This window comes from Magnolia sinica, chromosome 12, assembly GCF_029962835.1.
Source record: "Magnolia sinica isolate HGM2019 chromosome 12, MsV1, whole genome shotgun sequence".
Taxonomy (NCBI): domain Eukaryota; kingdom Viridiplantae; phylum Streptophyta; class Magnoliopsida; order Magnoliales; family Magnoliaceae; genus Magnolia; species Magnolia sinica.
Window position 1 is genome coordinate 4322418 of NC_080584.1, and position 72089 is coordinate 4394506.

A 72089-nucleotide genomic window follows, 5' to 3' on the forward strand; every position below is an offset into this window, starting at 1 on the left:
GGTCGGTTTTGCCTGTGAAAGGTATAATCTACGGGAGGCAAAATCTTTCCAGCAGCCGGGCTTGCATTACTTCATCGACGAATGGGAACGCTTTTGTTTCTGTCCTAGTTGAATATGCATCCCGACTATGCTTCATATCCACCATCTCCTCTAGCACTTCTTTTTTAAAGTCCTTAAGGTCAGCTTTCCAAGGCTCGTTACTTTCTGCCACCCCTTCAACCGGAGGCCAGCCGCGCCTCATCCGATCTATATCATGTCGGAGATCAGTGGGAGGTACCACGACAGTCGCGGAATGAGCGGGTGCTGGCTCGAATGGCTTATGGGTCTGACTCGGTTGTGCCAGCAACCGCGGGGTAGTGGGATGAAGGTCGACAACTTGTTGCGAAACATTTATCGCCTGTTCTTGTTGAGGCTACTGAGTCTGTTGACGGTGCATCTGCTCCAACATTTGTTTCATAACGTTTATATCAGCTCTAAGTTCCTGGACCTCCCGATCCAACCGTCCATTTCCTCAATTCCGCTGGGTATTCTTAGTTGCGGCAGATGCTACAGGACAAGCCGCGAAACCTTGTTGATCGTCAGGTTAGTTCTGAGCTCCTTGGGCCCCGTCTGGACTTGACGGTCCAGTGTTATCAGCCTCATTTGGTTCGCTAGGACCAGTTTTTTTAGTTTTCACCATTAATGCTCACTTGACACTTCTGGATAGAGCCTGGAACATGACTTTTTATATCCTTTCCCACAGACAACGCCAAACTATTGATGCAAAAATCTGGTCCACCCTCTTCAGACCTTCGAGTACCTGCACATGAAGAAGATAAAGGAGACCTTAACTAGAGCATGGGACCCTTCGATGCCAAAGTCAAGCTAGGAATCTGGGTCTTACGGTATTGAAGGTTTAAGGGGGAGAGTTTTTGCGTACCTTTTACCCTTGAAGTGTCTCTCATTTATACGAGAGGGAGGATCCTGCCGTATGGGGATTCTTTCACTGATTTCTAGGAGATTTGATTTAGCCGTAATCTACTTATGGATGTTTCCTGATCCCGAGATCCTCGAGATCGAGAATCCTTTCCCAAGATTTTCGGAACGGTATTTAAGCTTACACCGTTTCTTCCTCGCTTGGCTCGGACTTAACCGACTCAAGTAACAGATAAGTCTCGGCTGGCTAAAAGGATAAAGCTTTTTACCTCATGTCGGACGGAACAGGATCGGCTTATGGCCGACATTCTTTCTTAATCCGATAACTGACACTGTAACCGGCCTTGTATGGGTCGGTTTTATGGTCAGTTAGGTTGCTTTTAGCTTCAGGGCCTCAATCGGCCTTTTTAGACATTGCTGCCTCGTTAACTGAGCCAACTTTATGTGTCTTACTTTGCCTATGGCTCCTGACCCATAAGGTTTCGATCGGAATTCATTTCTTAGGAATCCGAGCTAAGTCTCTCCTCTAAGCTTTGTCTCGTCTCGGTCTAACACATTACCTCAGACTCTCGGACAGTGCCGATAGAGTTGGTCCATTCCATAACTGAGTCTCTAGACTAAGTGTTTTTTTCTCATATATATATATATATATATATATATATATATATATATATATATATATATATATATATATATACCAGCTGAGAAAGTATAACAGTATGAACCCACAGAGGCTTTTTAGCCGTTGGTTGCTTGCTTGCTTCAAAGCTAAAGCGCTAGAGACAGCTGAAGAAGCGCTGTAGCTGCTTACTGTTACTAATCTTATCAGGAATCGAGTGGCAATCTCAATGTAATATTCTTGTGGGAGAATTTGACCGACGTTGGCTCCTTTGACTAAGAAAAACAACTGACCTTCGAATTGGGAGGGCACTCGTCCCAGTGAACTGACCGTGCCCAAACCAACACAGGTGAACAAGTGTGTGTGTGTGTGTATATATATATATACACACTAATTTGCGTGCCTCACCATCCATACATTTTACGGCAAAGCTTAAGTGGACCACTTCACGGAAAGAAGTGGGGATTGAGCGAATATAACCTGTTCATAAGGTCACACGGACCGGATGGAGGGAAAACACAAATATCAGCATAACATAACCTTCTTTGGCCACGAGAAGTTTTCAATGATGTGCGTCCAATTTCCACTGTTTACTTTGTTGTGGTCCACTTTTTTTTGTACTAATGCTCTAAAATGATCTGAAAAAATGGATGGACGGTTTAGATCTAACACATACCTCATGGTGGGACCCATGGAATTTCGACATTCCTTGAGTGTGGGTAGGCTAAAATTCTAGAAGCAAAAATACCTTGTATTTTGCCGACATGTTCTTTGACTGTTTAATGGTTCGTTATGGCATGGCATATGAGGCTTGATTGCTCACCGTAACAATAATACTCTTGCAAAGTGTGATGGTTGATACGCAGGTGCTCACAAACTAAAAAGTGTAGTAATTACATGACTTTAAACCTCTCAAATTATGGTAATAGTTTTTTTTTTCCCCCTCAATTTCAGATTGATTCAGTTATCTTAAACTTCGATCAATTGCCACTTCTTGATTGAATTTGGAACGTTGATTACTTTTATAATCTACCAATTACTAAATATTTGCAAATAGACCAAAACAGTGCAATTTTTCTACATATGATTCATCTAAATTGAGGACCACAATTTAGGTGGTTTAGTTTGAATCATCATTAGCCACGTGTACAAGCTTTTAGTGACTCCGTATCAACTACTACATTCTTCCAGGGTATCAAAGTTTTCGCAGGCAGGGAATTTTGAAACATTTTTTCGCAGGTAGGGAACTTTGAAACATGCGATTGTTATTAAATGCTTTTTTTGTTTTTTGTTTTGTTTTGTTTTGTTTTGTTTTTTTTTTGGTTTTGTTTTTTCTTCAGTAATCTGTCACGAGTAGGATTTTTTCAACTTGTCGCAGGCTAATTCGATCACATCATCTCAAACTGCATTTAATGCAATATAGTAGATGCTTTTTTTTTTTTTTTTTCTATTTCAGTAATCCAATCCTCCTGATCGATCGTCGTATGGGCAACACGTGTACAAACTTTTCTCTCAAGCCTTAAATGCTTCAAACAACATCACATGCTCTCGAACGTGAAGAGGAGTTGCCTAGAACAGATTTCAGGATAATTCGAAGCCAAAGATTTGATGGGCCACATGATATATGTGTTATATTCCCTCCATCCATTCATTAGTACTATAGATCATTTTAGGGCATGGTCCCAAAATGATGCTTAAAAATCCTAAAATATAATACAATTCTCCTTCAATACATCCAACCAACAAACACGCTCTTAAGTGTTTTAAATGCTTTTTTCTCAGTAATCCATCTGATCAATCATCGGATCGGCAACATGTGTACACTTAACTAGAGTGTCGGCAAATTCCACTCAAAGCTGTTATCGTTTACTGGCCTTGATGATGGTTGAACCGAACTGAATTTCCAGATAATGGACATACAGGATGGGCCCATGCAATGACTGGCTTCAATTAATCTTGAGAAAAAAATTAAAAATTAAAAATAAAACACCAAGTTACCACGTAGGCAAGACGAGGGGCAATGAAAGGGATGGACTCAAGTGGACGAACTTGTTGTGTTTTTAGAATAAAAAATAAATTTCAAAAATAAAAGTTATTTTTAGAAAGTAAATAAATATATTAATTACTTAAACTTTCTATAAATAGTGTGTATAGCCAATCGGTAAGAGAAGGGGTTTTTGCTTATGCAACCAGGGTTCAAATCTCCTCGAGGACGGTGCAAAGTACCGTCCGCGGGGGCGTGGTGTGGGCTGCTTGGGCGCTTTATTAGGCGCACTTAGCACGTTCGCATCGTTGCAATGATCAATAAGAGCCTTAGTCTTTTTGGCACACGGTTCAATTTTTTTGGGCCACAGTACCTTGATGTTTTATTACCTTTTTTGGCTAATTGAGAGTAATTGTGACATGATTGTACATGTGGCACTTATGCCATGTGTCGCTTATGTGGATACAGTTTTTCCTGTTGGATAACTGCTCCTATCTGAATGGGTACAGAAATAACTGTCATATGACATAGAGTCATGTCCTTTCATGGCAAGGCAATTATTTGCTGTGAATGGGTATAGATTTCTTGAAGAGGCTCTTTAGCACCTCTTCAGGAAGAAATCCATGACCCTTCAGTTGATATAAATCCTGGATACTATAATTCAGAAGTACAGACTCTTAATCCTTGAGTTTATATCATCTCCTGTGCAATTACTCTCGATCTAATCTCTTGCTGAGTATTTCTGAACGTTTTAAGGCATATCGGTGTCAAAACTAGAGATCTGTTCAACACTTAAATGTGCAAATTTTCGTGTTGAAAATCGGATTAAAAGTTCATTGTATCCTGAAGACAATTTGCAGATTTCCTTCGTTTGCACTTGCTGGAACTTCCAGAAAAAGGGCAGCAAATCTGTCTTGAGAAATTGACTATTCAAGTCGAGCCTTGAACTTGATAGATCTGATCATTTTGTTATCGATTTCTTCTATCCTCCGTTGTGTACGAGAAACTCTTAAATTTATTATCGTTTTCTTCTATCCTCAGTGTGACTAAGTGGGACGATGTTTGTGAGAAATCCACACCGTCCATCCTTTTTTCGAGATCATGTTAGGACTTTACATGGGGTAGAGCCAAATTCAAGTGGTCCACAGGACAGGAAACAGTGAAGATTGAACGTGCACCATTGAAACGTTCATGAGGCCACATAAATTCTTAATTAGCCTAATTTTTTTATATCCACTACGTCCATCCATTTGGCTAACTTATTTTAAGAGCATGGTCCTGAAAATCAAGGAGATACAAATCTCAGGTGGACCACACTAGAGGAAACAGTGGTTATTTAGAGCCCACCATTAAAATGTTCCTAGTGTCCACGCAATGTTTTCCATTTTTCCTCTACTTTTTCCAAACCTTTTCTCTTCAATTATTAGGGGGCATTGCCCTTCTTTTAGTTGTATCCCTTCTAAGCTTTTAAGTAGTAAAAGTGTTTTTTTGCTTCCTTATATATATAATCCTGAATATAAATTATAGAAGCCCTGAATTCTAACTTTTAAGAATTACTATTTAAAAAAAAAAAAATTATATTTTAAAATTACTTAACCTCTTTTTCATATTTAAATAAGGATTTTAAACTACACTAGAAGTCTTAAAACCCTAAGACACCCTTAAAATACGAAAAACTGAAACATAATAAAATATAGTAGAATTTTAATTTAAAAACTCAAATTTAGCAGTTAAATCAACTTATGATTAGAAAACCGTTGAAAGCTAATGGCCTTTAAGAATTGCTTTCGTGTGGAGATGGTAGATATCTTTAAGAAACGCATATCATACGCACAAAATGGATAATCAATCTTAAAATTATAGTCTTCAAAAGATATATATACGTTAAACCTTTAAAATAAGCTCTCTTCAATCCTAGCCATTCACAAGATTTTCCTAGACCTTGTGTAACATCATGTCAAGGGCTTTGTGGGGCCATTGTGATCTATATATTTCATCCACGCCGTCCATCTATTTTGAAAGATCGTTTTAGAGTAGGAGTCTAAAAAGGAGGTAGTTTAAAGGCTCAACTGGACCACACCACATGAAGCAGTGAAGATTTAAAGCTTACTATATCAAAAACTTCTTGGGTCCGGATAATGGAAATATATGTGATGGGGACATCCTGCGCACGCCGGGCCCCCTACGCACGTACGTTAGAAGGAGGGTCCCATCGTCGATCTGAATCGATAATGACGTCTAGGGAGGGTCTCCTAGTTAGAAGATGAAATTTTGGTTCAAGAGAGTTGACCCGATAGCTAAGAAAATCCCATCATGAGATCTCATGATCGTGGCCCACTAGTCGGATTGATTTCATATTTTAGGTTTTGCTTATTTATGTTGTTTAGAACATCATGAACGCTTTAAATTTCTTTGATTGGTTTTTATTTTAGTTTACTTCATCGCTAAGTAATAGGTTGCTAGGGTTGTTCACGAGTCAAGCCAGCTTAAAAAACTCGCTTAAGTCGGCTTGAGTTAGCTCGGTTGACTCGGCTTGAATGGACGATTTGGGCCGATTCAATCTAATTATTTGAAGCTCGAGTTGAGTTTGAGCCGAGTTTGACTAGGGGGCATTTCAACTCGACTTGACTCGAACTCGACTCAACTCGAAGCTTGAACTCGAACTCGACTCGACTCGAAGCTCGAGCTCGAGCTCGACTCGGCTCGATTAATAAATATATTAAAGTTGTGGGGAATACGGAGAAAGTTGAAGTGGGATCTCTTTGCTTTCACCCCAACAGCGAAGAGTTAGATGTTGATGTTGACAATCTCTTGAATCCAAAATGGTATATTGTATGGAGCACTCACATGAATAGACATATCCTTCCTGAATATGTTGTGAGTTACAAGTCCTTAAATCATCTGCAAGGTAACAGAAACTGCGCTTTTTTCTGAGCAGCAACAATATAGGTGGGTCCCACTTTTCTGTGGTCCCAGGTCTGTTCAAAATCCTATCCATTAGAAAGTATGGCCTTGATGATGGGTAATTCAGAACATACAATTGAGGATGCTTTTAGCCCATGGTTCTTCTATCATAAGGCCCACACAGATAGATTTTCTGGACTGCTGAAAGATGGACTACACCCTGTTTCAATTGCCGGGCCAAACTAAAAATGAATTTCACTTAGTGGAGCGTCAAGTAAAATGCATCTTTAAAAATTTTTTATTTAGCTTCTCTTTTGAATCAATAGAGGATCAAGAACAGAATCCATTACTCTCTCACCCAACAAGCTCGAGCTCGAATTGAGGTAAACTCGACTCGACTCGAACCACTAGCTCGACTCGACAACTTTGGCAAACAGGCCAAGCTTTAATGTTGAGCTTGAGGCCAAGCTCGAGCTCGAGCTCGAACTTGAGTACAACATGGACAAGCCGAGTTGAGCTTGGCCCACCTCGACTAGACTCGACTCGATGCCTACCCCTATAGGTTGCGCACATGGTGCGAGTTTTGAGGTATAAGGTTTTCTTATAAATAGGCACCCTTTGTAGCTTTTTTCATTAATTGAATATTAATAAAAATTCTACGTTTTCCTACTTTTTAAGTTGTGAAGCCTAATTGGGTGCGAAGCCCTCCCTTCATCGAAGGATTAACTACCATGGTGTGAAGCCACATCTATCCCGATTCACCCCCATCCATCACCATCTCTACTACCCATCTTCTACCATCCCTTCTTCTCATCTCACCCTATTATCTACACTTCGAATCAATCATCTATCACAGCAATTCTCTTCCCCATAGCAAAATTTCAGAATCTGTCCTTACAAGAGGGTTAAAACTTCGACAAAACACCACACACAAACCATACATCGGATTAGGCTCAGATTTAGGGGTTTTAAACATAACCTTAAATTACTCAAATATCTAATTTTATGTCCCTTTTCTTACCCTAAGGTTCCCCGAATTGGAATTTTTGAATCCCTTGAATTAGAGACTAATTACTATGCATGTATGGATGATTATTTCTTATCTTTGAGTATTGTTTGGTTCATAATTTTTATTGATCCAGCCCTATCATGTGTAGGCCTAGACCCGCATAGATTCCCCTTAATTGAATGTTTGGACTTTCATGTGGGATATGAAATTTGTGTAATTGTTTCTGAACTAACGTGATCTTAAGCCTGAAATCTCGCATATCATATTTAAATTTCATGTCCTACATCAAATTTGGTATCAGAGCTTAAGGTTCTTATAAGGGAATACATTATTTGTTTAGGGTTAGTTTGTTTGAGTCCGTCATGCATCCAGTCCATCACATGTAGCTTTTAGGAGTCCATAGTCCCTTATTTTATTAACTATATTGTTGGAGTAACATTGCATAGTCCCCTCATATAGAGTCTCATAGGATCATTTAGTCCTATATAGTCGTCATAGAAAGTCCTTAGGTGGAGTTAGCAAGTTGTACGCCTACACGTACGGGTCATGGTTTTGGCTAGCACCCTACACTAAACATGGAACAACTGCTAAAGTTACTAAACAAGCTGTCCCAGCAGATCGAGTCTTGGGGTAAGTGCTTGGAATGAAGCATAGATCAACGCCTTGACCAAATAGAGGCCTCCCTCAGGACAAACCCCACCATTAGGGAAAATGAACAATCTCAGACAGGTGGCCAGGAGGATAGACCAATGAATGGAGGTGGCTAAGGAATCAGTCATGGGCGTGCACCCGTACCCCCACCTCATGAGAGACATCAAGACTATTATTTTGAGGGGTACAATATCTGCAGCCTTGTGGCTAGAGAGAGTGCATCAGAGGCTAGTGTAGAGTTACCCACTGAAGCCATTTTGGTAGTGGATGAGTTTCGTGATGTCATTCCTGATGATATACCAGATGAGTCTCCCCCTAGGAGGGATATAGAGCATACCAGAATATGGGATACCGTAATACCTATAGCCGAGTTTACGTTTAATAGTTCTGTCAATAGGTCCACAGATCTCAGTCCTTATGAAGTCATTACATAAACCCGAGAAACCTATTGATCTTGTCCCTATGTCACTATCCCATAGGCTGTCAGAGACTGCAGAGTTTTTTGCGTATCACATTCATTCATGACATCAAGAAATCAGGTAGAAGATCATGACTAGTAATGAACATTACTTACTTTCTACAAACCAACATAAATGTTTCAAGGAATTCAATGTAAGAGACTTTGTCATGATCCGCATCAGGCTAGAGCAGTAACCTCATGAAGCCGTTCAAAAATTACACGTGTTTAGTGCTGGACCATTCAAAATTATAAAACGAAACGGTCTCAATGGGTATGTGACAAATCTTCCACCCTCCATGGGAATTAGTTCCACATTCAATGTGGAGAATCTAGTTGCATTTCAAGGGGTTATTGACACATTGTCCATCCTTTCGCATAACCATCTTGATTTCCTAAACATTTTTCTTGATTCATGACCCCCTCCTAACCCATTTTCTTAGCCTCTACGTCCCATTCCTACCCATCCCGACCCATTTTCCCAGTCTCTACCTCCCATACCTACCTGTCCCGACCCATTTTTCCAGCCTCTACCTCCCATACCTATTCTTTTCGAACTTTCTTCCCAGCCTCTACCTACCATACCTCACATTCACACACTTAGAGAAGAAGTAGAGGATATCCTGCACCATTAGATAGTTTCAACGTCGAACGATGGGTTTCAGAAGTTCTTAATCAAGTGGAAGTCACGTCTAGATTCAGCCAATATGTAGCTCGCTAAGGAGGAGCTTCAGAGACTTGATCCTTACATGTCAAAGCGGTTTAGGAGTTTTATTTCGTCAGTGGCGAAATCTTCACGGCCGAGGAGAATTAATGGGGACATCCCGTGCACGCCGGGCCCCCAACGCGCGTAAGCCAGAAGGAAGGCCCCACCGTCGATCTGGATCGATGACGACATTTAAGGAAAGCCTCCTAATTGGAAGACAAAGTTTTAGTTCAAGAGAGTTGACCTGATAGCCAAGAAAAGCCCATCGTAGGATCTCATGATCGTGGCCCACTAGTTGGATTGATTTCATATTTTAAGTTTTTCTTATTTATTCTATTTAAAACATCATGAACGCTTTAAATTTTTTTGATTGATTTTTATTTTAGTTTACTTCATCGCCAAGTAATAGGTTGTGCACATGGTGCGAGTTTTAGGGTATATGGTTTTCTTATAAATAGGCACCCCTTATAGTTTTTTCATTAATTGAAGATTAATAAAAATTCTACATTTTCCTACTCTTTGAGTTGTGAATCTTAATTGGGTGCGAAGCCCTCCTTTCATCGAAGGGTTAACTATCATGGTATGAAGCCACATCTATCCTGATTCGTCCCCATTCATCACCATCTCTACTACACATCTTTTATCATCCCTTCTTCTCTTCTCACCCCCATCATCTACACTTCGAATCAATCATCTATCGCAACAGTTCTCCTCCCCACAGTAGAATTTCAAAATCTGGCCCTGTAGAAGTGCTGAAACTTTGACAGAGCACCACACACAAACCATACATCGGATCGAGTTGAGATTTGGGAGTTTTGAAGTCCATCCCTGGCCGACCAGGGCCAAGGTGGCCTTTTTCTGAATAATGGGCCCCACACACGTGAGGCCGGGATCACACGCACGTGCGTTTGGGCCATTGTTGTTGTCTACGCGTGCAGTACTTCTCTGGTTCATCTCTCTCCTCTTTTTCACTCCGCTTTTCACCAAAAATCCTTAAACTTAACCCTAAATTACTCAAATCTCCAATTTTATGCCCCTTTTCTTACCCTAAGTTCCTCGAATTGAAATTTCTGAATCCCTTGGACTAAGGACTAATTACTATGCATGTGTGGATGATTATTTATTATCTTTGAGTATTGTTTGGTTCATAATTTTTATTAATCTAGCCCTATCATGTGTAAGCCTGGACCCACATAGATTCTCCTTAATTGAATGTTTGGACTTTCATGTAGGATATAGAATTTGTGTAATTGTTTCTGAATTAACATGATCTTAAGCTTGAAATCTCGCATATCATATTTGAATTTCATGTCCTACATCAATATGATGGGCCCATTTTTTGAATGGCTTGGATCTAGGGAGAAAAAAAGGAAGAAGATAAAAAACTAAGCAATGGAAGTGATGGTCTCTAGCACATTTTTGCGTGTGGGTTTGATGTGTGGGAAACGGATTGGCTACTGACCCTGCTACTAGCCAATGGCTAGTGGTAGTTGTTCTGTGGGCCCGACCATGATTTATGTGTTTCATCCATTCCGTCCACCCATTCTTCCATATCATTTTATGGTATGAGTCCAAAAATGAGGTTGATCCAAATCTCAAGTCAACCGCACAATGTCGATTGAACGCCCACCATTAAAAGCTTCTTGGGGCCACAAAAGTTTTGGATTAAGCTGATATATTTTTTCTCTTCATCCAAGTCTGTATGACCTAATCAATAGGTTAGATGTTAAATAACCATTACAATGGGCCCTAGGAGGTTTTTTATGGTGGACATTCAATCGCTACTATTTTCCCGTGGTGTGGTCAACCTAAGATTTAGGTCTACCTCATTTTTGGGATCATGCCCTAAAATTATCTTTCAAAATGGATGGACGGCGCGGATAAAACACATACATCATGGTGGAGTCCACATAACATCGATGACTAGCCAAAACCACGTCCCGTGATGTATGAGGGGGTGTGTTAAAAAAGAAGACCTATGTCAATGATCACTTCAAAGCCTGTTGTCAAAGGTGTAGAGCAGGGTACAAGCACTACAAGAAAATAGACTTTTACCGGTGGTGAAAACCGCCAGTAAAGGCCCCAAAAACTACCGACATTACATTTACCGGCGCTAGACAAGCGGCGGAAAAGGTGTATGTCAGCAAAATCTTTGCTGGTGCTAAGTCACTTTTACCAGCGCTTGTCTAAGCGCCGCTAATTATGGGCTCTTTTTTGGTGGCTGCTGGGATCTCTGAAAGAGATGTTGGTAAAAGTAAAAAAGCGCCGGCAACAGTCTACCCAAGTGCTGGTCAAAGCATGATTTGGAGACGCTTTTAATCACGAAAAAAGCGCCGAGAAAAGCTTATAAGTCTTTGTATAGATTTAAGAGGCCCCAGCACAGGCCAGTAATTTTTTTTATTATATAATTCAGTTGATATATATATATATATATATATATATATATATATATATATATATATATATATATATATATATATATATATATATATATATTTGAAACATACTACGTATCTCTTTCACGAGGGTAAGTCTTGAATTTTATTACTTATATATATATATATATATATATATATATATATATATATATATATATATATATATATATAATATTTACAACAATAAATTGAAAATGGTCTTGAAAAAAAAATAAAAAACAAATCTTCTATGAGGTCTACTCCTAGCACTAGTGGCATCAAAAAAGGCTGAAGTGCTTGTAAGCATAAATTTAGGCACAATTGATTAAAATCCTGCATAGAAGGGAAAAAAAAGAGAGTCAAAAAGTAGCATTAATTCAAATAAAACAAGCTGTAATTTGCAAGAATATCTTTGATAAAAAAAAAAAAAAAAAGTCATGCACTGAATAGAGAGAAAATTGAATTATCTCCTCAACCTACCAACCATCATCAAGATGGAATGCCAATTGATATGGACAATATGGATCAAGATCAATTGAGGGTATTTCCTTTGAGTAAATATTGGACTACACCTGCAAGATATCAAGAAACCATTTGGTAAAACTCTAGTTAACATTTAATGTGTGAAGGTTACTCGTAATGATTTATTTATTTTTTTCAATGGTTTCATTCCATTTTATCTAGTAGGCTAAAAATATTCAGTAAGTGCTTTTCCAGGTTCAACTAATAAAAAAGAAAAGGGAAGATGACAAAAGAGAATCGAAGAAAATTGCCTTACTAAAAGAATTGCAATGACATGTAACAGACTTTGCTATAAACATTAACCACAAATATATTCAATTCATTTACGTATCTAAATACAACTAAGTTTTGTTTTCTTTTTATTTCATAAAGAAGGAAATGCTAGAAAATATAAACCTACAAACCCATTGGGTGCAGCAACAAAAGATGTTGTTTGCTTACCATAAATTTCAGTCCCTCAAACCACATTACGGAACAAAATCAAAGCAACTCTATAGCTTGAAAAGCTTTGATTGAGATCCTCCCTCTAGTCTTTCCTTTTCCTTGACAAAAGAGTCCTCCCTCTAGTCTAGAACCAAAGCATAATCCTCGAATCCAAGAACTTCTAAGGGATAGTGAAATCTTTGATGAGAGTTTTTCTCCACATAACACATTTACAATGAAATCTTATCGATGAACAATTTGGATAATCATGATTTTTATCATTCTAACATGGACCAAAATCAACATGATGAACATATGGTTGTTACACCAATAAATATATCAGGACATATCAGAACTCTGACTAGAAGAACAATTATAGCATCCAGAACAAATTACAGCTCTAGGAAAAAAAAAAAGAAAAAAGAAAAACTCAACCTGCAATTTCCATTTCTGTTTGTTTCTTTTGCAATCAATGAATGTTTACCCAATCCACTTCAATGGATTTGTAATAGATTATGAAGAAGGTTCTTGCAAGAAACAACAAGATCTGCTTTTTGCAGAATATCGACAAAGATTGTTAATATGAGAGGTATTCCACTATAAGAGTTCATATGTTATTAAGTTTAATTTCAAGACATCACAAAAGTACATATGTTCTGAAATGGATGTCTGCCATCTCGATTCCCATCTCTTCTTTAAACCATCCAAATATGTGAATTCTATTCCCTTTCCTAATATGAACTCCTCACAAGTCTAACAATGAGACTACATTTGCATAAACAACAAATGCTACCCGTTAGGAAAGATTCAAGCAATTATTTGACAAGAACATGCTATCTAGAAATAAAATCTACTCATAATATCAAAAATAAATAAAAATAATAATAATAATAACAAATCTAAAAATCAACTGTTCAATAAGTCTGTGCTAAGGTGTCCTGAGAAACACGGTTGGGTGTGGACTCGATTTCTATAAAAAATAATAACTTGCTCATTCATTTCATAGATGAAATGAGGGGAATATTGAATTTTGTAGAAAAAGCTGGAAAACAATGGAGCCATCTAATGCAGTTTCCAAACTTCACGCCTTTTAAATTCCAAGACAGATGTTATGAACTGAAGAAATCACAAACAACATACGCAGAACTCTTGATGGGACTCGTTAATAAATTTTTTAAGATAAAAGTAATCGCCAGATATTCTAGTGGAATGCACCAACATCTCTATTTTGGGGAAAGCACTGTGAATATGCATAGAACTAAAAAAAAGTATTTTTCAATAAACTTTTGGTGATTTTGTGCAGTATCAGTGATAGTCTTGAATAAGATTTCAAACAACCTGTATATATATATATATATATATATATATATATATATATATATATATATATATATATATGAAAGATACTTCAAAAGCAACCTTCTTTTATTAAATAAAATACAAATCCCGCATACCACAGAACATAGCTTTTTTAGCAAACATAGCTTTTCTTAGCAAGTTAAAAAAACAGCAGATTGGACCCAATATATTAGGTTTCAAGAGAGCTTAGATCCATCATATTTATGTACACAGATTTAGGCTGCATTTGGGGTTGTCTTGCATGGTTGGGCACAAATTGTTTAGGTAATGAACCATAAAACCACACAGCATCACTAATCAAGGAAAACCAAGCGTTCTTTCTCAAAGCTACGTCACTAGTTTCCCCACGACAAATGCATATCCCAGAAGTTCCTTACAGTTGTTAGACACCCTGCCAATATTTCTGAAGTCCTCAACAAAAAACGAGATTAACCTTTTGAACCAAGGGCCCACCTTAATGAAGTTTGAAAATATTGACCCTACATTTCTTATTGTTATCTTTGAAGAATATATACAAGGAAGGAAAGCTAAAAATAAGCGTAACTGTTACAAAAACTTTAACTCGTGATTTGTCATGTTCAGCCTAATAATCAGGTAGCTGTTACAAGCAGATGTTCAGCCTAATAATCAGCTACGAGTGATCTTTCCCTTGATTTGAGGAGTCCTCCGTTATACACCCCCGCTAGATGGATCTACCATTGGCTAAGCCAATCTTGTGTTTAAGAGAATCTGTGCGGTGTCGTGACAATGGTTTTGTCAGTAAATCCGCGAGCTGATCTTGAGTGTTGACATGATGAACATTGAGAATGCCACGTTGAACCATATCACGAACAAAATGTAGATCAATCTGAATATGTTTCATCCGAGAATGCTGCACTGGATTAAAATTGAGGTGAGTTGCACCCAAATTATCATACAACAGTTTCGGTGAATCTTTCATTAGTAACCCGAGTTCTATGAATAGTGATAGCAGCCACACAATTTCTAAAGCCGCATTTGCAAGGGATCTATATTCAGCTTCGGTCAACGATCTTGCTACAACTCTTTGTTTTTTTGAACTCCAGGATATGGGGTTTGATCTAAGAAAGCAGATGTATGCGGATGTGGATGTACGATCATCAAAATTGCCCACCCAATCAGCATCAGAGTATGTTGTGAGAGCAAAACTGGAATTTTTAGTAATGTGGATGCCATGAAAGATAGTTTGCTGCAAGTAGTGGAGGAGTCTCTTTGCAGCTGCCCAATGAGTTACTGTGGGGCGGTGCATAAACTGTGAGAGTTTATTTACGGAGAAACAAATGTCTGGATGGGTGAGAGACAAATATTGAAGACCGCCAATGACACTTCGAAACTCGGTACTATCAAAAGATGTTGCACCATCAACCAACTTTAGAACTGTGCTTGTGGATAGCGGAGTAGAAACTTCTTTAGCACCTGTTACGTTGGTTTTAGATAGGAGGTCCCAAATATATTTGTGTTGTGAGAGGAAGAGACCTGATGGAGTAGAAATGACTTCCATACCCAAGAAAAAATGAAGTTGGCCCATGTCCTTTAAAGAGAATGGAACTCCAAGTTGGTTAATGATATGAGACACAAAGCGCATGTCACTGCCAGTGATAACCAAATCATCCACATATACCAATAAATAGCACAAGACAGAATTGTGGCGATAGATGAACAAGGAGGAGTCTGTTTTTAAATTTTGAAAACCAAGATTCATGATTACCAATCTTAGTGCTGAGTACCAGGCTCGAGGAGCCTGTTTGAGGCCATAGATGGCCTTATTTAACCTGCAAACATGGTTAGGTTTTGAGGCATCTTTGAATCTCGGGGGTTGGACCATGTATATGGTTTCAGTCAACTCGCCATGCAAAAATACATTGTTGACATCAAGTTCTCTCAAGAGCCATCCTTGCATAACAGCAACTGTCAAAACAGTGCGAATAGTAGTGGGCTTCACAACGGGGCTAAAAGTTTCCTTGTAGTCCAATCCAGGACGCTGATGATAACCTTTAGCGACAAGCCTTGCTTTAAAATGATCAACAGACCCATCAGCTTTACATTTTACACGGAATACCCATTTGCAACCCACTGGTTTACAGTTAGCAGTGAGTTCTTCTGACATTGTTGTTCTCCAGTGTGTTTCACGGAGTGCTTGGCCCACACAACTTGGTTTAATGGTATTTGGAATGAGATGTTTGGTTGTGGAATGCAATTGTTTGGGTTTATAGATATTGTTCATCGACCGAGTGGTCATGGAGCAGGAGCGGGTAATTTGTAGTGTAGGTAAGTCACAGGGAACAGAGTCTAGATTTCAGAAAGTAGAAGAAGAGGAAACAGAGGCGTTAACTGGAGGTGATGCAGAAGTAATATCCCTTACCAGAGTCACTGGTGGAGGTTGTGGTGGAGACGAGGCATTGATGAGTGGAACAGCTATCGAGGACGATGAAGACGCTGGGTTGCTGGGATGACCATCCTGGTTTTCATCGAAGAGGACATGTCGAGAATGATATATTCTTTTGGTTTTTGGATCAATGCATTTTATGCATTTTGGGCCGAAGAATAGCCCACAAACAGACAGGGAATGGCTTTGGACTGAAGTTTTTTGGTATTGTAAGGCCGAGTGAGTAGAAAACATAGACAACCGAACTTTATTAACTTGAGATAATTTGGTGGCTGTTTAAATAATGCCTCAAATGGTGATCTGTTGTGTAGAAGAGGTGTTGGTTGATGATTTATAAGGTATGTAGTAGTGGAAAAGGCATGGGGGATAGTGAAGATCATGTAATAATGTGAGGCCTGTTTCCACTAAGTGACGGTGACGACACTCGGAAACACCATTTTGCTGTAGTGTATGGGGGGTAGTCGTGTAATGGCTTATTCCATGGATAGAAAAATATTTTTTTAAGGCCACAAATCCACCACCATTATCTGAATAAATGCTTTTGATTTTTGATTGAAATCTGGTTTCAACGAGATGTTTAAATTAAGGAAATATGGTGCTAACACTAGATTTTGTTTCCATAGGATAAAATCAAATATATTTTGTGAAATGATCAACCAAAATCAAATCATAGTGGGATCCATCAATGCCAACAGAATTGGAGGGGCCCCAAACATCAGTATAAATTAAGTCAAGTGGTGCATGACTTTGAAGACTAGTGGGCCGAAATGGTTGTTTGTGTGCTTTATTGACTGAACAAGAAGTACATAGTTGAGAAACATTTTCTTTTATTAATGGAAGAGAAAAAGAGTTGACAAGTTGATGAACAATTTTATGAGACGGGTGTCCAAGACGTTTGTGCCACCCATCAACAGATGTCCGCTCATGCACGTTTGCAACCATATTTAGAGAAGATTTCACCATTGACTTCGGTAGGGTGTAAACTCCATTTTCACATGCACCTTTGAGTAGAACCTTCCCCGTGGTCTGATCCTTAACAAGTAAAAAAAGAAGGATGAAATTCAATAAAAACATGGTTTTGAGATGTAAAATGATGGACTGAAATAAGATTTTTTCGTATATGAGGAACACAAAGGGTGTCATTTGAATGAAAGGTGCGGGTGGGTGAGTAAAGAACCAATGAACCAATGTGTGAGACATGTAAACTTGAACCATCACCGATTATAACCTCGTCAGTGCCATCATATTCCAAATGAACTGATAAATTAGCCAAATCACTAGTGATATTGTGAGATGCTGCCGAGTCAATAAGCCATGCATTTTGTGTCATGGGCTAGTGATGTTGAGGCATAGTTTGCCGTTGCTGCAGAGAACTGCACACGGGGATAGTATTTTGCAATGTGACCTAATTAATCACAAAGTTGGCATTTTGGGGTGTAACAACACCGTCCAGCTAGCTTGTTTTTCTTATTGTCTCGTGGGCCACCATTGTTTCGGTACTGGGCCGAAGGAGAGTTTTGTTGTTGAGATCCATTGTTACGGCCATACCTATTTTGTTTTGAGAAGCCCTTAGAGTTATGACCTCCAGAAGAAGAGGTGGGACCAGGTCATCGACTGGAGTAATTGGCAGAGGCGACCAACTGCTGAGATGTGGCTTCAAGACGTCGCGGGTAGGCATTGTGACCTAGGAGAAGGTCATGTAATTCCTTGAATGTGAGTGGGCGTTCTCGTGTGCGAATGGGGGTTGCGATTTTGCGAAAGTCAACTCCCAGTCCATTTAGGATGTAGAGCGTGAGATCATCTTTAGAGATAGGATGATCAATGAGGGAAATTTCATCTGCAAGAAATTTGACGGTGTGCAGGTATTCTTAAACCGTCTGATTGTCCTTCTTTATCAAGGTGAGTTCCTCTTTAAGCTGCATTGCACGAGTGCGGGGTTTGCTCGCATACATGGTGTGTAATTTTTGCCATGCTTCATGGGAGGTTTGGCAATGGAAATGAATGGTGTTATGGTGGTGGTCGTTGAAGCCAAAATAGCACTGAGGATAAGCTTATCTTGTCTTATCCAGTGGGTTCTTTGAAGGATGGAAATAGAGGGATCATTGGGGTTGGGACAAAGTTTATCACCAGTAACATAATCAAGTAGATTATACCCAATGAGGAGGTTTTCGAACTGGGCACGCCATTGAGGGAAGGTTGAGGGTGTGAGTTTTTCGTTTATCTGGGCAGTAATATTGAGAGCAATAAGAGGGATATCTATTAGAGATGGTGGGGTTGTGATCGGGGTATGGGTATTTTCAGTGTTTGGGATCGAGTTCTCATGGGAGGAAGGCTCGTTTGATACCATAATGAAGTTTGGAAATATTGACCCTACATTCCTTATTGTTATCTTTAAAGAATATATATAAGGAAGGAAAGCTAAAAATAAGTGTAACTGTTACAAAAACTTTGACTCGTGATTTGCCATGTTCAACCTAATAATCAAGTAGTTGTTACATGCAGATGTTCAACCTAATAATCAGCTAAGAGTGATCTTTTCCTTGATTTGAGGAGTCCTCCGCTATACACCTCTCATGTATGTTTAGAGGACAAGAATTGTATTCCCATTCTAATTATTAAGAATGGTTCCAGATCCAGAAAGGCCAATCGTTGTGGAGGAAAATAAACTGTAATTCAGTTCCCACATTCCCTTATAGGACGTTTGCACACTAGTCTACAAGAGGTCATGTTAGAGACCGAGGTAGAAAATATCATGCAATTTCAATTGGAGGGAATATCCAAAACCGAATGCTGCCTTACCAAAGCTACTTGGACTCTTCACTGGTTTCAATTATTTTCTGTGTTCTGATTTTGTTCATTATCCTCTCATCCCAAATCAATATTAAACATTTCTTCTGAAATTTCACATTATAGCATGCTATGAAGGAACACCACCTGGTGGTATGTTGGTAATTAGTTTTAGAGATAGGAAATAGTCATGCCCAACTGATTAGATAAGCTACCATCCAACAAGTTGGTATGTTCCCTAATTAGGGATTCAACATAGTAAATCCCTAATTAACGTTTCAACATTGTAAATCCCTAATTAGGAATTCACTAGTGCAGAATCCTAATTAGGGTTTCAACATTAAATAGGCTCGATCTCAAGAGAGATTGAGCGCGAGATTGACACACAGAGAGAGAGAGAGAGAGAGACTTAAGAGAGGGAGATTGAGAGTGATTGTGCCACATACGGAGGTTGCTTTGCCGCTCGATTGAGAGAGAGCTCTCGTTCTCCCAAGCAGAACAGAGCGAGCGAGAGAGAGAGAGAGAGAGAGAGTCGCGGTCGGTAGCTGCTGGAGTTGCAGCAGACGATGGAGCTGCACACACACAGAGAGAGAGAGAGAGTGTGTGTCACGCCCCAGACTCGGTAACCGGATTCACAAGGAACCCGATGGCCGGTTCTGGCCGTAACAGCCTCCGTAGTACCCCATTCTCGGCTCCTGAAGCAGGTTCCGATCCTGGGATCCTACAAGGAGGATTTTCATAACAATATAACCATTTCTAATACGAGCATACCCAAGATCATAACAAGTAAATCTGAGAATAAAAAAGGCACATATCACAAAATCCACTATGAATTTGAACTTTTACAAGTTTACATAAGGTCCAAAAGGACATACAAGATAATAGAAGAAAAAAAGGAAGGATGCAATACTAGGTCCTCAAGCTCAGCTCTAATCCAAACTCTGCCACTGCGACACCTGCATAGGATCTCCTCCACGCATCAATCGTGCATAAGCTTATAGAAGCTTAAAGGGTGGTGTAAGTGTGTGATAATAGTGCACAGAAGAATAATAGGTGATACAGGAAGGAGACATGCTCAATGAGAATATCACTAGCCTTACCAAGGCTTATCATGAATATGATGCAATGAGTACTGGACGCCATACCAAGGCAATGCATGAAGGGGCTTACATAACCAATACTAATGCGATGCAAGTAATGCCAGTGCTCATAACCAAACCATATGTCAAGTATATTTCCAATCATAAGGAAATCACCGGGGTTCATCACACTGCTGGATGACTGCCGCTCTACAGACCCCGCACAGTCAAACGAGCATAAGAGACCTCACTACCCGCCTGTGGACAACTAATCACCAACAAGGTCTGACGGTAGCGGACCCATTCACGAGCTGGTCAGACTCAGCCTAGCAATGCCCTCTTACACCAGGCGAGTAAGGCCACACCCCTATCCAACCGACTACACGAGAGTCGCGGCCTAATGGTATAAGGCCCTCGTGCGCTCATATATTCCACCCGGTCACGACGTTGGAGCAGATCTTGGTACCATGGAAGTTTTGAGAATTTCACCCATGGGCATCCTATGCACCCAGTATGCTCAAGTAACATTTCTGGTGTCCAAACCTGGCCATCCATGATGTATCTATGGAGGCTACAACCCTGATGAAGCAAGGGTGATAATGCTCATATTATGCAATGCCAGATGCATGAATCACACAATCAACTATGCATCAATTCCAAGCATCCAACATGCTCAAGAGGGAATATTACGTCCCTCGGGAAGACAGCATGCAATGCCCAATGGCACAATCATAACCACACACACAGTGTCATCCAAGCATATAATGATGCACATGGGCCATGAAGATGGGTCTAGGCGCATTATGCGGCGATATACAAAGTAAATTACATTCCTCCTATCCAAGAAGGAATCAAGACTAGGTACTTAGACAATATCCATAAGGAATCCCACCTCTAGTGGGGGCCCATTTACCTGGGGTAGCCCACGAGACTAAGCATACAACTACGGGTCTAAGTAATATAGAAATGAGCCTAGCAACTATCTAAGATAAATATCCAATCACTCTTAAATACAACCGGACCTAAAGGGGTCCATAATGGGGACATTTAACCACCATTCCCCAAAAAGGCATATCAACCATGAACTATATAGATAAAAGGCCCAAGGCCTACATTTAAGATAAAAATAAAAGTAACCACATACATATATTTCTCATAATAGGCCATAAAAAGATATAATACCACTTTTAACAACATGGGCTCTAAGAGGAGATTTAAGGCCCAAGGCCCAATTCCCAATGGCCATAGAATCCATGCATTAAGTTGGACTTGGTGGGCAGCCCGCGTACACAATATACGGCCCAAAAAAATAGGTTTAAGTTTGGATGAAATGGGCCCCACTACATCGGCCCAATAACTAGCAATTTAAGTAGGCAACTAAGGGCCCAATACTATCTTTACCTCAGCCCACAAGTCCATCAAAATGGTGGAAGTCGGCCCAATGTATGGTTGGGCCAAGCTGGGATGTCCCTGCCCAATCTAGGTTCACTGGATGTTCCAAAATTCTGATCTTAAGATGGTGGTCCTCATAAGATCACTAAAAGTGACCCAAAAGAATGCACTGATTAAGCCCAAGGATTATAAGAAAGCATAAGCATGTAACACGTACACAAGTTCTCAATATGGTGAGCCCCACAGCCAAATAAAGTTGTAACCATAAAATTGTACATCGAAGGCCCTTTGATAAACTTTTGGCCCATTTGACTTCCTGGGCCTGCTAAGGTCCAGAAATTAGTTGAGTATATGGAAATAATCTCATGAAGGCCAACTATACTCACTGGGGAACCCCACTAGATGGAGAGTGTGTATATATCATGAAAAGATCAAGTGGGCCTGCTACTGGATTGTGAGTCTAGCAGCAACCCAAGGCAGAGAGTGCTTCCACAATCGGGTGATCCAAGGCATGGACGGCCTGGACCAAACATGTATTAAGGTAAGTTCCACATACATGCACATTGAGCCTTAAATAAATAGTCTAAGGTCTATGGTGGGCCTTTAACCACCTATAGAGAAACCTATGAGCTTACCTTAGGATCACCCAGGAGGACATCCAACCTCAACTGGTTTCCAAGAGGTTGCTCACCACTACCCATATAATGAAAGATCTAAGGCCTAAGCAATGTGTGGACTAGTAGGCCATACACCAAGCCCAACTCATAAGCTATATAGTGGGCCCTTAAGTAAGGTTTGGGCCCAACCACAAAGGTCATAATTATACATATTGTAGTGGGCTTCATGGGCAGCCCAATAATTCATTTACATGGGCAAGTTTCAGATTTAACACAAGTAAGTTGGGCCTCACTTTTGGCCTAAGTACAAGGTCAGTTTAGTGGGCAGCCAAGGGCCCGACTTCTTGTGTATCATTGCCCCTAAGCCCATCACAATAGATAGGAGAGTATAGGCCCAAGATCAATGGGCCTATCCAAAAGAACTGAGTCCACAAGGCCTACTTGCTAACACAAACATGCATATACTATATCACATAATGGGCCCTAAAGAAATGGCCCAAAACAAAAGTCATTCAATTCATACATTATGGTGGGCTTGAGGGCAGCCCATAAACCCAAGAATACACATAGGCAAGGCCTATACTGACAGTGTGGGCCTTGCCACATCAGCCCAAAGACTTAACAAGGCCCTCCACAATATACATTTATATGGGCCTCACAAGTCAGCCCATAATTAAGCATTTCATGAGGGCATCACGGCTAATAAATACACACGGTCAGCCTGTAGACGGCTCGTTGGGCCCGTGAAACAATAAGGTCAGGCCCTACATGATCTTGGGCTCAAGAAATAGGTTTCCAGCCCATTGGGCCTATAAACTTCCAAAAATCTGGTTAAGGCTAACCCACAACATCACCACAAAGGTGAGCCTTAAGAGCCACTAATTATACCCAAAAATATCTAAGGAAATAAGGCAAGGAGTGTGTGCAACACTCCCTTAAATCTGGTGGGCCACAACAGCTCCAAAACAATCAACTATGGAGCAAATTTGGGCCCCTTGTTGGAATTCCAGCCCACCCACTTCCTGGACCTGCTAGAAATCCAGAAATTTATGTAATTTAGATGGGTTACTGGCCCATGGTGACCCACACATATCAGTGGGTCCCACCAGATGAGAGGGGAATGCACAACACACATTAGAAGTGGGCCATGCCGCTGGAATACAGGCCCAGCAACAGCCCAAGGTAGGGGCGTCCCGTGATGGGTAGTCCTACGGGCCTGAGTATCTGGCCCAAAACTGACCCAAGTTTGCAGGCCACACCACAATCAGTACAGGAGCCCGATGGCCATGAAAATTTACAGGATAATCCTCCCATAGGTAGACCACGAATCCTCAAAATTTTGTAATTTTTGGACAGTCAGAAGTATTTTAATTAATTTAAATAATACAGGCCATCAAGAAAATCTGGTGAATCGGGACACCTGAACGTGGTGAGCCATTCCAGCACTTGTCACGGTGTAGACAGGGCTCCATTGGCCCCAAAAATTTGTAGGTGAGTCCCACCATGGGTGTACCACCTCCCTGTAAATTTTCATGATTTTAGGATACTCAAAAGTATTTAAATTAATTTAAATAATACAATCTATCCAGGGTAAAATATTGCTGGAATATAATTGTCCTCAATTTAGGCCATCCAATGGGTGGGTTCTGGGCCTCCAAAATTCTTGAAATTTGGACCCAAGGTCCCTCATCAAGCCTAAAATAAGGTAGGATCTAGAAATATGGCCCACCTTCTTAGAAATTAATTTTTTTAATATTATTTTTATGGGACTATGCTGCTGGACTGCACAGCAGAAATTTCTGGCAGTCCAGTATATTGGCCCCCCCAAATAGGATTCCTTGGCCCTGAAATTATGTGGATAGGTCCTACCATAGGTGGGACACCTCCCTACAAAAATTTAGGATTTTTGGGATAGTAGAAATATTTTATTTAACTCATGAAATTCATGGACAGCAAGGTCCAGATTTTTATTTTCCTGTTGCAGCAATGCTGCTGTCCCTGACTTTAGCACTCCATTTGAGTGGGCCCAGGTCTATGTAAATTTGAAAAAATGCAAGGCCAACCTTCCTATACAAGTATACAGTAAGGTGGGGTCCACAAAGGTGGCCCACCATTTCAAAATCAAGCTGATATTTATGAGTTTCCAGCAAACAGTGTAGCTGGACAGTCCAGAAAAATCTGGACCGTCCACCCTCCTTGGCCCACCCTTTTGGGTGATCAAATAGGGACATTTGAAGGTAAGGTTTAGCATACTTTTAGGTGGGGTCCACACCTCAAAGAGAAGTCTAAGAAATCAGGAAAAATGGGACCACAAACAAGGCCTACAACACATACATTACAACATAAAAAAATTCCAGTAATCTGGACAGCAACATGTTGCTGTCTAGATCAGCCCAAAAAAAATTAATAAATGGGAAATAAATCATAGATTCCACAAGGTGGGGTCCACCCTGATGTGTCACACAACTCCTAAGCCCAGCCCCTCCCTAAAAAAAAATCCATAAAATCAAGCCCAAAGGCTTTCCAAATCAAGCAGCAAAACTAGGCAGCACAGTTAGGTCTGGGTGTCCAACAACTTGGGCCTGGATGTCCCAAAAATTTAAAAATTCTGGTTGCATGGCACATCAGGTGGGCCACATAATCATTACATCCAAACCATAGAAAGGGGAGAAGAGAAGAAGAAATGAAATCTCATCAAGATGGGGTCCATGGAGAATGGCCCCATCAAGATCACATGCATGCAAGTGTTGGCTAAAAAAAAACCTTATCCAAGGAGTGGTGGACCTTCACCATTGATGTGGTGAGTCCTACACTCTCCATATGATGCAACAAAAGATCTATGAAAATAAGAACCATGCAATCTATCCCACATGCTCACCCACTTAATGGATCTTCAAGATTCTTCAATCACCATGCTCCTTAAGCTTCAAGGAAGGAGGTTCAATGGTGATGATGGATCTTTGATGGTTAGATCTAGGGGAGAAGAAGAGGATAGAGAGCTGGAAAAATTCAGCAATGGAGGACATTTGCAAAGAGGAGAAGAGAGAAATGAAGAAAGAGAGAAGGAGATGAGAGAGTTTCTAAGGTTAAAATGATTGCTTTCTTAGAAAAAGATGAATTTTTTGAAAAGAGAAAATAATCATTTCTTATGGGATAGGGTGGCTCATCATTGCCTAGAGAAACTAATCTCATCATGGTTTTCTTGAGAAAAGAAGCCATCATTGCTAGGCTAAAGGTGGCTTACATGGGGAATAGTGCACATGGGGAAATGTGCAATGAGGTGGGTCCCACCAAAAATGTAATCAACGGTCCAAATAATGAGCGGCCCATAACTTTCGATGGACACGCCGGATTTATGCATGAGATGCGGTGCTAGAACCGCGGCGACGATGCAGTCGCAATGGCATAGGTCTTGGGTCAATCCGAGTCGGGTTTACGTGACCAAACTCAAGGGTGACCGCAATCACTATCCGAAAGTCGCGGGTCGCCGAAATTTGACCGGTAGGACCGCGGGACTAAAATACATGAGATGCATACTCACACACACACATGCGCACATGCGAACTCGGGTCAGGTCTCACAGAGAGAGAGAGAGAAAGAGAGTGTGTGTGTGTGTGTACTCGGGGTCTTGGAGTTGGAAAGAGAGAAGATAAAGTTAGCGTCGTGGAGTTACAAAGAAGGAAGATAGAGTCGGCTCGTGTGCAGAGGTACGGGCACTCGATACTAAGATCCACTCTGTCCACTCGAAATAAGGGTGTTGTCGTTTCAACACTTGAGGTCTTGGTATTAATCCCTAGCGGGGGTGGCTAACATGGAGTGTGTGATCTAACATGGGTGTGTACTGACAAGCTAACCCAAAAAAAAAAAACGACTAAATGAGGGTGTAGGGCTTTATATATATTATATATATATATATATATATATATATATATATATATATATATATATATATATATATATATACACACACACAAGGAAACGCTCACCTGCGAACCAGTTCGTGCGTATTACATACGAACTTTTTTAAGAACCCATCATACGTGATGTGGATCCAAAATCTGAACCGTTCATGTGAAGCAGCACCTCGTGAAACCCCCAGGGACCAAGTTTTACTTTGATCTAAAACTTTGATGGGCCATGAAAAATGAAAACAGTTTCCTCCCTTGATTTGCATTTCTCTTTGCTATGGCCAACCAGAATTTTAGATCAAGGTAAAAATTTGTCACTGAGAGTTTCATGGGATTCCGCATCACATGGACCGTTCAGATTAGACACCCATGACATGTGTGCAAAGGTGTGCAGGGGAGCATGACTCTCTAAGAAGAAAAAAAAACACGACTAAATGAAGGTGTAGGTCTTTATATATATATATATATATTGGTCGGCGCCTTCTTTTACATGGCGCCCGTGAAAGATGCACGCAAAGTCCACGTTAAGCCCGTTTTTGTTGTAGTGGACGCATGAAACTTTGTGGATATACACACCACACCAGTGGTCAGAAGGTACGGGCACTCGATCCCAGGATCCACTCTGTCCATCACTTTCTAAAGGCCTTGATAGGACAGGAATCCAAAATTCAGATAGGTCTCAAACCGGAGTGGACCACAAAACATGAACAGGTGGGATGGCAATTAACCATCACGATAGGCGTTAGGATGGTTTCAACGGTTGATATCATTATCACCACTACTTCTTGTGGTGTGATCTACTTGAGCCTTGATCTGCCTCATTTTTTTATTATATACTCTAAAATGACTTGGCAGAATGAATGGACAGTGTAAATAAAACCCATACATCACGGTTGTTACGCCCTGTCCGTTGCCCACCATTCACTGGTTCGTTCCAACAACCTGGCATTGACTTCTAAATGGTATCTTGCACGCCATAGCTGGTTTTATTTGAGTTACCATATGCCACATGTATATTTGAGTGACTTACAAGCCTCAAAAACTTCTCGTGGGCCATTAAAAAGGTTTTAGATCAAGATAATTGGTTTTTTTTCTTTAATCTTATTTCAGGTCTGTGTGACCTTATAAACAGATTGGATGCCAAATAAACATTACGGTGGGCCCTGTGAAGCTTTTAATGGTGGAAGTTCAATAACCACTAGTGGGCCTCTATATAAGAATATTTTCACTTGAATAATAGACTAAAATCGTCTTTAAAAAATGGATTGACGGTGTGGATATACAATAAATTCATTAAGAATTTCCCCACGGCCACGGCGTCACGGAAGTCAATGCATCCCCCTTATCACGAATCGGCGACCCTTCCCCCCGAGAGTTTAAACTTAAATGGTAGTCTAGCGCCATTTTGAAAATGGTTGTGGCTCAGCTCATCTTCCTCAGATGAGATCAGGCATATATATACAGCTATCTAGACCATTCAAACTGAGGGTCCCACTTTGAATGGTGTATGACACAAAAATCACACAGTGATCAAGAAATCCGAACTATGGGATGTAAGTGGTCCTAATTCAAAGGAAAAAATTAAATCAAACGGTTAATATTATCTTCCAAATGTAATTGTTTAGTTCTTATTTGACAAGTTATTTTTGGACCATCTCGATTGCCATGAAATTATGATATTTTTATGATTTAATAGTCAACATTGATTTTTAAATGGTGGAGGACTAACAGGACTAACATGCTGACTCCCAAGTCAACTTGCCAACGGCCAAATCCATCGACCAATTTTTTTTTCCGTCACAGATTCCGTACCACCCCCTCTGTAACTTCTTACAGATGGACGGTCCTGGTAGAGTATCTTTGGGGCTATCCTTAATGTATATGTTTTATCCATTCCGTCCATAAATTTTTAAATATTAATTTAGGAAAATATTTCAAAAATTAGATGGATCAAATTCTTTAGTGGACCACAAAACAGGAAGCAGTAGTGATGGAATGCCTACCGTTGAAAATCTCATTGGACGACAGAAGTTTCGGATCAATCTGGTATATAAGTTTTCCCTTCATCCATGTATCTATGACCTTATGAAGATGTTTTATGGGAAATAAACATCACGGTGGGCCCTAGGTAGGTTTCAATGGTGGCCGTCATTATAATCACTGATTGCTATGGTGTGGTCGAATCAAGATTTGGATAATCATAATTTTTGGTAATATATAATAAAATAATCTTTCAAAATGTATAGACGGCGTGGATAAAATATATATATCACGGTGGACCCTACAGAGCCCTTGCCAAGACCATCCGTCTCTAGCTTGGAGCTGTTAGGCGTAGTACGCAGTCGGGCTCCTTTTATTCTCTGGAGCGGATTCGGTGAGACCCCGGCCTTACCCAAGACGGTGCAACCCTTTACGTGGGGCCTATATCGATGTATTTATTATATATCCTCTCCGTCCATCCGTTTTCCAGATCATTTTATTGTATTATCCCAAAAATTAAATAGATCCAACTATAACTGGACCATACCATAAGAAACAGTGTTGATTGACTGTTCTACCATTAAAAGCTTCCTAGGGAGTACCTTAATGTTTTGGTGGTGTTTATTTACCATCTAATCTGTTGATAAGCTCACATAATATTGAATTAAGTAAAAAAAAATAAAAAAAATATTGATCCAAAACTTCGGTGGTCCATTAATAGTAAATCACCACTTTTTTTGAGGGTATGGTCCACCTGATGATTGGATCTACTACTTTTTTGGAATATTGCTCTATAATGATCTAGAAAAACTGATGGATGGTGTGGATACATAATTCATACATCAAGGTGGGTCCCATGGTAAGAGCTGCAACAGCTGGGGTGAGGTCGGGGTCTCACCTAATCTGCTGTCTCATAAAACAAAGACCGTATTCTTCCTCACCTCACACCACATAACCTCTTCTCTATAATCCTATCTATCCCATGGCCAGTTCCCTCCAACAAAAACAGTGGCTGAGATTACGGTGGGCCATTGTGCCATCAACGTTCCAGATGATCACGTAGATGTGTCGGTCTCCATGGCGCCTGCAGGAGAAATCAAAGACATGAAGCTAGCTCATAAGGACATTTTCAAGGTGGCGTTCCCTTCGGTAAGTGTGTTGTAAACACAATCTATGATTTTGGAGGAAGGGTATTCGGGGAGGACAGGAAGTTCCTGGGCTGGGATGCTAGGTGGGGCCCAACATGATGTTTGTGAGAAATCCACACTGTCCATCCGTTTTTTCAGATCATTTTAGGAAATTGGCCAAAATTGAGGTGGATCCAGAATTCAAGCGGACATATGAGAGGGAAAACTGGGGAAAGAGTTTTCCTACCGTTGAAAACTTAATGGGATCTACCTTGATGTTTATATGCCATCCAAACCGTTTATAAGGTTATTCCCACTGGGATGAAGCGGAAACACCCAAAACTTAGCCTGATGTGAAACTTCATAGCCGTAAGAATGTCTCAAACGGTGGTCACTAAATCCTCACTGCGGCCCACTTGAGTTTTTGATCCACCTCAATTTTGGTCACGTGTACTAAAATGATCTATAAAAACGGATGGACGGTGTGGATTTCTCACAAAATTACGGTGGACCCCACCTAGCATCCCAGCGTAGTAAGCACGAAATCCGCGTCTATTTGGTCGAATCGAGGCCGGTAAAACTGGAAGTTCAGTTTGGACTGACGTGGTGAGATTTCATTAGGCCACATGGCATTGGCTGGGTTGCCACGCAGGACGCGGATTGCGTCGTACCCCACCCGGACGGCAATCCGTCCGGACAAGGCTCTGTGGGGGCCATTGTGATGTAGGTGTTTTATCCACGCCGTTAATCGTCTTTTCTCGTATCATTTAAGATATGCATTTAAAATTGAAGCAGGTCCACATCTCCAGTGGACCATACCAGAGGAAGCTGCAGTGATAATGACACCCACCGTTGAAACCTTTCAAAGGACCACCGTGACGATTTTATTTTTAAAAAAAATCATCCAACCTATTAATAAGGTCATGTAGACGTGGATGAAGTGAAAAAACAAATATTAGCATGATCCGAAACTTCTCCACCTCTCAAGAAGTTTTTAATGGTGAATATTAAATCCCCACTTTGTGGTCTATTGAAGCCCTGTACCTTGCTCACTGTTTTGCTGATACTTTAAAATTATCTGAGAAAAGCAATGGATGGCTTGGATGAAACACTTACATCATGGTGGTCCCCACAGAGCCCTGCCCGGACGGATTCCGTCCGGGCAGGGGTTGGACGCAATCCGCGTCCTGCCACGCAGGGATCGGATCAGGTGAGACCCTGTACTCACCCAAGACGGTGCGGTCCTTTAGTGTGGGGCCCACCTTGATGTATGTATTCTGCATCCATGCCGTACATCCGTTTTTCAAAATAATTTTAGGGTATTATCCCATGTAAAGCATGTTAGAAAGCTGTTAGGTTGGAATGCAACCTTTGTAGTGAGGAGTTCACCTAGCTGTAGAGTAGGGTTGATACCCTATGGGGCCGGCTCACCATGATATATGTGTTTCATCTAGGCCATTCATGCATTTTGCCAGCTCAAGTGGATGAACTAAAAAATAAAGCATATCCAAAGCTCAGGTGGACCACACCACAGGAGACAGTAGGGATAATAACACCCACAGTTAAAACCCTCCTAAGGCTAATGTTTATTAGCCATTCAACCTGTTTGTATTGTCACATGGATCTGGACAGTGGGAAAACAAAAATATCATCTTGATCCCAAACTTTTGTGGCTCCCAAGAAGTTTTTCATGGCAGGTGTTCAATCACCACTCTTTTTTATGGTGTGATCCACTCGAGCTTTGGATATGCTTCATTTTTGGGCTCATGCCCTAAAATGATCCGCAAAATTGATGGACGGTGTAGATAAAACATATACATAATGGTGGGTCCCAAAGAGCATCCACACCATGCTCCTCACTATCACGGCACCGGGCCAGTCACATCTCTTGCAGCAGCACATCGCCTAATTAAATCTTGCCATGTCCCAACACCACAACGGAGCAATCCACGTCCCCATTTTCCACTTAGGGTGGGTTTTGGAATTTATGTACACGAAGTGGGTCCCGCATGCGGACTAGACCTGTGATTTCTATAATCATACATTCACGCCCCCTTTCCTAGGGCTGTCAATGGCTGGTCTCATGCCACGCAAAATCAAAGTTTAAAATAGGGTGGGCCCATCAGGCTCCATCCGAACAGTTCAAAATCTGGGCCCAAGCCAACCCACGCTCGGCCTGTTGAGAGCCCTACTTCCAACATGGGAATTATTTGATACTTATAAGAGTATGTTGCTGGGTATTTAGGCACTCAGAAACTCCATGTTTTATATAGAAACTCATATGAAATTAGCTGCGGTATGGAATCTGCCTTTTTTAAGCGACTGTCCTCAGATAAGATTGTTTGAACAATCCCATGGATGGTGGACACTTGTTTGTTGAAATAGGACCATTGGATAATTTTGATTTTTGACCATACAATAAATGTCTGCAATCTAAGGGTAGGATAATTGACTTGTGGTCCTTGACACATCTAAACAAGGATCTATAAATTGAACTGTTTAATTTAAAATTTTGAATTACTTATAGGCTACATGCGTATCATACATCACACTCTACTGGAGTATCAAACTTTTTCTCTTAAGGAACAGCTAAAGGGGGTAGTCGGGCATTTGAAAGAACAAACTAAATCCAAACCCACACACCATCAAACTACCCATGTCACCCACAGATAGAGGGTCAAGTTGGCCGGGCTGTGCCAAGCTCTGTCCAAGCCTAGCCCGCAATTTTCAGCATAGGACTGAGTTTGGCCCAGCCTATGACAGGCAAAACTAGCATAGCCTGAGGTTTTTATACTAGCCTTAGCCCAAGCCCAAGCTTGAGTGCTTGAGAGAGAGAGAGAGAGAGAGAGAGAGAGAGATATGGATGGGGGTGTGGTTTAGAGCATAGAAGATGGAGTGTGGTAGGGCTGTGAATAGGTCAAACATAGGCTACACAAAATTAGAAAATTTGAATAGGTTTGGCGCATCATGCCCGGCCTGGACAGTTCAAAATCCAAGTTGAAGTGATTAGGCCCATGGCCAACTTAGGCCCACAACTAACTTAAGCCCAATTGGGCCTCCAATAGAGCCCAACAATGACATAGCCCCATAGTCCCCTGAAGGGGCCAACATGTGTTAACTTTTTCCTGTTTATTTATAGATTTTGGAGACTAAATAATGATCTGCAATTTACTATTTTTGAAAGATATGGAGGTTGACTTAAAATGAGGGGTTAGTTTAGAGATGTGGTTAAGATTATTTTCTATAAGTGTTTTATTATTATTAAGATTTTATCATTCCAAATGGATTAGCTTTATTTGAAGTCAACTACAATTTATTTGGAATCAATCTCCTAGTTGAAAAAATTCTCAATAGAAATTCTGGCAAAGTCTATTAAAAAAGTGGATGGTGCATGAGTTGGTCATTCTAACATTTCTTTTTTAAGTGTAAGTTTTTCTTATGTATTGTGAGAGAAGTTTGATATTAATGTAGTTCTCTCATTTTCTACTCTTAAAATTCTTGTGGGTGTACTCTTAAGGAACAGCTAAAGGGGGCAGTTGGGCATTCCAAAGAACAAACCAAATCCAAACCCACACACCATCAAACTACTCATGTCACCCACAGATAGAGTGTCAAGTTGGCGGGCTGTGCCAAGCTCTATCCAAGCCTAGGCCACAATTTTCAGCATGTATAGCCTGAGATTTTTATGCTAGCCCAAGCCTAAGCCCAAGCTCGAGTGCTCGAGTGCTTGAGAGAGAGAGAGAGAGAGAGAGAGAGAGAGGGCTGTGATCAATAGGTCAAACATAGGCTATATAAATTTAGAAATTTTGAATAGGGTTGGCTCATCATGCCCAGCCACAACAGTTCAAAATCTAAGTTGAAGTGATGTGGGCCCATGGCCCACTTAGGCCCACCTAGGCCTATTATAGAGCCCAACAATGGCATAGGCCCATAGTCCACTGAAGGGGCTAACATGTGTTAAATTTTTATTTTTTATTTTTTAACAAATCTGTTTATTTATAGATTTTGGAGTCTAAATAATGATTTGCAATTTACTATTTTTGAAAGATATGAAGGTTGATTTAAAAATGAGATTGAAGATAGGAGGGATTAATTAGAGATGTAGTTAAGATTATTTTCTATATGTGTTTTATTATTATTAAGCTTTTATCATTCTAAATGGATTAGCTAGATTCGAAGTCAACTATAATTGATTTGGAGTCAATATCTCTTAGTTGAAAAAATTCTCATTAGAAATTCACACAAATTCTATTAAAAAAGTGGATGGTGCGGGAATTAGTCATTCTAACGTTTCCTTTTTAAGTGTAAGTTTTTCTTATGTATTATGAGAGAAGTTTGGTATTAATATGTTCTCTCATTTTCTACTCTAAAATTCCTGTGGGTGCACTCTTAAGGAACAACTAAAGGGGTAGCCAGGCATTTCGAAAAACAAACCAAATCCAAACCCACACACACATGGATAGAGTGTCAAGTTAGCCGAGCTGTGCCAATCTCTGTCCAAGCCTAGCCCACAATTTTCAGCAAGCTTGAGTGCTTGAGAGAGAGAGAGAGAGAGAGAGAGAGAGCTTGGAAGATGGAGTATGGTAGAGCTGTGAATAGGTCAAACATGGGCTACACAAAATTAGAAAATTTTAATAGGGTTGGCAACAGTTCAAAATCCAAGTTGAAGTGATGTAGGCCCATGGCCCACTTAGGCCCACAACGAACTTAAGCCCACCTAGGCCTATTATAGAGCCCAACAATGATATAGGCCCATAGTCCACCGAAGGGGCTAACATGTGTTAATTTTTAATTTTTAATTTTTTAAAAAATCTGTTTATTTATAGATTTTGGAGTCTAAATCATGATTTGCAATTTACTATTTTTGAAAAATATGAAGGTTGATTTAAAAATGAGATTGAAGATAGGACGGGTTAATTTAGAGATGTAGTTAAGATTATTTTCTATATGTGTTTTATTATTATTAAGCTTTTATCATTCTAAATGGATTAGCTAGATTCGAAGTCAACTACAATTGATTTGGAGTCAATCTCTTAGTTGAAAAAATTCTCATTAGAAATTCACACAAATTCTATTAAAAAAGTGGATGGTGTGGGAGTTAGTCATTCTAACATTTCTTTTTTAAGTGTAAGTTTTTCTTATGTATTATGAGAGAAGTTTGGTGTTAATATGTTCTCTCATTTTCTACTCTAAAATTCCTGTGGGTGCACTCTTGAGGAACAATTAAAGGGGGCAGTCGGGCGTTCCGAAAAACAAACCAAAACCAAACCCACACACCATTAAACTACCCGTGTCACCCATGGATAGAGTGTCAAGTTGGCCGAGCTGTGCCAATCTCTGTCTAAACCTAGCCCACAATTTTCAGCAAGCTCGAGTGCTTGAGAGAGAGAGAGAGAGAGAGAGAGAGAGAGAGAGAGAGAGAGAGGTGTGGGTTAGAGCTTGGAAGATGGAGTATGGAGGGCTGTGAATAGGTCAAACATAGGCTACACAAAATTAGAAAATTTTAATAGGGTTGGCGACAGTTCAAAATCCAAGTTGAAGTGATGTAGGCCCATGGCCCACTTAAGCCCACAACCAACCTAAGGCCACCTAGGCCTACTATAGAGCCCAACAATGACATAGGCCCATAGTCCACCGAAAGGGCTAACATGTGTTAATTTTATTTTTTATTTTTTTTTCTATTTATTTATAGATTTTGGAGTCTAAATCATGATTTGCAATTTACTATTTTTGAAAGATATGAAGGTTGATATTAAAATGAGATTGAAGATAGGAGGGATTAATTTAGAGATGTAGTTAAGATTATTTTCTATATGTGTTTTGTTATTATTAAGCTTTTATCATTCTAAATGGATTAGCTAGATTCGAAGTCAACTACAATTGATTTGGAGTAAATCTCTTAGTTGAAAAAATTCTCATTAGAAATTCACACAAATTCTATTAAAAAAGTGGATGGTGCGGGAGTTAGTCATTCTAACATTTCTTTTTTAAGTGTAAGTTTTTCTTATGTATTATGAGGGAAGTTTGGTATTAATATGTTCTCTCATTTTCTACTCTAAAATTCCTGTGGGTGCACTCTTAAGGAACAACTAAAGGGGGTAGTCGGGCATTCCGAAAAACAAACCAAATCCAAACCCACACACCATCAAACTACCCGTGTCACCCATGGATAGAGTGTCAAGTTGGCCGAGCTGTGTCAATCTTTGTCCAAGCCTAGCACACAATTTTTAGCAAGCTTGAGTGCTTGTGAGAGAGAGAGAGAGAGAGAGAGGTCAGTTAGAGCTTGGAAGATGGAGTATGGGGGGCTGTGAATAGGTCAAACATAGGCTACACAAAATTAGAAAAAATTTAATAGGGTTGGCTCATCATGCCCGACCTGGACAGTTCAAAATCCAAGTTGAAGTGATGTGGGCCCATGGCCCACTTAGGCCCACAACCAACTTAAGCCCACCTAGGCCTACTATAGAGCCCAACAATGACATAAGCCTATAGTCCACAGAAGGGGCCAATATTTTTTATTTTTTTCCTGTTTATTTATAGATTTTGGAGACTATCATGATTTGCAATTTACAATTTATGAAAAATATGGAGGTTGATTTTAAAATGGGATTGAAGATACAAGGGGTTAATTTAGAGATGTACTTAAGACTATTTCTATATGTGTTTTATTATTATAAAGCTTTTATCATTCTAAATCAAGTAGCTAGATTTGAAGTCTAACTACAATTGATTTGGAGTCAATCTCTTAGTTGAAAAAATTCTCATTAGAAATTCACATAGAGTCTATTAAAAAAAGGGATGGTGCAAGAGTTAGTCATCTTAACATTTCTGTTTTAAGTGTAAGTTTTTTATTATGTATTGTGAAGTTTGATATTAATATAGTTCTCTCACTCTCTACCCTAAAATTCTTGTGGGTGTACTCTTGTCCCTTCTTTTTTTTTTTTTTTTCTTCTTTCTTTCTTTCTTTTTTAAATTCGGGTGTCAAGATTTCATTGATATGATAAGTGGGTTACACAATTTTAGTACCAGAGAGGGTGATTGTTGGGGTAATTATTAATTCTACGTCATCTTCTAATGGTTTCAAATGGGGTGACATAGAAGAGTTTGTGCAGGCAATCCAATTTGATTAACATAAGCACAAAGTAGGTGGATCAATTCATGCATACAATTGATAATCTTATTAATTAGGTGGGAAAGCTTTGGCGTTGAGGGAATCTAAAGACTGAAGTTGGAGCATATGAACACATAGAGTGAGGCCTTTACCAAGATCCTAACCAATAGCAGTGGCTAGGGCTTATGAAGACATTAAATAGTTGAATCCTTTAATTGTTGGAACGTGACATAGAAATTTCCAAAACAAGAAAGAGATCTATGAAATTAAAGGAAAAGTTGATATTTGAAGTGATTGATGTATTGGCATTGGTTATATAGTTCACTTTGATAGACATGCAAATAGGTCTCAACAATCAAATTGAATGATAAGGAAGTTAGGCTGATGTATAAAATCGAAGACCGGTGTGAATAATAAGCGGCTTTAATTTTAAGACGAAGCCCCGCTCTTAGCTTGATACTCCAACCCATCTTGTGGACCCACTGAAAACCCTACCCACAGATCCTCCATGTGAGATCTACCCTTATATGCCACAGGTTTTTTGAGCTGAATAGATGGAAGCTTTGTTGTGTGGTCATTATTTTCAAATGTGGTGCAACCATGCATACTTTCGCAATATCCAAGCCACTCATCACATGGGACCACTACTTGGATGATTCCTCAGTCATTTTGCCCAATCGGTTGGTCATACATGTACAAAATATATATAGCATTAAGTGGACTCAGCCAACACTCAAATTGAAAAGTATGTGCGGCCCATCTGATGATGGAGCCAGCTTCATTTATGAGAGGATCCATTTAATTGGTAAGATACACCTGATGAACGGCTCCCAACTTTCAAAAGTGTCCCATATTACGTGTGGATGGAGAGTGTCATAAATGTGAATATATGTGTGTTTGTGTATATATCTTATATAAATAAGGTCAAAATAATAATAATAAATTTCAATCATGTTGATGTTTGATTTCTCCCTTCATCTTGGCTATACATGTATTATGAAGTTGGATGGATGTTGTATGCTGAAGGTATATTACATTCCTCTTTCTTTCTTTTTTTCTTTTTTTCTTTTTTTCTTTTTTTCTTTTTTAAGGTATATTATATTGGGTAATTCTACAGATTATCATTGATTTTTGGAAGTAAAAACGATTTTCTCCTTCTTTTTGGTGCTATGGTTTGAAAAACCCTCATTCTCTATCTCCCTCAAAACTACATAGATCGAGAAGCAAAACCCTAACCCTAATCCTAACTCTCATTCTCTATCTTCCTCAAAACTACATAAATTGAGATGCAAAACCCTAACCCTAACTCTCTATCTCTATCTCCCTCAAACCTACATAACTCGTTGCACCCGATTTCTCTTTTTCTCTCTCTCTCGTGGTTGGCGTGATCTCTGTCTGCCTATTCCGATGGGTTTTTATAGAACTCTCTCTCTCTCTCTCTCTCTCTCTCTCTCTCTCTCTCTCGTTACAGGAGGAATTAGCGTCGGTTCTTACGCTGGAAGGACGTTCCAGCAGAGTGCTTCTGACGCCGTGAAATTCGGTTTGTGGGTCGGATCTTTTGTTGAAGTCTGGCGATCATACATTGATCAGGTGGGCCTCACAATAGTCAACTTTGATTTCAAACCGCTTTTTATCCAAGAACTTGCAGTGGGTTTTCTTGATTAAAGAAGATGGATGGCGTTAATGGTAATTCTTCATACAGCATAGATTTCGACATTCAGCTCCTTCATAACAGTTGAAATAATGAAGACAAAATAATAATAATAATAATAATAATAATAATCAAGACACAAATTCGGGACACAAAATTTCAAAGGTCTAGATCTATTTTTCCAGTCAATTCTACAGGAAAAGATCTTCTTCCTTTTCTGCAAAAATCCCAGATAGAAAACAGCCATCGGCGCCATCAAACCAAAACCAAACCAGTAATTAGAACACAAACATCCATATATTGTTTTCCTTATATAATATTTCAACAAGAAGAAAATATTGTATCCAAACCATAACCAAAAGAACAGATAAAAACATTTAATACTAATAACAGAACATCATAACAGCACTCCAAATAAAGAAAATCAAGCCATACCTACGCGATGATGAAAAGCTTCAACACCGCCTCTCTTTGGATCCTTCAGCCTCTCTTTAGATCCTTCATCTAACCCACGTCATGGAAAGGACATGAAAAGCGTAGCCAACCCAAATGAGAAAATTCCGAAAAGGGCTATGACAGAGAGAGATTCGGGGTATGTGTAGCTACGAAGTCCGCCGGAGAGATAACCGACAAGCCCAGCGGCTGAAAGAAACACCGTAGTTGCTGCTGCTTTGCGTATGGCCTTTTGGGTTTTCTTCTTCTCTTCCATGTCTCCTGCTGTTGGTGGAGGAAGCGCAGGCTCGATCTCTGGAATTTTGATTTTGATTTCATTGGCCATTGTTCTTTTGTAGAGGATTTGCGGAGGATTTGCAGAGGGATATAGAGACTTAGCTTGCTCGAAAAGCAAAGCTTCACCTGTTCGTATAAGAGGACAGCGTTCTGTGCTTTGCTGAATGATCATATCAGGCGCGGTTTGGGCGAATCCACTTCCACTGTGATGTATGTTCCTTATACATCCACACCGTCTATCTATTTTGATAGTTCATTTTAGGGTATGATCTCAAAAATGAAGCGGACGCAAATCTTAGATGGGCCATAATACAGGAAACAGTAGGATCAACCGTTAAAAACTTCTCGTGAGCCAGAAAAGTTTTTGATCAAGCTGATATTTGTGTGGTCTCTTCATTTAGGTCTTTGTAACCTTATCAACAGACTGGATGGAAAATAAACTTTCTGGTGGCCCCATCAAATTTTAATGATTGGGATTCAATCCATACTGTTTCCTTGTGGTATGTTCCACCTAAGATTTGAAACTCCATCTTTTTTAGATCATGCCTTAAAATGAGGTTTCTAAACGGATGTACCGCGTGGATAGAAGGAGCATACATCATGGTGGGCCCACTTTGATGCATTATTCCGTATCCAGTCCATCAACTTTTTTTTTTTTTCAGATCATTTTAGGCATGAGCCTAGAAATGAAGCTGATAAAATTCTCAGGTGGACCATACACCAGGAAACAGTGTTGATTGAACGATCTACCATTAAAACCTTCCTAGGGCCCACCGTAATGTTTCTTAAATGTTTTTCGTACATCCATTCCGTTGACGAAGTGACATAAAACTGGGTGAAGGAAAACAGAAAACAAAAAACAAAAAACAAAGTATCAGATTGGTCCAAAGCTTTTGTGGCCCATTAGAATTGGATCTGCTCTAAAATGATAGGGAAAAACGGATGGATAGAGTGGATATAGAATGCATGTGTCACGGTCCGGCATGATGTATAACTACACACGTGCGCACGTAGCATAGCCGTTGAAAGTAGCCTAGATTTTCTGATTATGAGTTTGCGGAAGTGGATTGCATCCGGCCGCCGCTGTATGGAGCTCGTTCGAGGATGGGACTCTGTGGGACCCACCGTGAAGTATGGATCTTATCCGTTCCGTTCATCCACTTCTTAAGATCATTTTCGGCTACGAGCCCAAAAATGATGCAGATCCAAAACTCAAGTTGACCACACCACAGCAAGAAGCTAGCGGTGATAATGATGCCCACAGTAGAAATCATCTTATGGTCCACCGTGATGTTTTATTTGCCATCCAATCTGTTAATAAGGTCACATAGACATGGTCGAAGGAAAACATAAATTTCAGCTTGATTCAAAACTTCTGTGGCCCCGGCTACTACAAGGTGAAGTCAATCAGTCTCATTAAACGGTTTTGATAATTAGAAAGTGGGCCCCGCTAATGGAAACGAACACTAGAGCATATTACAAGGTCCAGGTGTTCGACCCCTACCATACATTAATTAGCGATGATCTTGATCCTCGATCGGTGCAAATGTACAGCTCCTTGAAACCATTCCCATTTACCATTTTGCATCCATTAGATTAAATAAATAATACTAATAAAGAGAGTAGCGCTATGTACGATCCAAAAAAAATAAAAAAAAGATGAAGATATACTCTGGGTGGACCCCACCTTATGGATTCTCTGGAGTTTGAACATGAGGCCATGGGTTCGAGCACCTCTTGTAGTGCGAGTGCACCAAAGTGTGTGTGTGGGGAAGTGGTGAGTGTGTAAAAAATAAAAATAAATAAAACAAACCGATCTCATGGATTATAAGTTATGCTCCATGGAGCTTTGAATCCATCAAATAAATTAGCCTCATCACAAGGATCACCTAATCTAAATTTAGATATATTCATTCATCTATTTATCAATTGGATTAAAAATTATTGAAAAAATTAGATTTATTAATTCATCTGTTTATCAATGAGTAGAAACTTTTGCCTATGATGTGGTCCACAAAGGTGAGTAGAAATGATTAACTTTAACACTAAGTGACCCTTATTTTAAGGCTAATATACTAAGAAGTTAGAGTTCATGTGTGCTTAACCAGATAAAAGTTCCATGTTATGTAGAAGGTCTTGTTGTAGAGGCTGCAAACACACACACGTGCACGCACGCTCTATGTCTGTGTGAGAGAGTAATGCTCACACACAACTACTGTACATCCAATTAGCTGGCGTGTGGGACCCACCATAGCATTTGTATAACATCTTGCCCTCTCCTCCATTAAGATTGTCTCATCATGAAAATAAGATGCTCAAAAATAACAAAACGTTGATCCAACCATTAGGTGAGAGACTGTAAAAAGTCAGGAAACACTTAAAAAATTCACACTCGTGTGGAGCATTCTATTTTAATGGTTGAATCTTCGTGATTTTTGGGCATCGCATATTTAACGTGGAGCAACCTTACTGAATGGACAAAATGTCATACAAGTACTATAGTGGCCCCCACATGCCAGCTAATTAGAACCACAACTAGTTATGTGTGAGCACATCTCTCTCTCTCTCTCTCTCTCTCTCTCTCTCTCTCTCTCTCTCTCTCTCTCTCTATATATATATATATATATATAACGAAAAAAATAAATAAATTAAAGGCTTATTTCATTTGTTGTGATAATCTAGGACATTTTTGTTTTACGTATGATACTGATTCATGGGCCATGAAATTTTAAAGAGTATGGACCCTTATATAAAAATTAGTGCCTCAAGATATCACAGCCACTGATTTCCTTGAATTTTTCTTCCTTGAGGTACATATACGAAAGTGTAAAGAGGTGTATTTTAGCAACAATTTCTATTAATAATAGATTATCTGTTTTATCACAACTTTAATAATTGAGTTGTTTGTTTTCCGTGGCCGGGTAGGTAATGCAGACGGTTCTGTGGCCACCGAAAGATGTCCAGACAAGACTCATTCTTACACGTGTCACACGTTTACAGCAATCCAAGCCATCAAAATTGTGTGGCATATCATCATTGATGGAACATAGCTTAGAAATCAGGCTCATCAGAAAATCTAACCATCCAATAAATGGATACCAAATCGACAGTTAAAGGTTCATATTTAATGGGAAAAAAAGTAAGATTGTTATTTTCATGTCTAATGTAGAAATCAGGCAAGTGGACTGATCATGTGGACCACACGTGTTCTTGTGTCTTGGTGTCCATGTTTTGGTACACGTGCTTTACTTAATGAATCGATTGGCTTGATTTTTGATCCGTGCGATGCTTTCGTTTGGACACAGCCTACGAATGTCCCGGATCCTTCCACGTGTGTGCCGTTGGGGTGCATCTTGTTGCTTTTTCATGTTCGGGTCATGCTCATGAACGGACGGTAACACACGTACCACGTGGATCCTCTGATGCCCTTCTACGTGTGCCACATCAGCACCTGTGAGATCCATTCGTTAGGTGCTTATCGATATGCGGCCCACTGAAGTGGGACGAATGATGTGGGAGATGTAGGATTTAATGGTCCATAGATCGTGGCGAATAGATAGGACCACCCATGTTCGGCTGGGATCTTTTCTTTACGGACACGGATTGCGTACTGCCCCTGTCCGTCTCCAACCACGAAGGGGCAGTTATGTGGGCAGGCCCACCGTCATATATATGTTTATCCCCACCGTTCTCTCCGATTATTTTTAGGTATGTGAACAAAAATTAGGCAGATGCAACAATCTTTTGATCCACACCACATATGACACTTGCATTTAATAATGTGTGCATTTATTGTAACCGAAGTTTATTATTTAGTATCGACCCTCGTTGGATCCACCTATGTAAATACTTATAAGTGATAAAAGAGGATGGATGAACAACATGGATAAACAGATGCACAGAATTTACTTTTTCCAGTAAACTTTAACACTATTAATTTCCCTAGCCCCCAACGTCTTTGAAGCAGCAAGTAACTAGATTAGCTACGACAGGTTGAGTAGGGAGAGTAGCTACTGAAGTTATGTCACTGGGTTCCATATGATGTATGTTTTGTATCCTACAATGTACCCTGGCACATAAAACAGTGGGGAGAGTGACATCCACCATTAAAAACTTCTAAAAGGCCACTAAAGTTTTCGATCATGTTTTCCCTTCTTTCATGTCTTTTTTAACTTGTGAACAGGTTGAATTTCAAATAAATATCATGGTAGGCCTTTGAAAGGTTTAAACGGTGGGCATCACTCTCCCCACTGTTTTCTGTGGTGAGGTCCACCATAGCTTTGGATATGCCTCCTTCTGTGGATCATGCCCTAAAATGATATCTTAAAATAGATTAACGGTGTGGATACAAAATGTCACGCCCCGAAATTCAGTACCCGAATTGGCCAGGCCCAAACTCAAATTTCAGGACTGTGAGTTATACTTAAACAAAATATACATCGCAACCCACATTATTTTCATACATTTTCAAGGCAATTACAGCAACTAAAAATGATCAAAATAATTATCATAAATAACATCCACAAATCAATCATTAAATATTTAGTTACAATATTGATATTCAAAAATAATTAATAACAACATACATTGATCTTTAATTAACTTCTAAATAAATAAGAGAAAAAGTCTTCAATCTTGCCTAACTGATTCTTCATATACAAACCTTGTAAAATAATCTATACGGGTGTGAGCGCGACAACTCGTAGGGTCACATCCTTCCCAAAATTGAAAATTCTATGTTAATATAAATAAAACTCAATAATACAAATATGATTAATTACAAGTATTGAATCGTTATTTTACAAGACAACAATAACAATTTATTTTTTTCATAACAACAAAATAAGACAATGCAGTCATTTAAAATCCTTTTTGGTCAATCCAGGGAAGAGCACCCGTGTGTGTTGATCCTTTTAGGAAATGACCCTCGGCAAAGCACCGGTATTAATCATTTTAAGGAATGACCATCGACAGATCACCTGGTAAATAACTTTTAGGGTAAATACCTAGGGCAGAGCACTCGTGTGTGTTAATCATTTTAGGAAATCGCCCAGGGCAGAGCATCTGTGCCGATCCTTTCGGGAATGACCCTGGGCAGAGCACCTGTACCATGCTGATCCTTTCGTGAATAACCCTAGGCAGAGCACTCTATAAAAATAACATAATGGTCATTTCAAGGCAGAGCACCCATAATATAATTAAAAGCATTTAACAATAATCAAATGAATTTATTTCACATATTAGAAATCAAATAAATGCATTATATATCACGTAAAACTAAAATCAAATGACTTAAATCAACAATACGAAATAAATAATTAATAAAATGAAAGTATATAATAATGTAGCATTTTCAATCGGAAAAATCACCTACCTGATATGTTGAGTGGAAGTTGAATGACATAATTTAGATGTTGCAGATTGGAGGTGAATCCAATGGACAGTCTAGATTTCTCGATTTATAGGTTGGCTCGAAAACGGAAAGAGAAAGGAGGAAAAATCGGAGATGTTTCAATCTGCGTGGATTGTATTGTGGAAACCTTCCAAATCCCTTACTACAACGGAAGCTAGGTGGGTCCAACGAGATGTTTGTGAGAAATTCATTCTGTCCAACTACTTTGCCGGGTCGTAATAATACATGATTCTAAAGGTAAGGCAAATTTGAAATTTAGGTGGGCCATAAGACCGGAAACAGTGGGGTTGAACGTTTGCCGTTAAAATCTTCTTGGGTTGATGGTGAGCGGTCTGGATTGTTTGGTGGGTTCCACCGATGAAGAATGGTGGAAGAAGAAAGAGGAGAGCTTGAATGGGACAGGAAACTGGGGAGAGAGGTTACGTCGTGCGGTGACGTGCACTAGCACGTCATTGCATTGTTTTTTTTTTCTTTGTTTTTTTTATAAATGACAATGGGCCCTACAGAGAAGGCAATATAAATCCGCTCTGTCCATTATTTTTGCTCAATCATACTAGGGCACGGGCCCAAAAATAAGGTTGATCTGAAGTTCCAGTGGGCCACACCATAAGAAACAGTGGGGAGTGAGATGACTACCGTTAAAAGAAATAGATTGTTACACAAAACATATATCATAGTGTGGCCTGCAAAACTTGGTGACGTCACTTAATAGCAAGTCTTGCTAGTTAACCCGCGTATGCAACGACCGTTGTACATGTATACGTTTTTCAACTGGTCTATTAGTAAAATGTGCGTTGGGTCTTCCTTCAGAGTTGATTGTTGAGGTTGTAGGGGCCTATTTGGCCGGCCGGATTGAACGTGATTAGGATGGGTAGAATAAATTTTAGGGCGTGTTTGGCCGGGCGCTGGATGTGGTATTAGATGGGATTAGGAGGGATGGGATTGGCAATATTCTGGGATTGGCATGACGAGCCAAACAGATCCGGTGCACTTGTCCAGGGACATGAGCAATCCCATTGATCTTAAGACAATCCACTGACAATCTATTGACATCACCATCATTACCTCAATAGTCATCCTATCCCTTGGTTGAATGGATTGGAAGGTAAAATCCCGGGATAAGCGGGCATGCCAAACAGACCCGGTGAACTTCCACGGGATATAAGCAATCCCATGGATCTTGAGACAATCCACTGACACCATCATCATTACCTTAAAATTGATCCCATCCCTCCTAATACCATGGGATCTGCCCGGCCAAACAGGCCCTTAAGGTAATAATGGTGATGTCAGTGGATTAGTTTCAGATTCACGGGTTTGCTACATCATGGGTCAAGTTCACCAGTGTTGTTTGGCATGTTTGACATATCGCAGGATTTAATCTTAAAATCTTTTTCAATTTATCCGTACAAACACACTCAGCCGGACTGAATGGGATTACGAGGGATGGGAACAATTTCAAGGCAATGATAGTGACGTCAATTTAACATCCTTGGGTTTGCTGTATCGGGGACAAGTTCACCGGGTCTGTTCGGCACCTTTCACGTATCCCGAGATTTTATCATCCAAATCCGTCCGTCCAAAACACCTCCCGATAAGTCTATACAAGACGTGAGCTGAGGGCGTCTCGGGCATATCTTTTCATCCGCGTCGGTATGACGCAGGCCTTTTTGTCTGTCTTTTACGCTATCATCCTTCGCCAGACATAGTATTGACACCTGTCTAACAATATGCAAGCTTTGACCCACTGCATACAATAAAAAATACATGGATCCCAGCATGGTATACATGTTTTATCCCATCCATCCATCCATTTCACAAGCCCATTAAGGCATTATTTCAAAAATCAGTAGAATCTCAGGTAGACCAAAATACAGGAATTAGTGATGAATGAACGCCCACCATTAAAAACTACATCAGGACTTTCATAATGTTTGTTTTTCATCCAACAAGTTGATTATGTCACATAGACGGTTACGAAGGGAAAAAACAAATATCAGCTTGATCCAAAACTTATGGGGGCTGAGAAGTCTCTAATGACTGGTCTTCAATCGCCACTGTTTCCTGTGGTGTGGTCCACCTGAGATTTGAATCTGCTTATTTTTTTAGTATTATGCCTAAAATGAACTGAGAAAATGGATGGACGGCATGGATATAAAAGACATAATTACAATGGGCCCACAGAGCTACGACCGTTACCGACCTAGTGCTGGAGGGGCTACTACCGAATTCGAATGCGTCTGAACCTGTCGTTTTCCGTATTCAGCCCATCCGACGAACGACTGACTAGATGGATGGTGCACGTGTCAAATCATCCCACGAGTCTGAGCCGGTATACTGCTAAGCATACATACTCCCTATCTTCCGAGTTTCATGGTACATATGGCAGGGGACAGTGGATCATCACCATCACATGCGATCTAAACCGTCTATGACACCTGTTTTACCCACATCCAAGCTCTTTGGGGCCCACCAGTTTGTCTATATGAAATCCACTCGTCCATCAAATGATAACCCTTGTAATCACACTTTTTCTTGTGGTATGGTCCACCTAAATTGTTTATATAAATGATTTTTTAACCTTAGCCTTAGAATCAAGTATTACACCTGATGGACGGAGTGGATATCACATATACAACATAGTGGACCCAAAGAGCTTGCGTATTTTCATGGGAGCTGTATAAAACCATGCACTCCTTGATGCAACACCTACCTACCAAACAGCCTTAACGGTAGCTTCCACATACTTCCAACGTATGGCAATTACTTTTCTTTCTTTCTTTCTTTCTTTTATTTTTTTATTTTCTTTCTTTAACCGCACGAGGACCACTGATCAGATGGCTGGGATTGTTTAAGTGTGCAGATTATTCACCTGTCGCTCACCAATTATGGGGCTGAGTAGATGGACGTTCTCAATCCACCGTTCCTGATTCCTCATCCACGTCAGTGGTTAGGTTTTGCGAAAGTTTCGTTCAACACGATTCATTTTTAACCCCAGATCGTCGACCCATATGGCCGGACGGTTAACAGGTCGTAGATCGTGAGTGCATCCACACGCGTGCAACAAAGCTTATGTACACCCCACACGTGGCAGCATAGCGTGATTGGTCCAAGATCCAATCCATAATTGGATCAGATTGTGTTTTTAGTAAAAATATAAGAAAGGTCAGATGAAAATGGATGGATTAGATCTTGCACGTATGTACAACGTACGGTAATTTTATTGCACGTGTGTCCACTGATATCTCCAAAGAATTCGGTCCAATGATCAGCCTACAGTTATTTTTGAGAACCGTGCATTGAAATTTGTGTTGATTGCACGTGTGTATGTTGCTTCCCCCGAAGCTTCGTAGTGGAACCTTCCACGAAGCTGCCTTGACGAAGCTTCTGAGAACTTTGCTAATTGCGTGTAATACTCCTAGCACTGAAAATGAAAAAAGAGGAAAAGAAAAGAAAGGAAAAAAATCGACATGATTGAAATCTTTCATCCAAAAGTGCATCACGTGAGAGAAATGGATTCCCTGCTCCCCTGCCATGATGTATGTGTTTCATCCTTTACGTTCATCCATTTTTACAGATAATTTTAGTCGCTTGATCCCAAAAATGAGAGGTATATAAATCTCAGTTGGACCACACCAGAAGAAAACAATACTGATTTGATATCCACCATTAAAATCCTCCTAAGGCCCACTATACTGTTTATTTGACATCCAATCTGTTGATTAGGTCATACAGACCCATATGAAGGTGAAAAAAAAAACAGCTTGATCCAAAACTATTATGGCACTCAAAAAAGATTTTAATGGTCAACGTTCATTCAACACTGTTTCCTGTAATGTGGTCCACTTGAGATTTGGATTTAACTCATTTTTGGTCTCATAATACAAAATGATCTGAAAAAATAGATGGACAGAATGGATGAAACACATACATCATGGCAGGGCCCACATAGCACCAACCACCAGCCATTGGCTGGTGGCAGGGGAGTAGCCAGTCCGTTTCTGCACGCAAGGGAGACCCTGGTCCACCCACCAGAGGTAGTACACGTGTGATGGATCCCACCCGCTCATCAAGTGGGGCCACCACAAAAAGGGTGCACTCCTGGGTAACCTAAAAGTGTCCCAGATGTGCGGCCCACATGGTGTATTCACATCCTCAAACACATTCATCATATGCGTCAAATTTAAAACAAAAAAAAAAAAAAAAAAAAGACACGAAGCCGAATGCTCGTCACGATCAAAAGCTTAGGTGGGCCACAGCAAGGAAACAAGTTGAGGTCTGAGCGAGACCACCCACCGTTGAATTTCAAAGGGCACACTTTAGTCAGGAAGATGTTTTTTTGGTCTAACCTTTCATCTAGCCTGTATAAAGGGTCTGAAGGGACTGGATTCTATATATACAACAGGGTAAGGCCCCTATTATAACCAACGGTGGATGTTCCCTCATGACATGTTCCAGCACTATGGCCAGTTGAGTTTTGAGAAGTTTTCTTCAGGTGCGATGCATCTGACGGACAGTTTGGATTTTATGAAAAAGTTACGGTGACCCCACGTCGAGCTAATACCACCCACAAAAATCCAAGAAACAAGAATGGAGTCAGCCCATTGTAATGTGAACGGTTAGATAAAGATGTCCAACGGTCAACATTCAACCCATTGTAATGTGAACGGTTAGATAAAGATGTCCAACGGTCAACATTCAACGTAAAAGGCAGTCAGTGAAGAATCTTCACATGGGGGTGGAAGAGGATGAGTGGTTCAAATACAGCACGCGTGCTCTACATGGGCCTGTATGCGACAAGTGACCTCTGCGTTACGTCCCTATGCGAATTCCGTTTGTATTTTTATACCCTTTAATAGGAAGGTCTTTTTCCTTTCTTTTATACACGTATAAAGATGATGATCCATATGACATAGCATTCCTATTCCCTCGTAGGGCCCACTTGGGAGTTAGTATTTCGAATACATTATACCACATCCATTTTAATTAATGATTAGACGGTTAATTATAAGCCAATATATAGGTGCATAAATGTAAAAGAGATCAATACAAGATCCCCACAATCGAAGACAACATTGCTACCACAAGACACGTGTCACTATGTTCCGGGAAAAAGGTGCAGCATGACATGTGGCAATGCGAGATATGCCATATACTTAATAGTGCTAGGAAATAAGTCACCGTTACTGTTTATACATTGTAAAGATAGAAGAGGGAGAGAAATATTTGACTGAATTGTGATTGATTTCATATTGAGCTTTACAAATAAATAGATGTATAATGAACTATGTATGAAAAATATATTCTAAAAATAGTCTAATTACAGATTTTATGCATGTATGGTAAGAAATCTGTCAATACTCCCCCTCAAGATGGCGCATGGAGGTCCTTAATGCCCAACTTGTGTGAAAAATGATGAAAAAATTCATGTCTCAAAGCTTCGGTGAAGATATTAGCAACTTACTCACTGGAAGAAGTGTGGACAGCTTTAAGGAGGCCTGAGAGAATTTTGTCACGAATAATATGACAATCAATCTCAATATGTTTGGTAAGCTCATGAAACACAGGATTGTGGGCAATATATAGTGCAGATTGATTGTCACAATGTAGAGTGAATGACTTGTGATGAGAGACATCAAGATCAGTGAGAAGTTATTTTAACCAAGTGAGTTCATAGGTTGTGACGGCCATGGCTCGATATTCAGCTTCAGCGGAAGAGCGAGCAACTATATTCTGCTTCTTGGTGTGCCATGAGATCAGACTGGTGCCTAACTGAATAAAGTAGCCGGTGGTGGAGCGGCGGGTGGTGGGACAGCTAGCTCAATCAGAATCTGTATAAGCTGTAACATGTGTACTGTTAGATGAAGGATAGAAGATGCCTTAGTCGGGGCAGCCTTTGATGTAGCGGAGAACTCTGGTAGCTGCAGTCATGTGGGGGACCCGAGGAGTATGCATGAATTGACTAAGTGCGTTGACTGCATAAACAATGTTTGGTTTGGTGATGGTCAGATAGATGAGATGGCTTACAAGGCGACGGTAAAGACTAGGATCAGGGAAAAGGTCACCATCTTGAGTATTAAGCTTCAAATGTTGCTCCATAGGAAAAAGAGCAGTTCGTGCACCAAGTTGTCCACTGTCAGAGAGAATGTCAAGAGCATATTTGCGCTGTTTAAGAAAGATGCCTTTGGGAGAGCGAACAACTTTGAGTCCAAGAAAGTACTTCAAGGAACCAAGGTCCTTTGTCCTTAAGTAGGTGGAGAGAATTTGCTTAAAAAACTCGATTTGAGAGATGTTGTTACCAGCAACAAGGATGACATCAACGTAAACAAGGACAAGAGTGATGCTGGTGGAAGTGATGAGAGTTAACAAATAATGATCCGCCTGAGACTAATGAAAACCTGCATTGAGAAGCATAGAGGTGAGTTTAAAAAATTAGTTTCGAGAGATTTGTTTGAGGCCATAGAAGGATTTTCTGAGGCGACAGACACGGGTCTCCCCTTGAGGATAATATCTAGGTGGTGGTGTCATGTAGACTTCTTCATTAAGATCGCCGTGCAAGAAGGCATTATTGACGTCAAGCTGATGAATAATCTAATTTTTGGTAGCTGTAACTGTTAGTAAGCAGAGGACTGTGGTCATTTTGGTGACCAGAGCAAAAGTCTCATAGTAGTCAAGTCCTTCAACCTGAGTGTATCATTTAGCAACGAGCTGAGCTTTGTACTTCTCGATGGATCCGTTAGCTTTGAGTTTTGTTTTGAAAATCCATTTGCACCCAATGAGTTTTTTACCAAGAGGAAGAGGCTCAAGAGTCCAGGTGGAATTATCCTCTAAAGCACGAAGCTCGACAGACATTACCTCGAGCTAGTGAGAGTGGCGGATAACATCAGAATAGCATGGGGGGTCAGTACAGGAGGTAAAAGTAGTCAAATAAGTAATATGTGAGGGAAAAAATGGGAATATGAAAGAAAATCAGACAAAGGGTGAGTAGTACCTGAAGCCGGTGAAGCAGGTGTAGATGCCGTGGGCTCCGCATGTAAGGTGGGATAGATATAATCGTGAAGGTAGGCAGGTCGAGTAATGGTGCGGCGAGGGTGAGGAGCTGGTGGAGATGTGTTTGATAAGGTAGTAGAGGTCGAGGAATTAGGAGAATCAGGGGAGTTAGGAGGGTTAGGAGAGGTTGGGGAATCAGGAGAAGGAGACATAATAGGTTTAGTGACGGGAAGAGGAATGATAGGAGCGGGAAGGGAAGGAATGTCAGGAAGATCTTGGAAAGAGAATGTTTATTCGTGGAAGGTGACATCTCGAGAGTAAAAGACAGATTGAGTAGTGAGATTGTAGAGCTTGTAGGCTTTATGTGTACTTGGGTAGCCAAGAAAGACACATTTAGAGGCATGGGGAGAAAATTTATCGCGGTGAGCGCTAAGAATTTGTGCATAACAAAGACATCCAAATACCCGAAGATGATCATAGTTTGGAGGTTTATTAAACAGAATTTCAAAAGGTAATTTATTTTGGAGAGTGCGACTAGGAGTGCAGTTGATGAGGTAGGCTACGGTGAGAACACAATCACCCCAAAAAGGTAGAGGTAAGTGTGCTTGAAAATGAAGACAGCGGGCAACATTTAGAAGGTGCCGGTGTTTACGTTCCGCAACACCATTTTGTTGAGGAGTTTCGACATAGGTACGTTAATGAATGACGCTATGATTGTGTATGTATGTTTGAAATTGATGGGAAAGAAATTCTTGTCCATTATCAGTTTTAATAATTTTAACTGTGGTGTTAAACTGATTGTGGACAAGAGTGCAAAGAAGTGCGTTAAATGGGTGTAAGCCTCAGATTTAAAACGCATAAGATATACTCATATGGTGCAAGAAAAATCACCAACAATTATGAGAAAATAATGAGCTCCACATAAAGATGCGGTGTGATAACCACTCCAAATATCATAAAAGATACGATTAAAATGAGAATCACTTTTATTGGCATAATTGGAAAAAGGTAATCTGGTATGCTTAGAACTAGCACAAACATCACATTTAAAAAGAGTACAAGGAGAATTAAAAATACTGGGAATAGTAAAACTGGAGGGATGTCCTAGACATTGATACCATAGGGTCTTATTAGCAGTAGATTGAGGAGCAAAAATGATAGGAGGATCGGGGCGGTACATGTAGAGCCCGTTGCATAGATCACCTGCTCCAATCAGCTTCATCGATTGAGGGTCTTGAAATAAACAAGTGTTAGAGGAAAAAGAGATAACATAAGAATTATGAAGGGCAATTTGAAAAACTGAGAGTAAATTGAAGGACAAAAGTGAAACATAGAAAACATGTTTTTATTTGAGAGAAGGGGAGAGAATACAAGAACCCATCCCTTTGGTTGGGATATCTTGTCCTGTTGGAAGCCAAATGTGGTGAGGGGAGGAAAGGGGCTTCAAATCGGCAAAAGCATCGCATTGTTGGCAAATGTGGTGGCTTGCACCACTGTCTACCACCCAATAGATGCGCCAATTGAAAAAGAAATCAGATAGTGAGAAGAGGTTACCAGCGAAATTTGTAGGGGATAAATCATTCGGAGGTTGCGATGGTACGAGGAGGATGAGCAACTTCTGATGTATCTCCGGTGACAATCCAGGGACCGGACTTGAAGTGGATAGAGTGAGAGAGACCAGATTCGCAGTCGACGGAGGTTGCCCTAAGATGGACGGCCGCGATTTGTTGGTGCGAGGCTCTCAGCCTGAAGGGTACCCGATGATGGTCCAGCAATGTTCACGAGTGTGGCCATCTTTGCTACATGTTGTGCACTTCAGAGGGGGTCATGAGCGAGCAGTGGTGCAAGTAGCCATTGCCATCGTTTCGGAGGATGATGGTTGAAGGTTAAGGAGTCTCTGTTATTCTTCTTGAAACAAGATTGAGAAGACTTTGCTTTTGGAGGGAAGTGGATCCATGACCAGGATTTTGGTTCGAAGAGGAGCAAAAGAATTATTGAGCCCGAGAAGAAATTGAAAAACACGTTCATCATCAACCTGTTTTTGCAGGTCTTTGAGGTCAGTTGTGGTTTGGAGATAGCCAAGTTCATCCCAAATCTGTTTGATTTGGTTGTAATAATCATTGATAGAATTAGTGACTTGTTGCAGGGATGAAAGGGCTCGTTTTAGATGATAGATGTAGACATTTTTTCCATGACAGAAACGAGAAGAGAGGTCGAGCCAAACATTGCGGGGATCTGTATGATATTCGAGGGAATTAGCGAGGGAAGGACTGAAGGAGTTGAAGATCTAGGTAAGGACCATATCCTTCGTTTGATTTCACTGAGTGTATTCTGGTTTGGTCGATTCAGGGGGTGTGAGGGTACCATCGATAAAACCAAGTTTGTTCTTAGCATTAAGGGCTCTTGTCATGGCTTTTTTTCATTTGGAGTAGTTGTCGCCTATGAGAAGGCTATTGACGAGAATTAAACTAGGAGAATCTGAGGGGTGAAGAAGATAAGAGGAGGGGATGGGTGGGGTGTTGTTGTCGGCCATGGCAAAATGGGGTGATCTTTTTAAGCTCTAATACCATGTAAAGATGGAAGAGGGAGAGAAATATTTGACTGAATTGTGATTGATTTCGTATTGAGCTTTACAAATAAATAGTGTATAATGAGCTATGTATGGAAAAATATATTTTAAAAATAGTCTAATTACAGATTTTGTGCAAGTCTTGATTTTATGCATGTATGGTAAGAAATCTGTCAATACACATGGTGGAAAGTGAGTGGCTACACATATGAGAAGCCATAAGCCATAAGCAAAGAGCTTTCATACTCACGATTAGATAAGGTAGTGATCAACAAGGACAGATAGTGTGGCATGATTGAACAAACACATCTGAAAGTAAGTTGGTTACTAAAAATGATTGAACAAATGCATCTGAAAGTAAGTTGGTTACTAAAAATCATGATGACATCTTTCGAGATAGAAATATGAATAGTTATGTTTGTGTAATAGGTAGTAGACTAGAAAAAAAATCTCACAAACCTGTCTTGAGTTAAAAGTTTAATCGGCCACATTTATTGAACAGCCAATCAATTAAGAGAAGATCCTAACGGCTTATTCCAATACGTGCATCCAATGAATCACCTTGCACAGTTATAAATTCAATAGAAAATGAAGAAGTCAGGGCCCATGCCACTTTAATACAACAAAACACTACACTTTTCAGCTTAGCATTGCATATCCTTCATCCTTTGTAAACACTTATCATTATTATTCTTCAATCCAACTCCACTACCAAAGCTAGTGCAATGTTGCAAAACTATATCGGATTAAGTGGATTGGAATAAGTTAGTTAGGCACCCTATGTTTGTAACCATGTCGTTTAGCTTATGAAGATCATTAGGCCTTGAATGGATGACAAACGCAGCCATCCTACCACATATTGCCTAGTGATTCCGCTTGACCATCTCATTATAGAGTTTGCCCGAACAAGTCATTGTTTAACTATGTCTTTCTCACCACACAACCCAATTGAGCTATGAACAGGTGGTAGTCTCATAACAGCCTTGCTCACGAAGTTAAAATCTAGGCAACAAATGGATAATCATTTCCACAATTGTATCGTCATAAAGTGAAGACTTAAATCAATGAACAGATTGCCACACCACCAACTTTCCTGCTACTAGGTATTGTGGTTGAGTACCGAATAGTCGATCACCTAAATAATGATTGATTTACTCTGAAGCTCAACTATGTGGAGTGACAAACGGGCCGTCCTTACCTAACTAGCGTCGCACCACGAAACCCTACCATATGATGAATGAACCATTAAAGATTTGTCCTCCAGCAACCATCTCGCTATGAAATTTGGCCTTGTGGGATGAACAAACAGTTGCCACAATAACTACCTACCCACAAAGCTAATTAAGGGACACAAACATCCACTCGTCTCACAAACCAAAATTATCTCGCACAACGAAGAACAATCTACGACAAATGGATAATCATTCCTAATGATCATCCAGCTATGAATGCAGTTGCGTAAGCAATCTAGCACTCATGACTTAATGGCCTTGCGACAATTAGACTATTTTTTCCAATAACTACCTCACTATAGACAAATTGTTGTTGTTTCTTTTTCTTTATTTACTTTTTAGCTAAGTGTAATTAATTAAAACTCATTTAGTTAATTGATTCGTACTTGCAGTTTGATTTTATTTTTCTAATCATATTTTTTATTATTAAATGGTGAAAATCTCTCATGGGCTTAATTTTAAGCAAAGTCCCTATTTGAAAGGAAAACAACACTCATTAAAATAATAAACTCTCCCTGCATGATTCCATGCAATTGGTGACCAAGTAACAAGGCCAATCTTCTCAAATCCAATCCTAAGCTGATTATTGGCTCTCTCACGCCTAGCACACACCCAAATACTCATACATATCATGTGCAACCAAATTTGATACCAAATACTTGGATCCTAAATAAGGTGTTCTAAATTCTCAAGTTATGTTTGGTAGCTTGTATTCAGAATGCATTGAAATTTGAAAATAACAATATATTGAAATTATGTAGTATCTTTAAGAGAGTTTAAATTTGATTGCTAAATGAACTTTAACATCCCTAATTAGTGTCACATATTTGAAAATAATGATTGTATTAAGACTATTAAAATATATATTTGACAAAAAAAATGATGAAATTTCAAGCCTTAGATGGGTCATAGGCATAAGATCACAATTGAGTGACTAACTAATGTTGTTTTAACTGTCGATTTACATTATTAATGTTTGGAGTGCCCATATCATTCTATTGATGTAATTTTAGTGATGCAATAGTTAATCTAATTATTTCAGGATTAGTGGGCCGTATGTATAGTGGATTACTAGCCTAGCAATACCTTTATTACATATGCGACTCTCCTGCCTTTAAAAATGAGCAAAAGAGAGAGAGGATTGACAATCTCAACAAAAGGGAGAGATTGAAATACTCAACAAACCAAGTTTTCGAAATCCACGTGGATTTTAAATACCCCCCAGTCCATGTTGCCAAACAACCCCTAGATTCTGAATCCACTCTAATACCCTCCACTACCCCATATTTTATGATGTTAAATAACTCCTTCATTTAGGATCTTTTCAACTCCCGAACTCCCATAAATTTCATCCCATAAACAAGTCAAAGCTCTAATTAATACACAAAATCATCTTTGATAGGCTTAAGTGAGCCTCTTTGAGTTGAGCCTTGATGGCTCATTATTGTCATTTCCATTGTGTGAAACATTCCTCTTTATTCATGTGTCTATGCGAAGCGTCATGACCATTTTTCTAATGAGTCATTGCAGGTGTTGTGTTATTGTTTTGTTACTCTTTTTTTTTTTTTTTTTTTTTTGCTTTGTCGCAATCAAGCCATATTTTGATGTTATAATGGCTTGGTGTTGCTGTTTCTTGTATGTGGTTGTATTGTCATGCCATGCTTTAGCTATCTTCAGGATATTTGGGTGAGCGGGCCTTTTGTTTTCCCACTACTTTGATCAGTTGTTTAAATCAATTTAGATTTAAGGAGTATGGTTTATAGCTTCCCAAACCTGATGTAATTTTGGTTCTGTATTTATAATAAAATTCAGGTGCTGTGTTTTTACTTATAGATACCTTATCTAAATTACGAAGACACTACTCTTGAACTAGCCGGCAAAATCCTCAATAAAACTGCACCTAACCTCTTGGTTTTGGATCACTGTTGCACGACCAAGCAAACTTAGGTGCAGGACCCCTGACTTGTCCCTAACAAAATTACCAAGCCCAATGAAGAGATTACTAATTCCGGATCCCACGGTAAAAACACTTAAATAACTATCCATAGAACTCAATGCATGCCCAGAGTCATTTCAATAAAATCGCACCTACCTGCCAAAAAGACCCTTGAAAGCCTACCAAACAAAAATACTCAACAAGAGCTTAGAGCCTCCCGTTGAAGAAGGTAAAGGGGTCAAATTCCCCTTATCTCTAACCATTAATGCCAGGAAAGCTACTAAAAACCCAAGGAATAAAAAGGCAAGTGCGACCGTTGGACCAAAGTAAGGGAAGCACGTGGCTCCACGTTTCGTCGAACGAAGATTTAGATGCCCTCTAATAGAGCTTACATGGAATATTCTTGCCAAGTGTCTATTCGGTTCCCAAATGGCCAACGGTTTTTCTTCCTATAAATTCATACTCAACCTCTAGTCTAGAAAAAGGAGGGAGATGGGAGAGAAGGGGTACAGAGTAGAGAAGACAGATTAAGAGAAGGGGTAGCATAGGACCCCAACACACCTAGTACTCCCTAGAATGGAAACCTGCCACCTAAAACAAACTAGATTCTACTCCCCCTGAGCTAACTACAAAGAAATTTGTCCGCCAATAAAAGTCAGTCAATTCAAGAGTATGGTCAGGATTAAGAACATCTGCTATCTATTTTAATTCAAAATTGGTATTTGACTTTCCCTTTTCTTTTTCACATTTTAATTAAGCTTAGAATGCAGTATATTCTGAACATTCCATTGTAGCCAACGCTACTCTCCGTTTTGCATTACTCTTTATATATTGCCTTATTTTTATTATGTTTGTTTGTTTAGTGTCTTTCGACTCTGTGAAATAATGTTAGAATCTCTCGTTGTTGTTGTTGTTTTTTTTTTCCTGCCTGCCCGACCCACTCATAAGATTATGGGAAGCATGGTTGCATGACTGACACATTTACAAATATCATATTTCCTTAATAGTCATATACCTCTTAAGGTAAAGATTGCACGTGATGGCAGGAGATGGTGCCTAACATCATCTTCGCTTATAACCAAAGCCCTTACCTAGATGTCCACTGTCACAAGCCAATAAGTTGAAAATTTTCACGATTATCTAAACTCTTAAGTGGGTCCACGCCTTAGCCCCATGGATAAACATCAAGTTTAATCAGCTAATGACGACTCCAAAATACTTAAACGCACCATTTTTACCATCTTAAAAAAGGTATCGCACAATCAAGAAAGCAAAGTCTGGCCAAACAAACCAAAAACACATCGCAATGAGCACAAAAATTTTATGTACTCCTCTCTCACCCTCAACACAGTAGGACAGATAGGTTAGGAACATCACACCGCCAGCATTCACATTACTCTTCTCTATAAAAAATAAAAAATAAAAAAATAATAAAAAAAATTTTAAAGAAAAAAAAAAGGTAATAATACCGCATGAACCGTGACAAGGCAAAAAGCTTAATATTAATGATTTTAGAATATGCACATGTTAGATTAACAAATCTTAAAAGATCTAAAATAATGTACTAGAATCATTAGATGTGTACTTGTAATTAGTTAATGATTCTTATAACAAAGTATATAAATTTCAATATATTAGAAAAAAAAATTGTTATAATTACACAGGTCATTGTCATATGGCCAACTGAGCCATCGACAACTCAATACCTGCTTTTAAAATATTTTTAATACTAGAGCATTTCAAATTTTATTTTATTTTATTTTATTTTATTTTTGTAAATGACGAAAACACCCATTGCTCACCATAATTATGGACCGGCATGATATATTAGGAGTGGTATATATAAAGATTACGATCCACCAGATGGACAGTCCAGATCATGAACAATGGTCCCCACTTTTACAAACCCCTATACCTAAATATACTATTCGATCATCAACTCCATTGCAAGATTCTTGATGACCCTAAATGCAAACATAGATGCATTGGACACGTGGCATTCACGGTATCAAAATTCAAACGGACCCAAATGGGCCACTGTGGCTACACTGATAACCTGTTCGGTGGGCCTGGGCAAAAGTGGGGCCACCCATCAATACTCACCCAAAGGATTCATCCCACACGTGCCGAGACACCACACAATACATCTCACTTCCACAACTACATGGGCCATGCCTAAATCCAAGCCGTTACTTTTTGGGCCTGATTCCCATGATAGCTGATCATGGTTTTAAAAATGGAAGTGGCTCTCATCCTTTTCTCACATGTGTCACTCATGAAGTATTATCTTGACCGTCCAAATTGCGGGTCCAGTTGTGGATGTAGAGTATCTCTAAAATTATATACCAATCAAGTAATCCTAGCCATCCTGTTAATGGATATCAAACGGATGGTCGATAGTATTATGGTAAGCGGTCCAAATTGAAAAGAGAAAATCAGATAAAAGTCATGGTTCGTGGATCCAATGAAAATCACTATCTCTTTATGGATGGAAGAATCAATTCATTATGAGGAGCGAATATGGTGTTAAGGGGGTAACCTTAGTGATTATTACGCTCACCGTGTGGGGCCCACCTTAATTAATGTGTTGTATATCCACACATCCCATCCGTTGTTTCAGATCAGGACGTTATCCTAAGACTTAAGCAGATCCAAATCTCAGGTGGACCAAACCAAAGTAAACGGTGGTGATTGAACGCCCACTATTAAAAGCATCCTGAGGTAATGGCCATTTATTTACTATCCAAGCCATTGATAAGGCCAATCAGACTTGGATGAATGGAAAATATAAATATCAGCTTGATCCAAAACTTATGTGATCTACAAAAATATTTTAATGGTCATTCACCACTTTTTCTAGTTGTGTGGTCCAATTAAGATTTATATCTAATTAAATTTTGGGATCACCTGCTAAAATAATACGGGAAAACGGATGGAAGGAATACATACAAGCATTACATCAAGGTGGGACCCATGCTGTAAGGGTAAAACCCACTAAGGTGTTATTGGTAACAGCTAATCCACATGGTCAAGGGATGCTTTTATTATGGAAAGAAAATGGCAGGAAAGACAGATGAAATCAAAAGTCTGATTCTAAAAGTTTGTGGGCCCCTCCGTGATCAAGGGATGCCATTTTCTTGATTTTATTTGGAAAAGACAAAGGTACAACTTATGGTCAAAGGGATGCTTTTGTTATGGAAAGAAAATGGCAGGAAAGATAGATGAAATCAAAAGTCTGATTCTAAAAGTTTGTGGGCCCCTCCGTGATAAGCATCTGGTGTGATTGAAAAGTCTGATTCTAAAAGTTCGTGGGCCCCTCCGTGACAAGCATCTGGTGTGATTGTGAAATCACGTTGCTGTCTATCGTAAACCATCTATAAATAAGACTCATCAAGGAATCCTAACCATCCGATATATGGTTATTAATAGATGGTTTAAAATACAACAGCCGGTGGTCCAAATTTTAAGTGTAAAATCGACGCAGATTAGCTACTGAAAGCCTGGTAGTGAGATTTGCTACCGAAGTTGCGTCACCAAGTTCTGTGGACCCCACTATGATGTATGTGTTATATCCACACCATCTATTTTTTTTTTTGGAGAGATTATTTTAGGGTATGAGCCAAAGATCCAAAGCTCAAGTGGACCCATCATAGAAAAAACAGTGGGGATTGAATGTCTACCATTAAAAAATTATGGGGCCACGGAAGTTTTCTATCAAGCTGATATTTGTGTTTTTTATTTGTTTGTCTGTGTTAACTTATGAATAGTTCGGATCTCAAAAAAAAAAAAAAAAAAAAAAAACCATTCCGGGTGGAAGTAGGAAGGTTTCAACGGTTGGTATCACTATCCCCACTATTTTCTATGGTGGGGTCACTTTAGTTTTGGATATGTCTCAAAATGAATGGACGGTGTGGATACAACACATAACATCATAGTAAGGCCATAAAACTTGATAACGTTTGGCTCTGCTGGTCAGTAGAAGTGTACATGATGTTTATATGCCATCCACACCGTTAATAAGGTCATTCCAACTGAATGAACTGAAAAAGCCAGGAAAAAAAAAAAAAAAAAGCCTGATCAAAAACTTATGTGGCCCCACAATGTTTTAACAGTGGAAATTATTCCTTACTCTCTCCTATGGTGCAGCTCACTTGAGCTTTGGATCTGCCTCGTGCTTTGACGCTTGCTCTAACATGATATGGAGAAACGGATGGCCGGGGTACATTTCTCACCAACATCACGGTGGTCCCACCTAGCTTCCATCGCGGAAAGTTCCCGGTAAAGGCTTTTGTAGGCCATCTGCGTTTGTGATCGCAGATTACCTGCCACACCCACCTGCAGGGAAGCTAGGTGGGGCCCAATGTGATGTTTGTGAGGAATCCACCATCTATCCCTTTTGCCAGCTGGAGCTAGGATGTGAGACGAAAAAAAAAATGGTGAATCGAATACTAAGTGGGTTACTCAATAGGAAACAGTGAGGATTGAACACCCACCGTTGAAATTTGTGTGGGTCCACAGAGGTTCTGTACTGGGCCCACCTTGATGTATGTGTTGTATATCTATCCCGTCCGTTTGTTTTGCCAACTTATATTAAGTCATGATCCAAAAAATGAAGTATATACTAATCTCACATGCACCACTGGGATTCTATTCCTACCATTGGAAGCTTCTTGGGGCCACAAAAGTTTTGGATCAAACTGCTATTTGTGTTTTTCTTTCATCTAGGTCTCTGTGACCTTATCAACAGGTCAGATAGCTAATAAATATTATGGTGGAACTTAGGAAGATTTTAAGGGTGAGCGTTCAATGACCACTATTCCCTGTGGTGTGGTCCACCTAAATGGGTTTTATTTGATACCGTTGTTGATTTTCTGCTTGCTTCAGTCCAGTCAATCTGGCCCACCAAATTCCTCAATTTCAACAGTTCCCACACATTTTGAGAAATTTCAGCCTACCATGTGAGCTGTATAATTGTGTCAGTCCAATACAACGTAAACGGGCAATCCAAACACACCCTCAGTGTTTGTATCTCTGTTTTTATGAGGAGAATTCACCTGCAACTTACCACACACTTTATGTGTTTAGGACATTTGAACCATGCATCAGGTAAGGCCCACCAAGAAACCATTGGGTGCAAAAATCAGTATGGTCCACTGTCACAGCCTGATTTCAGGAGATGAGTTGACCAGCCTTATTTTAGTCCCAGGTGAATTTGATGGTGGGTCTGCTTAATGAATGGTTGTGATGCCACACAGCTCGCACCTCAGCATGTGAGCTGGTTTGTAAATGAGGCGGATCCAATGATCAATTGGACCACACATCACAGATAACTCTTGCATTTAATCATGTATGCGTTTCATGTAAACCGTGTGGTCTATAATCTATATAATAGTTGGATCTGCCTGTGTAAATACTACTACGGATGAACAACAGATACTTGACGGCAGGCCTGCCCACAGAACTGCCTGTGCAAGGCTACACTACAAGAAAGTAGGCCTTTAGCCTCATTTTTTTAGCCTCGGTTCAAAAAAAGGAGGCTAAATATGGTTTTTAACCTCGGTTGTAAAGGAACTGAGGTTAAAAATTCACTTTTTGCCTCGGTTGATGAGAAACTGAGGTCCAAACTCTACCCTATTGCCTCAGTTGGTGAGAAACTAAGGCCAAAAGTCTGTCATTTTGCCTCGGTTGGTGAGCAACTGAGGCCAAAAGTCTGCCCTTTTGCCTCGGTTGGTGAGTAACTGAGGCTAAGGTTGTTGAGAACTAAGGCTAAAAGTCTACCCTTTTGCCTCGGTTGGTGAGCATCTGAGGCCAAAAGTCTGCCCTTTTGCCTCGGTTGGTGAGCAACTGAGGCCAAAAGTTTGCCCTTTTGCCTTGGTTGATGAACAACTGAGGCCAAAAGTCTACCCTTTTGCCTCGGTTATTGAAAACTGATGCCAAAAGTCTGTCATTTTGCCTCGGTTGGTGAGCAACTAAGGCTAAAAGTCTGCCATTTTGCCTCAGTTGGTGAGCAACCAAGGCCAAATGTCTACCCTTTTTCCTCAGTTGGTGAGTAACTAAGGCCAAAAGTCTGTCATTTTGCCTTTGTTGGTTAATAACCGAGGCTAAAAGTCCATCCATCATTTTTGGAAACTCATTTATGGAAGTGGGCCGAAAAATTATTTCTTGAAGACGTCTATCATTGAAGCCTTCTTGAGGCTACCGAACTCATCACGGTGGGCCACGGTAAGATTTCAAAGGTAAATGGTCCCATTATCATTGATCCATGCATTATGGCCCATTAGAGTGTTGAATCAGCCTACTATTTTGGGTCCCATTCTAAAATAATCTGTCATAAGAGATGGATGGAGTAGATGCCATGTCATGGTGGGCCCTACAGAGCTCTTTGCTTCACGGGCTATTACTACAAGGAATGATGTAGGGAATCTGCACCCGGGCAGGCCTTTTTGCCTCGGTTATTGAAAACCGAGGCCAACATCGCCCCAGACACGTGCCGATAATCTGAGAAAGTAGCAAGGGTACTTTCGACCTTCTAAAGTTATAGTGGCATTTTCGTTATTTCCAGTAAAGCCCAACTACAAAAGCAAGCCACCATTCCTCTCACTTAGAGGCTTGTCGGGTAAAAGGTCTCTCAGCGAGTCCAAGTAAGTCTCCTAAAACCCTCATTTCTCTCGATTTCTGCTCAGAAATCGCCATTTCTTTCTTTAGTTCCAACCATTTCATCGATTGATGGCGAAAGGAGATTCGAAATTCTCGTTTCTCAGATGTGCAGGTCGGTATTGCTCTTGTTCCCACATTTTCTCGTTAAATCTCGTCGAAGAACGGATGTTCTAGCTCTCAATTTTGTTTTTCTTGATTTGTTTGGAATTTCTTAGCTGTTTTTCTGTTTTTTCTCGATCGAGAACCCTAGATCGTCTGGTTTAGAGAGGAATGTAGAGATTTTTTTAAAATTTTTTTTTGTGGAATTCTGTCGAATTCCCATAAAGAAGACCTTTGCGATTTCCTTGTTTGCAGATTTTGATTCTTTTCACATGTTTTCGAGCTGCTAGAAGACCTTATCATTCAGATCCAGATCCAAATCCATTCTCTCTCTCTCTCTCTCTCTCTCTCTCTCTCTCTCTCTCGATTGGAAGAAGGAGAGCTGCTAGAAGACCTCCTTATCATTCAGATCCAGATCCAAATTAGTTCAAGGTAAGCTCAATTCTTTTCATTTCTCTCCTTCTGCTCCTTTTCTCTCGATCTCAAATTTGATCAGATTAGGAGAATAGAGAAAGATCTATTATGTATTATGTTTTTTAGGAGCATGCACTTCCTGCATCCCACTTCCCTCTGCTAGTAGAAACTGATCCTCATTGGAGATGGATGTGATTCATCTTCAATTTAGATAATTTTGCATTTGGGAGCAGTTGTGGATAACTAGCTATAACATGACAGGAGTAATCTATTTTTAATTAACCTTGTAGATCTTAGATTTATCTGTCTTCCCAGCTGTTTTTTCCCCCAGTTTTCTTCCTAGAGCTGTGCCAAATTTCTAGTTGTTGTGCTGCTCTGCAAATTGAAATCTTCCATTTGCTTACTATTTTGACTCTGTTTTTTGGTTGTTGTTTCCAATAACTATGGTTCTGGCCTGTATGTTTGTTTTCCTTTAAGTTTTTCCATCTGAGAAGTCACCTTGCCATAAGACATATGACGCATCCATGCAAGCCTAGGGTACATCTTCCCAATAACTTCATCAAATTCTTTCTAAATGCAAAAGGGACCAGCCTGAGTGGCATTCCATGGAACTTCCATTCTATAAACATGTCTGAAGATACATTTGAGACTGTCATATAAGCCTTTTTTGCTAAGATTCATTTATTTGTGATCTTTTACATATATATTTATGTTTTATTACATTTTATGAGTTTTTTGTAGTTCACCATCATGGGTTTGTGATCCCTTTGTTTTTTGTACTTCACCATCATTGAATAGTTGGTCCTTTCTTTTTCAGGTCAAGTCGTATTTATGTGTATTTATGTGTTTGACATGCGAAAGAATCCAAGAGCTGTCTTGAAATGAGGGTTGCAGATTGGAAAAAGGTGGGCCATGCTTTTTTTGCTTCATGCTTTGTTTGCTGATGAACTTGGAGATCTAGGAATGTCTGATGGTTTGAACTATGAGAACCAAATTGCTGTTGATAACAAATGGGAAACAAAGCACAATTCCTGATTCTTTTAAACTTCTTATTTTTCAAAAACAAGCAATTCCTTGCTCCTACTTTTTGCAAAACTGTAACTAAAGTTCTTGTCTTGATGATGGTTTCAAAAACAGGCGATGCCAAGAACAACCACCTATTGAGTTCTCTATTGCTCAGTTTTGGTTTCTAGAGTGACTACTTGTCGTCCATGGGCACTGGTGCTATAAGAGGATTACCCAAATGGTAAGAACTACAAAATCTCTTCTTTTGTTCTGTAGTGCATTATATATATATATATATATATATATATATATATATATATATATATATATATATATATATATATATATATATATATATATATATATATATATATATTGGTTATGTAATCCATTTACTTTGATGGACATTTTTTGAGCTGAATGTTTGTATGATTTAGTTAGTCAAATATAATGAATTTATTGTATGTTTGTTGTGAAAACTCAATTTGTAGGTGTCAGGCCCTTGATACTTCAGCACTTAAAATTGCATGTGGACTGGGTTGTTTTTTGGACTTTGGATGACACCTGTAATGTGTATGGCGCAAGCATGGATATATCAGTTCAAAGTGCTTCATTAGAATGCCTAATTTTGTGTTTCAACAAGAAGTATATTTATTCATTTTGAAATACTTATTCTACATTTTTGTCTACCTAATTTATGTTGATCTGTATGGCTGCATAGTTGGATAGTCTACTGTGTTAGAGCCCTCTCTTTTACACATGCCGCTCTAGGCTTTAATGAATGTTTTTTGGAGTTTTCTTTTTTGTAACTGTTGGGAGGGTTATTGTGGTGGTCTAAGCTGCCTTATCAATGTTTGCTTTGCTACATTCTTGCAGGAAGAACACAGAGCTAGGGATCTATTTTATGCCCTTTGGGTTCCTGACCTTTTCATGAAAAGGATGAACAGCAATGGGGAGTGGTCATTGTTTTGCCCAAATGAGGCTCCAAGTTTATCTGATTGTTGGGGTGAGAAATTTGAAGAACTGTACACTAGATATGAAAGAGAGGTAAGCTTGACTGGAGCTTGAAGTTTGAAAATTTTGGTACTTTCATTCAATGAAAATGTTACAAATTGTCTTTGTATTTGTTGGACTTAGGGCAAGGCAAAAAAAGTTGTTCAGGTATAGACCCTATGGTTTGAAATTCTGAAATCACAGATAGAAACTGGAACATCGTATATGCTTTTCAAGGTATTTTGCTAACTGAACAAAAGATCCTCCATAATCATTTAAATCCCATGGTTGTGTGGTTTTGATGTTGATTTGTTTATTTAGGACACTTGCAATAGTTCACAGACTGCTGTGCCTACTATTGCCATAAGACATATGAGGCATTGTCTACTTTGTGTAGTATGACTTGCATCCTAACATGGGCCACGTATAATCAAAATCCTTCCTATCCTCAGTGTAGGCATCTATTTCAGTTTCTCAGTGTTCATCAATCACCAAATGGAAGGTATATAATAGTCTTGCTTGTAAATATCTTTCAATATTTACCAACTCCTAAACTCGATACTAATAACAAACCCATGTTGATTGAGAAGGTGCTCTTTTCAATTTTAGAGAAGTTCTTCTCCAAGTTTCTGAACTTGCCTGATGTAAATAGGAGGTTGAGGAAGATCATCTCCATCCTCTCAAGCGACCAGCCTCCCTGCCCTTAGTTGTTTCTGTACAGCACAGCTGACAAGGTCATTCCAACTAGGTCAGCAAAGTCTTTTATTCAGGAGCAGAAGAAATTTGGGAGAAAGGTATGGTGAATCATACCTAGGCCAAAATGGAACTAACCAAGATCTGTTTTCTGAATAGTTCTTTACTTTTTTCAATTGCATTATTAATATAGCTACACTTTCTATTTCTTGTTATGACTAATACATCAATTTGCAGGTGAAACCGAATGCAATGGTTAAGGACACAGCTTTCTTGGGGGCATCGCTTTCTGATCATCTCAAACCTAACTTCAATCCTTTTATCATGAAGAAACCCCAAACTGAAACTAATACAAAATTGGATTAGTCCCATCTTGTAGGTAAGTGGTTGGTCAATCATTTGTTGTCTTGCTCAGGCCTTGACAAATGAATGGGCTAGGTTGTAGGGCCTGCTACGCATCCATACATACATCCATATGCATTTCCTTTCTTGTTTGAGAGTTTAATTTCATGTCTTGCAGCTAGCAAGCCAGAGCTACCTGTTGAGGTTGCAGGGCCTGCTACGCACAATTCGAATGGAGAATGCTAGTAGAGGCAATGATGACATTAGCTTGGAAGCAGCAGAAGATGGACGGGCAGTGTTATCTCAGGGTCCGCCAAGCACGATGGCACCGGTGATGATGGGCGCGACCATGACTTTGTATTATTTGTGGAACCTAATGTTGTGTAATAGTTTGATTGAGTTAAACTTTAAATAGACTGTTGTTAACTGCTTTGTTGGTATTGTGACTTTCATGATTGATTGTTTCATGAGTGGATTGAATAAATATTAAAAAGCTAAAACAAAAAAAACATTTTTAGCCTCAATTTGTAATTGAGGCTTGAATTTAGCCTCGGTTGTTGATAACCAAGGCTGAAATTCTCATGGCTAAAGACTTTAGCCTCAGTTGTTGAGAACCGAGGTTAAAAATAGATTTAACTTCAGTTGGAGGCAATTGAGGCGAAATTTGGATTTAGTCTCAGTTGAAAACAATGGAGGCAAAAATTTTGTTTTAGCCCCATTTTGAGAAAATTGAAACTAAAAAGGTTTTTAGCCTCAATTGAAGAACCGAGGCTATAAAAGTCATTTTAGCCTTGGTTGCTAAAACTGAGGCTAAAGCCTTTAGCCACAGGGGTTTCAACCTCGGTTTGGATAACTGAGGCAAAACTGAGGCTAAAGGCTTTAGCCTCAGTTTTTAACCTTTTTAGCCACAATTTTGAACCGAGGCTAAAACCCCCTTTTCTTGTAGTGCTAGAAAGAGTAAAGGGCAAGTAGTAATTTCAAATCAAGAGATTAATCATATTCTACTCTGATAATTTTAAGCGATGGTTTCCAATAAGCTGACAAGGCGGTTGTGCACTTATGGAATTGTCTTATCACGTGATGCAGTGACATTGACTCTATCTTTTCTTTCATGTTAAACGCGGCCCTTTTCCCTCGTCATTTGTGCTGTCATCCATAGCTTTCCTCCTTAGATATAGCATAAGGGCCCGTTTGGCCGGTCAGATTAGAAGGGATTAGATGGTATTGGAAGTGATTCGAAGTTAAATCCCAGGATTGTTCGGGTGTGCCAAATAGACTGGGTGATCTGATCCCAGGATATAGCAATCCCATGGATCTTAAGGGCTTGTTTGGTCAGGCAAATCCCATGGGATTAGGAGGGATGGGATGGATTTTAAGGTAATAATGGTGGCGTCAGTGGATTGGTTTAAGATCCATGGGATTGCTATATCCCAGGACAAGCTGGTGTATGTGATAGTACATCCACATTTATAGTTAGGCATACATATGATACATATGAGCATATGATCAGGTATGGTGTGCATTACACTAAGGGCCTGTTTGGCCGGATTGATCCCATGGTATTAGGAGGGATGGGATCGCAATATCCTAGGATATGCATGACGAGCCAAACAGACCTGGTGGAACTTGTCCCGGGATATAAGCAATCCCATGGATCTTAAAACAATCCACTGACATCACCATCATTACCTTAAAATTGATCCCATCCCTTGGTTGGATGGATTGGAAGGTAAAATCCTGGGATATGCCGGGCGTGCCAAACAGACCCAGTGAACTTGTCCTGGGATATAGCAATCCCATGGATCTTAAACCAATCCACTGACACCACCATCATTACCTTAAAATCCATCCTATCCTTCCTAATCCCATGGGATTCGCCCGGCCAAACAGGCCCTCAGTGGATTGTTTTAAGATCCATGGGATAGCTTATATCCCGGGACAAGTTCACCGGGTTTGTTTGGCCCGTCATGCACATCCTGGGATATTGCGATCCCATCCCTTCTAATACCGTGGGATCGGTCCGGCCAAACAGGCCCTAAGACAATCCACTGACAACACCATCATTACCTTTAAATCCCATCCAATCCACCCTAATCCATTCAAATTTGCTTGGGACGTGTTTGGTTTGAGGGATTGGAAGGGATGGGAAGGTTTAATCCGGGGATTGGTCGGGCGTGCCAAACAGACTCGATGTAGCAATCCTGGGATATAACAATCCCATGGATCTTGCACCAATCCACTGACGCAGCCATCATTACCTTGAAATCCGGGCCATCCACCCAAATACCATTCAATCCCTTCCAATCCACCCCACCAAACAGGCCCTAAAGAGTACCTTTCTACCAATATTCAAAGCTTTAACCTACTACAGATAATCAAAAGTCTGTGGACCCACCATCCATTTCACAAGCACATTATGGTATTATTTAAAAAATTAGTAGAATCTCAGGTAGACCATGATAAATGATTCAGTGATGAATGAACCCCACCGTTAAAAGCTCCCTAGGGACCTCTGTGATGTATGTTTTTCATTCAACCTGTTGCAAAAACAAATATCAGCTTGATACAAAACTTCTGAGGGGCCTAAGAAGTCTCTAATGGCTGGTCTTCAATCACCACTGTTTCCTGTGGTGTGGTCCACATGAGATTTGAATCTACCTTGTTTTTAATGATTATGCCCTAAAATGAACTGGGAAGATAGACGGACGACATGGATATAAAATACATACATTATAATGGGCCCACATAGCTTTTCCAGCAAGTACTGTTACCGGCTGGTGCTGGAGGGTTACTACCGAATTCAAATATGTCTGAACCTGCCGTTTTCCGTAGAGGTGTACACGAACCGAGCTAGTTTGGTTAGCTCGCTCGACACGACTCGAAAAAGCTCAATTTGACTCGACTCAAAAAAGCTCGATTCGACTTGGTTCGAAGCTGAGTTTGAGCCGAGTCGAGCTGATTTTTTGAGCTCGAAAATGAGTTCGAGCTGGCCCCAGCTCGACTCGACTCGGATCGAACCCAACTCGAATCGAACTCGGATTGAATCAGTTTGGTGACTCGGTTACTTTGATATTGATGTTACTCACCAAGTGTTTGATGAAATGACTCAAAGAAGTGTGGCTGGTGGCAAGGAAGGTATGTATATGAAACCAACACCCTTTTTTTTCTTGATTTTTATATTGCTTAGAAGGTGTTTGATAAAATACTTGTAAAACCATTGCTACTGTCTCAAATACAGTGAGATTTTGAAGGTACAGTCCAAGTGTTTGTGAAAATGCTGCAATGGCGAACTCGGCTCGAACTGGCCAGTCAGGCTCGAGGATAGAGCCCAGCCGAGTTCGAGTTGAGGTCGGCTAGTGGCCAAGCCAAGTCGAGTTAAGGCTAGTTCGACTCGGTTTGACTCGATGTACACCCCTAGTTTTCGCACTCAGCCCATCCCACGAACAACTGATTAGACGGATGGTTACAGTACACGTGTCAACATGACCCCACGAGTCTGAGTCGGTATCCTGCTGGAGAATACCTACTCCCTGTCTTCCGAGTTTCATGGTACATTCAGCAAGGGGACGGTTTTCCATCACCATCAATCTCCGATCAAACCACATGCCGATCCAAACCGTACGTCTATGACACCTGTTTTACACATCCAAGCTCTTTGGGCCCACCATTTTGTCCATGTGAAATCCACTCGTCCATCAGATCATAACCCTTATATTCACACTTTCTCCTATCAATGCTCTTTCCTGTGGGGTGGTCCACTGAATTGTTGATATGGATGATTTTTATTTTTTTTTACCTCAGAGCCTAGCATAAAGGAATGAACCTGATGGAAGGAGTGGATATCACATATACAACATGATGGGCCCAAAGAGCTTACGTGTTTTCATGGGCGCCGTATAAAACACGTGCACTCCTTGACGCACCACCTACCAGACAGCCCTAACGGTAGCTTCCCCATATTTCCAACGGATGTCAATTACTCTTTTTTTTTCCTCTGTCTTTAACCGAACTAAGGGCACTGATCAGATGGCTGGGATTGTTTGAGTGTGCAGATTATTCACCTGTCGCCCACCTATTATAGGGCTGAGCAGATGGACGGTCTCAATCCACCGTTCCTGATTCCTCAACCACATTAATGGTTAGGTTTTACGGAAGTTTCGGTCAACACGATTCATTTTTAGCCCCAGAGCGTCAACCTATATAGCTGGACGGTTAACCGGTTGTAGATCGTGGGTGCATCCACACGCGTGCATCAAAGCTTATGCACACGCTACACGTGCCAGCATGGCGTGATTGGTCCAAGATCCTATCCATCCATCAGAACCGCACCACTCTATTTACGCCTAGCCCAAGAATCAGATTAACCAACTTGTTAGGAGAAACAAATGTACGGCTCTGAAAAACTTAACTGATTGGATCAGATTATATTTTTAGTAAAAACATAAAGTAAAATAAAATAAAATAAAAGTCAGATGAAGATGGGTGGATTAGATCTTGCACGTATGTACTATATACGGAAACTTTATTGCACGTGTGTCCACTAATATCTCCTAAGAATTCGGTCCAATGAACTGCCTACAGATGTTTCATGGATTGAGATTTCGGGAATACGGCGATTCCACGAAGCTTCGGATTGGAACCTTCCGCGAAGCTGCCTTCGAAGCTTTTGGGAACTTCGCTAATTGCGTGTAATACCGCTAGTACTGGAAAGACAAGAAAAGAAAATAGCTTCATCGTTGAAATCTTTCACCCCACGAAGTGCAGCCCGCAAAGGGAGACTCTGGTACACCCACCAGAGTTAGTACACGTGTGATGGATCCCATCCGCTCGTTAAGTGGGGCCACCACAAAAAGGGAGCACTTCCATTCCTCTTGGGGTAATCTAACCGGAAACGGATTGGCTACTCCCCTGCCACTAGGCAATGGCTAGTGGTCGGTGCTCTGTAGGCCACACCATGATGTATGTGTTTCGGTCAGTACTGAAGAATCTTCACTT

General features: G+C 40.0%; 2 long non-coding RNA genes across 2 annotated transcripts; both read left to right on the top strand.

Annotated features, from left to right (window-relative positions):
- Positions 1-30613: 30613 nt before the first annotated feature.
- On the top strand, positions 30614-38135 carry LOC131220818 (uncharacterized). The gene is made up of 2 exons (XR_009158841.1): positions 30614-32176; positions 33860-38135. It is a non-coding gene; the product is annotated as an uncharacterized LOC131220818 (long non-coding RNA).
- Positions 38136-63451: 25316 nt separating this feature from the next.
- Positions 63452-67534, top strand: LOC131220819 (uncharacterized). The gene is made up of 7 exons (XR_009158842.1): positions 63452-63660; positions 63903-64079; positions 64879-64966; positions 65199-65307; positions 66712-66853; positions 66990-67131; positions 67273-67534. It is a non-coding gene; the product is annotated as an uncharacterized LOC131220819 (long non-coding RNA).
- The last annotated feature ends 4555 nt before the right edge of the window (positions 67535-72089 follow it).